Below are 72,089 nucleotides of genomic sequence, written 5' to 3' on the forward strand. Positions count from 1 at the left end.
GAATTGACACCCTTGGCAGGTGCGGACAATTCTAGTGGCGTCGGCCACCGCGGTCGGCCAGTAGAAACCTTGTCGGAAGGCGTTTCCAACAAGGGTTCGGGGCGCCGCGTGATGACCGCAAGCCCCCGAGTGTATCTCTTGTAAGAGCTCCTGGCCTTCGGCGATGGATATGCATCGCTGGAGGATGCCCGAGGGGCTACGGTGGTAGAGCTCCTTCCCGTCTCCCAGCAAGACGAACGACTTGGCGCGCCGCGCCAACCGCCGAGCTTCGGCTCGGTCGAGGGGTAGCTCTCCTCGGTGGAGATATTGCAGGTACGGGGTCTGCCAGTTTCGATTAGGCGTGACCCCGCTCCGCTCCTCCTCGACGCGCAGTGCCTCACCTTCGGGGGCCGAGGGTGCCTCGGGCTGGGCCGAGGCCTTCTCGGGCTCGGGCGTGTCGTCGGTCTTGACGGAGGGTTGATGCAGGTCTCGGGAGAAGACGTTCGAGGGAACCGTTTTTCGCCCCGAGGCTATCTGAGCCAGCTCGTCTGCAATCTCGTTGTAGCGTCGGGCGATGTGGTTGAGCTCGAGCCCGTAGAACTTGTCCTCCAGGCGCCGAACCTCATCGCAGTAGGCTTCCATCTTCGGGTCGCGGCAGTGGGAGTTCTTCATGACTTGGTCAATGACGAGCTGCGAGTCACCGCGAGCGTCGAGGCGTCGGACCCCTAGCTCGATGGTGATGCGCAACCCGTTGACCAGAGCCTCGTACTCGGCCTCATTGTTGGACGCCGAGAAGTGGAGGTGTAGCACGTAGCATAGGTGCTTCCCGAGGGGCGAGATGAAGAGCAGGCCCGCGCCTGCTCCTGTCTTCATCAGCGACCCGTCGAAAAACATGGTCCAGAGTTCCGGTTGGATCAGAACTGTCGGGAGCTGGGTATTGACCCATTCAGCCACAAAGTCCGCCAAGACTTGGGACTTGATGGCCTTACGAGGGGCGAACGAGATTGTCTTGCCCATGATTCCCACCGCCCACTTTGCAATCCTACCCGAGGCCTCTCGGCACTGGATGATCTCCCCCAGGGGGAAGGATGACACCACAGTCACCGGATGAGACTCGAAGTAGTGTCGCAACTTTCGTCGCGTCAGGATCACCGCGTACAGCAGCTTCTGAATTTGTGGGTAGCGGATCTTGGTCTCGGACAGTACTTCACTGATGAAGTAGAGTGGCCTCTAGACGGGCAATGCATGCCCCTCTTCTCGCCTCTCAACCACGATCGCGGCGCTGACCACCTGAGTGGTAGCGGCGACGTGGATCAAGAGGGCTTCTCCGGCAGCGGGGGCACCAAGATGGGCGCGTTCGTGAGGAGCGCCTTCAGGTTCCCGAGGGCTTTCTCGGCCTCCGGGGTCCAAGTGAAGCATTCAGCCTTTCTTAAGAGGCGGTACAGAGGTAGGCCTCTTTCGCCGAGGCGCGAGATGAAGCGGCTCAGAGCCGCCAGGCGCGAGATGAGTAGGCATCGAGGAAAGACAGGGTTTCACACCCAGCAGTGGAATCCACGATTTGATCGATGCGAGGCAGAGGGTACGGAACTTTCGGACATGCTTTGTTTAGACTAGTGTAGTCTACACACATCCGCCATTTCCCTCCTTTCTTTCTCACAAGCACAGGGTTGGCAAGCCATTCGGGATGGAATACCTCTTTGATGAACCCTGCCGCCATTAGCTTGTGGATCTCCTCGCCTATGGCTCTGCGCTTTTCTTCGTCGAATCGGCACAGAGGCTGCTTCACGGGTCGGGCTCCAGCTCGGATATCCAGTGAGTGCTCGGCGACATCCCTCGGTATGCCGGGCATGTCCGAGGGACTCCACGCGAAAACGTCGGTGTTTGCGCGGAGAAAGTCGACGAGCGGTTCTTCCTATTTGGGATCGAGCTCGGAGCCGATCCGGATCTGCTTGGAGGCGTCGTTGCTGGGGTTGAGAGGGACGGACTTAACCGTCTCCGCTGGCTCGAAGTTGCCGGCGTGGCGCTTCACGTCTAGCGCCTCCTTAGAGAGGCTCTCCAGGTCGGTGATGAGGGCCTCGGATTCGGCGAGGGCCTCGGCGTACTCCACGCACTCTACGTCGCATTCGTACGCGTGTCGATACGTGGGGCCGACGGTGATGACCCCGTTGGGGCCCGGCTTCTTGAGCTTGAGGTAGGTGTAGTTGGGGACGACCATGAACTTGGCGTAGCATGGCCTCCCCAGCACTGCGTGGTAGGTTCCTCGAAACCCGACCACCTCGAACGTGAGGGTCTCCCTTCGGAAGTTGGAGGGTGTCCCAAAGCAGACGGGTAGATCGAGTTGTCCGAGGGGCTGGATGCGTTTCCCGGGGATGATCCCATGAAAAGGCGCAACGCCTGCCCGGACCGAGGACAGATCGATTCGCAGGAGCCCGAGGGTCTCGGCGTAGATGATGTTGAGGCTGCTGCCTCCGTCCATGAGGATCTTGGTGAGCCTGACGTTGCCGATGACGGGGTCGACAACGAGCGGGTATTTCCCTGGGCTCGGCACGCGGTCAGGATGGTCGCCCTGGTCAAAGGTGATGGGCTTGTCGGACCAGTCTAGGTAGACTGGCGCCGCCACCTTTACCGAGCAGACCTCCTGACACTCTTGCTTGCGGTGCCGAGCCGAGGCGTTCGCCACCTGCCCACCGTAGATCATGAAGCAGTCGTGGACCTCGGGGAACTCTCCTGCCTTGTGATCCCCCTTCTTATCATCGTCACGGGCCCTGCCACCTTCCGCAGGTGGCCCGGCCTTGTGAAAGTGGCGCCGAAGCATGGCGCACTCCTCAAGGGTGTGCTTGACGGGCCCCTGATGATAGGGGCACGACTCCTTGAGCATTTTGTCGAAGAGGTTGGCACCTCCGGGAGGTTTCCGAGGGTTCTTGTACTCGGCAGCGGCGACAAGGTCCGCGTCGGCGGCGTCGCGTTTCGCTTGCGACTTCTTCTTGCCTTTCTTCTTGGTGCCGCACTGAGTGGACGCCTCGGGGACGTCTTCCGGCTGGCGGCCCTGGGGCTGCTTATCCTTCCGGAAGATGGCCTCAACCGCCTCCTGGCCGGAGGCGAACTTGGTGGCGATGTCCATCAGCTCGCTCGCCCTGGTGGGGGTCTTGCGGCCCAGCTTGCTCACTAGGTCGCGGTAGGTGGTGCCGGTGAGGAACGCGCCGATGACATCCGAGTCGGTGACGTTGGGCAGCTCGGTGCGCTGCTTCGAGAATCGCCGGATGTAGTCCCGGAGAGACTCCCCCGGCTGCTGGCGGCAGCTTCGGAGATCCCAGGAGTTTCCAGGGCGCACGTACGTGCCCTGGAAGTTGCCGGCGAAGGCTTGGACCAGGTCGTCCCAGTTGGAGATCTGCCCCGGAGGCAGGTGCTCCAGCCAGGCTCGAGCGGTGTCGGAGAGGAACAGGGGGAGGTTGTGGATGATGAGGTTGTCATCGTCCGTTCCACCCAGGTGGCAGGCAAGCCGGTAGTCCGCGAGCCACAGTTCCGGTCTCGTCTCCCCCGAGTACTTTGTGATAGTAGTCGGGGTTCGGAACCAGGTCGGGAACGGCGCCCGTCATATGGCCCGGCTGAAAGCCTGCGGACCGGGTGGCTCGGGCGAGGGACTCCGATCCTCCTCGCTGTCGTAGCGTCCCCCATGCCTGGGGTGGTAGCCTCGGCGCACCTTCTCGTTGAGGTGGGCTCGACGGTTGCGGTGATGGTGCTCGTTGCCGAGGCGACCCAGGGCCGCAGGCGCTGTGTTGCGCGTGCGCCCGGTGTGGACCGAGGCTTCCCGCATGAATCGGGAAGTCGCGGCGTGATGTTCCGAGGGGTACCCTGCCTTCGGGAGGCAGAGCTTTCGGCCCGTCGGACCGCGGCATCCTCCAGGAGATTCTTGAGCTCTCCCTGGATACGCCGCCCCTCGGTGGTAGATGGCTCCGGCATCGCGCGGAGAAGTATTGCCACTGCAGCCAGGTTCTAGCCGACCCCACTGGAGGCCGGTGGCGGCCTTGCCCTGGCATCGTCGGCGATGCGGTGCTGGATGCCCTGGGGTAGATGACGCGCTTCTCCGGCCGGAGGTTGGCCTACCCATTCCTGCCCGATGTCCCGGCGGAACGGCTCAAGCGTTCCTGCTCCCTCGTCGAGCCTGGCCTGCATCTCGCGGATTTGCTCGAGCTGTGGGTCATGACCCCCCGTTGGAACGGGGACCACAGCTAGCTCCCGAAGGATGTCAACGCGAGGCGCGGGCCTAGGGGGATCACCGTTTTCCGGTATACCAAGATGGTTGCCTTCGCCGGGACCCCCTAGATCGATGTGGAAACATTCACGACTTGGGCCACAGTCCTCGTCGCCGAGACTGCGGCTACCGTCGGAACAGTCGGAAAGGCAGTAGTCGCATGCGGTCATGAAGTCCCGCATGGCACTAGGGTTACCAAGTCCGGAGAAACCCCAACAGAAGTCGGGCTCGTCATCTTCCACGGAACCCGAGGGCCCGTAGGTCGAGACGGCTGTCAGCCGGTCCCAGGGTGACCGCACACGATACCCCGGAGGGTTTGGACTCGCCTCTATGAAAGAGTCCACCGAAGCGAAGCCGCTTGGTGGGTCGAGGCTGAATCCAAGAGGCACGAGACGGGAATCGGTCGGTACCTCTTGGTCGACGGGCGGTGACAAAGTCGCGTCAGGGGCGGACTGCACCGTCGTCTCAGGTACGAGGGTGACGCCCAGCAAGTCTTTTGCGAGCGTGCCGGCGTCGTCCGTTTGCTTGGAGTTGGCGTGTTGCGGGGTGACAGCGCTCGTCTTCGTCTCAGACGCGAAGTCGATGCCCGACGTGTCCCCCGTTGGGGCGCCGGCGCCGTCGACTCGCTCGACAGCCGACGAGGTGCCGCCTCCTGCTTGGCCTTGGTTGCCCCGCCTCCTCCTCCGTCGGCGGGGGAGGCGACGGGATAAACCCGAAAGTCGTTCTTCCGCCACGTGGGGAAGACGTCGTCGATTCCGCCGCCGGCGGGCGGGTTGTTGGCCGCCATTGTCGCTGTCGCGCGGCGGGGGAAGGAGTATCATGTCGTAGCTGCCGTCGAGGGACATGAACTCAAGACTACCGAAACGGAGCACCGTCCCGGGCTGGAAAGGTTGCTGGAGACTGCCCATCTGCAGCTTGACGGGAAGCTGTTCGTCAACACGCAGCAGGCCCCTACCTGGCGCGCCAACTGTCGGCGTTTCGATCCCGGGGGGGTCCCTGGACCGACGAGTAAATTTTCGCCACGTGCCCCAGCCCAGATGGTTCGGCGCGAGACGGAGCGCGAAGGGGGGAAGACGCCGGAGGGAGACAGGCGTAAAAGGGGAAACCCACGGCCTTCGTGTTTGTCCCGCGCCTAGGTCGGGTGCGCTTGCAGTAGGGGGTTACAAGCGTCCGCGAGGGAGGGAGCGAGAGGCCTAAGCGCGTGCCATCCCGTCCTTCCCCGCGCGGCCAACCCTCTGTAAGAGGGCCCTGGACCTTCCTTTTATAGGCGTAAGGAGAAGGATCCAGGTGTACAATTGGGAGATGTAGCAGCGTGCTAACGTGTCTAGCGGAGAAGAGCTAGTGCCCTAAGTACATGCCGTCGTGGCAGACGGAGAGATTTTGGCACCCGGTTTGTGTGGTGTCGTGGCCGTCGGAGGAGCGCTGGAGCCTGACGGAAGGACAGCTGTCGGGGCTGTCGAGTCCTTGCTGACGTCTCCTTGCTTCTGTAAGGGGGCTGAGATCCGCCGTTGTCATGGAGCATGCGGGGCGCCATCATTACTTGTTTACCGGGGCGAGCCAGATGGGACGCCGGTCTTGTTCCCCGTAGCCTAAGTTAGCTTGGGGTAGGGTAATGATGGCGTCTCCTGTGACGTGGTCGATCCGAGCCCTGGGTTGGGCGAGGTGGAGGCTCCTCCGAGGTCGAGGTCGAGTCTGTCTTCCGAGGCCGAGGTCGAGTCCGAGCCCCTGGATCGGGCGAGGCGGAGACCGTCGGCTGAGGCTAGGGCTGAGTCCGAGCCCTGGGGTCGGGTGAGGCGGAGTTCGTCGTCTTCCGGGGCCGAGCCCGAGTCCGAGCCCTGGGGTCGGGCGATGCGGAGTCCGCCGTCTTCCAGGGCCGAGCCCGAGTCCGAGCCCTAGGGTCGGGCGATGCGGAGTTCGTCGTCTTCCGGGGCCGAGCCCGAGTCCGAGCCCTGGGGTCGGGCGATGCGGAGTTTCCTATGGCGCCTGAGGCCGGACTTGGCTGCTGTCAGCCTCACTATGTCGAGTGGCACAGCAGTCGGAGCGGCGCAGGCGGCGCTGTCCCCTTGTCAGGCCGGTCAGTGGAGCGGCGAAGTGACTGCGGTCACTTCGGCTCTGTCGACTGAAGGGCGCGTGTTAGGATAAGGTGTCAGGCCACCTTTGCATTAAATGCTCCTGCGATACGGTCGGTCGGCGTGGCGACTTGGCCAAGGTTGTTCCTTGGCGAAGACTGGGCCTCGGGCGAGCCGAAGGTGTGTCCATTGCTGGAGGGGGTCCTCGGGCGAGATGTAAATCCTCCGGGGTCGGCTGCCCTTGCCCGAGGCTGGGCTCGGGCGAGGCGAGATCGTGTCCCTTGAGTGGACCGAGCCTTGACTTAATCGCACCCATCAGGCCTTTGCAGCTTTGTGCTGATGGGGTTTACCAGCTGAGATTAGGAGTCTTGGGGGTACCCCTAATTATGGTCCCCGACACCATCATACTAAGATTAGAACATATATCTCAATGACTACTCGTCGTCGTCGTCCATCTGTGTCGTCCAATCGATCTCCCCATCTTCATCGTCGGAGAGGATGATGACTGGCGCTACCGGCTCCAGATGCACGGGCGTGGAGACAACCTCACATGCATTCGTCGAAGCCGAGGAGCCAACAATGGCGCGTTGATGGCGGCGGCGACACTTCGAGAGAACTCTTGAGGCGCACATGACAATACGGCGTACGGTGTCTTGATGATTGAGCCTCGACTAGCGCTGGAGCTCGAGGTGGCGGCGATGCATGAGCCGCGCCGTTGCCAGCCGCTCTACTAGTGTACGTGCCTTGAGACGCGCTGCGATGGGATCCGCTGGGTCCATTTTGAATTGCGTCGATGACAGAAAATACTAGCTTGAACTATATATATATACTGCAGGTTGGCGGCAGCTGCGAAAGCAAGTACGCCCTAGGGTTTACTAACCGGCGCGACGCGCCTTAGGGTTTACGACCAGCGGCGAGCACGGCGACCGGCGGCGGCGGTGGCAGAGGAGAAAGGGAGAGAGGAAAACCTGAAGGTGGCACGGGGACGTGGGTACGGCGCGGAGGATCGCCGGTGAAGAAACCCTCGGGGACGAAATCGAACAGCCCGAAATAGCAGAAATTTTAAAGGTAATGACTGAATCTTTACCCATCAAGCTGCTAAGTCCTCTGGGGCCAGAACTGATGAAACTTTTATAGAAGAAGGATGAGCCTTCGGCTACAAAGAAGAAGGTTGACTGGCAGAAAAATGAAGAATCGTTACTGTCATGCAAGCCATTGAACGGACGCCACCGTTGGCCCCGGCATCCAAAATAGCACCTATCGCAAGTGCCGAGGCTACTGCCGAAGTTGATACTTCTGGCGAAGCTGCAGCTGCCGCCGAAGCTGTCAATCTTGAAAGTACTCTGTCAGGGATTGATAAACTTCTTTTAGATATGGCTGAAGAAGAGACAGCTGCAGCTGCAGAGAAGGTCATGGACGCAGTGCCTGACAAAGGGAAAAAGATTGCTGATGTTGCTATGGAAGAAAATGACTTTGACCTTCGGAACCTGGTGGGTCAAGAATTGTCCGAGGCTGAGAAGAAGGAGCTACAAGAATATGGTATATCCTGTGGCTACCATCCAGGAGCTATGCTCTTTGGTGGAATAGACGAAGGGGCCTGAGTATGTATTCGAGACCGCGCCGGGGCAAAGATAATCGGCACTCTATTGAGGAGTGTCGGTTTCCCGAAGCTTGAAACTGATATCAGCGGCTACCGACGACAACATATCGTCGGCAGTTTGTTCTATTGCAATTTCAAGGTAAAATTCCTTTTGCTAGGTTTCTTTTATTTTTGTGATGAAGCAAAGTTTTCTAATGTCGGCTTATTTCTACAGAGTATGCTGCTAAGTAAGGCACTGAGAATGCAACAAGACCTCGAAGACAAGAAAAATGAAATCATAATCGAGGGCTTGGAAAATAAAATTAAAGATTACGAAGCTTCTCTTGAGAAGAAAGACTTCCTGCTTTAGGCAACGAAGGGTTCCCACGTGGAGCTTCAAACTAAAAATGCCAGATTAAACGAGGAGCTTCTCCAGGCTCAAGTAACTTTAAAGAAAAATTCAGAACGCTTCGAGCAAGAGAAGCAAGAACTGCAAGCAAAATGCAACCGAAGCTGATAATAATACGAAGCTGCATGAGTCTTTCAAAGAGCTTTGGAATAAGTGTCTGGAATTCGGTAATCGTTGCGTGCAACGGTTCAAAAAGGTCTTCAGCTCGGTTGGGGCCAGCTTTGAATATATTACCCCTTCAGCTGAAGACATACCAAACACCTTCGAACATATTGAAAATGAAGTTGATGCTCTTGATGAAGTGATAGCCGGGCACAGTGACTTCTGTGCCTTGCTAGCTTCTCGCGGCACAGCTGCAACTTTTTTGAAGGCTAGTTGCACGCACGCAAAGACGGTAAATAGGCCAACCTTTAGTCTGTCTCCAATAGATTTGGTTGATATCCCCAGTGAAGCCCGAAGCATCGGAAACAGATTCATACCTCAGATTTGGGCTAAGGGTGGGCGAGAGTTGGCTGGTGACGAAGCCCGAAACTTGCTTAAACCGGTATGGAACTTATACATGTTACTTGCCTTGTCTCTTGTAATTACTTTTTACCTTATACCATTTGTTTGTCTGCATGATGGTGGTGACGAAGATTGATAATCCGAAGCACGTTCCGAAGGCTGCTGAAGCTTCTCTTTAGGCCTGCTTGTACAGGGCTTAGGAACATTTGTATTATCTTTGTAAAAAACTGTATTTGAGGATTAAACAATACTGTGTATATTTGTCCATACCTTGTTATATATTTTTACCTTTTCATCCATGTACAAATTGCTTTGCTGTGGACGAAACTTGTATCTTTTGAGCCGAAGGCGAAAAACACCTTCCCTTCTTTTCGTACACAACGAAGCATGCCATTGCATAAAATATATACGTTTGAAATGAAGCTTCTTTGTGTTCATCGAAGCATTGTCGTCGAAGATGGAGTATTTCTGTTCGTGCTTCATGTTATGATGATGATGATCCTACGAATGTCTAAATGAATGTTTGTATGAATCCAATGAATGATGTAATGTAATGTGCAAATGAATGTCCCAAACACACACAAAGCCACACCCAGACTCTGCATCCCCTTAGAAACGACTTTAGAGTCTTTGAGCTCTGCATCCCCTTAGGAACGACTTTGGAGCTTCTTCACCTTATATTTCGGTGGCATTTAAGCTCTGCATCCCCTTAGGAACGACTTTGGAGCTTCTTCACCTTCTATTTCGGTGGCATTTAAGCTTTGCATCCCCTTAGGAATGACTTTGGAGCTTCTTCACCTTATATTTCGGTGGTATTTGGCTCTGCATTCCCTTAGGAATGACTTCTGAGCTTCGAAACTTACGCTGCGCTCCCTTAGGAATGACTTTTTGCAGCTTCGAAACTTACGCTGCACTCCCTTAGGAACGACTTTTTGCAGCTTCGTCATGCTCTGCATCCCCTTAGGGACGTCTTTTGAGCTTCTTCCTCTTTTTTTGAACTCGATGGTGCAGGCTCTAATTTTACATATTACATCTTTGGGGGATTTTGGCCCTTGTATTATGTAGGGCTAAATAAGAATGAAAATTACAAGCTATGGCCCCATTAAAATCCTTTCTACCCTCCTGAAAGGAAAAGGGTGCCATAGAAAAAATGAAAAAGATTACATCAATTACACATAGTACCGTCGAAGCTCATCTGCATTCCAAGATCTAGGAATGTCGTTGTCATCCATATCCTTCAATCTGTAAGAACCGGGTCTTGATGAAGATACTACCAGAAAAGGACCTTCCCACTTCAGTTGTAACTTGCCCACTGTATCTGGGTTAGCCACTCTTCGAAGCACCAAATGTCCTGGCTTGATGTTTTTCAATCAAACTTTTCTATCACGCCATCTTATTATTTCGGCCTGATACTTATTGATGTGTTTTATGGCCTAAAGTCTGGTCCCCTTTATAGTGTCTTTCGTTGTTTGATAATCAGCTTCGTCCTCCGCTAAAGATGTTGTTCTTATTGATCCTGTCTTTGCTTCTTCTCGTGTTATTGCTTCGTCACCGAATAGGAGCTTGAAAGGTGTAAAACTTGTTGACCTTGACACAGTTGTGTTGTGGCTCCACACCACGTTAATCAACTCATCTGGCCACTTTCCTCTGGGTTGATTGAAGATTAACTTCATTATTCCTGTCATTATAATTCCATTTACTCTTTCTACTAACCCATTTGATTCTGGATGCCTTACTGATGCAAAATGAATTTTTGTACCAATTCAGTCACAGAAATCTTTAAACGTTTCAGCATCAAACTGAGTTCCATTGTCCATAGTTATTGCCTTCGGCACGCCGAAGCGACAATCAATATTCTGCCAAAAGAATTTCTATATTGTGGCCGAAGTTATTGTGGCTAAAGGCTTTGCTTTGATCCACTTGGAAAAATATTCAACTGCTACAACGACATATTTCAAATTTCCTTGTGCTGGTGGAAGTGGACCTAAGAAATCCAGACCCCACCTTTGCAGTGGCCAAGTTGGCTGTATTAACTGGGTTAGAGACGAAGGTTGTTTCTGGTCTTTTGCATATCTTTGGCAATCTTCAGATTTTTGAACCAGATCTGCTGCATCCGGAGCTGCCTTCGGCTAATAAAATCCTTGTCTGAAAACCTTCCCCAGCAAAGGCCTAGACCCAATATGAGATCCACATAAACCTGCAGTATTTCCTTCATCAGCTCTTGACCTTCAGTTCTGGATAAATACTTGAGTAGTGGAGAACAGACTCCATGTTTATATAATTCATCTTCTATGATCACATATGGTCTTGTTCTTGCTTCCATTCTTTTATTATAAACTTCGTCATCCGAAAGACAATTACCTTGGAGGAAAGATATAATTTTAGTCCTCCAATCTTCACTATGTACAGGTGATATTGCAAGCACTGCCCTCTCCATAAGTTCGACTGAAGGTGCTTTTATTGTCTCAAAGAACACTTCTGAAGGCAAAGAGAGCCCCTGTGCCGCTGATTTGGCTAGCAAATTTGCATGCTCATTTTCCCCTCTTGGAATATTTTTTACAGAAAATCCTTCGAAAGAAGCCTCCAATCTTCGGACTGCATCCAAATATTTTTCAAGCTTCGGATCCCTTGCTTTGCTGCTTTTGTCTACATGGTCAGAAATAACATGGGAATCAGTTTTAATGACTACCCTTCTTATTCCCATTGCTTTTAGCTTCTGAAGCCCTAACAAAAGAGCTTCATATTACGCAATATTATTTGTACAACTACAGTCCAGCCTTGCTGCGTAGCATGTCCTGACTTTAGAGGGCGCTACTAAAACAGCAGCCGCTCCTGCGCCGAAGGTTCCCCAAGAACCGTCACAGAATACTGTCCAGGCTTCGGCGTCTTTTGTTGCTTCTTCTCCCTGAGCCCCTAGCGTCCAATCAGCAATGAAATCTGCTAACGCCTGAGACTGAATAGAGGATCTATGTACATAATCAATAGTGAATTCATTGATTTCCGCAACCCATTTTCCAATTCTTCCTGTAGCTTCTCTGTTTCTCATTATGTCTTTCAGAGGTTGTGATGAAGGGACTATTATATGATAGGCTTGAAAGTAATGTCGAAGCTTTCTGGAGGCTATTAGCACAGCATACAGCACCTTCTCCAATTCTGTGTAATTTTAATTTGATAAACTGAGTACTTCGGAGACGAAGTATACTGGTGCTTGTGTTTTTACTTGGCCATCTTGCTTCTCCTGTACAAGTGCCGCACTGACTGCAGAATGAGAGGCTGCCACATACAGGAGTAACGAAGTTCCCGATGAAGTGGAGTTAGAGTTGTCAAATCTATCAAGTATTGCTTTAACTCTTCGAAAGCCTTCTGTTGAGCCAGACCCCATTGAAAAACTTCGGCTGATTTCAGTATTTCAAAGAATGGCATATTCCTCTCTGCTGATCTTGATATAAATCTATTCAGCGACGCCAGCCTTCCTGCCAATCGTTGAGCCCTCTTCTTTGAGTTTGGCAGCTCCATTCGAAGGATAGCTTCGATCTTACTTGGGTTAGCTTCGATTCCCTTTGTTGATACCAGACAGCTAAGGAACTTGCCCTTCTTTACTCTAAAAACACACTTTTCTGGATTTAACTTGAGACCAGCTTGCCTGAAATTGGCAAACATCTCTTGGAAGTCGGCAATATGATTCTCTTGTTTTGTGCTTTTTACTATGATGTCATCAACATAAGTCAGCACATTCCTGCCTATTTAAGAGTGAAGAACCTTGGCTGTCATTCTGCTGAAACTTGCTCCAGCATTCTTGAGCCCCTCGGGCATTCGAAGGAAATAATAAGTACCACTGGGAGTTATGAAGCTTGTCTTTGGCTCATCTTCTTTCTTCATCCAAATTTGGTGATAGCACGAGTAGTAGTCCAATAAGCTCATGAGTTCTGAAGAAGCTGCTGCATCTACAAGGGAGTCTATTCTTGGTAAAGGGAACTCGTCCTTCGGACATGCCTTGTTGAGATCTGTGAAATCAATACACATTCTCCATTTCCCATTAGCCTTCTTCACCATAACATTGTTGGCTAGCCACTCTGAATATGTTACTTCTCTGATAACACCAGCACTGAGAAGTCTCTTTACTTCGTTCCGAGCACCTTCGGCTTTATCCTCAGACATTTTCCGAAGTCTTTGCTTTCTTGGCCTGAAAGATGGATCCACATTGAGTGAATGCTCAATGACATCCCTGTTAACACCACAGAGATCATTAGCTATCCAAGCGAAGACATCTTTATTGTTGAACAAAAATCTTAGCAGGGTCTTTTCTTGTTCATCATATTACTGAGATCTCAGCAACACCTTTTGGTCTGCTATATATTCACATAGGAGCATAGGCTTTGGTTGATCTGCCAAAGCAGCCTTCTCTCTTTTGTGCTTATATTGTTGACAAGCTTCGGCTCCATCTATATTATGGATTGTCTTTGAATCCGTCCAACTTCCTGCAGCCCTTCTAGCAGCTTCTTGACTCCCATGAACAGCAATGGGTACTTGTTCCGAAGGTATCTTCATGCATAAGTATGCTAGATGAAGTATTACTTCGAAGGCATTAAGCGTCCCTCGACCAATGATTGCGTTGTATGGGTACTCTATGTCAACAATGTCGAAGACAACTTGCTCAGTTCTTGTGTTGTGAATATAACCGAAGGTAACTCACATCGTTATTTTGCCAAGTGCCACAATCTGTCTTCCTCCGAAGCCACAAAGAGGGTGTGTTGCATCATGAATCTTGTCTTCTGGTTCTTACATCTGTCTGAAAGCCTTTGCAAATATGATGTCTGCTGCACTGCCTGTGTCAACCAGAACATTATGGACCAGAAATCCCTTGATGACACAAGATATAACCATGGCATCATTGTGAGGATAGTCTTTAAGCTGAAGATCCTCCTGGGAGAAGGTGATTGGAATGTGAGACCACTTGGATCTGATGAAGGGTCCTTGCACCCCAACATGCTGCACTCTTCTCTGTGCTTCCTTCTTCTGCTTCTTGTTAGCTGGCTCTAACCTTGAACCACCTATGATTGGGAGCACTAGCTTCGTAATAGCTTGGTCGTTGTACGAAGCTATTGTTACAATAGTGGAAGTGAGTTCACCGGAGGTGGGCACCAATGTTGGTCACTTGTTCTCAAAAGCTACGAATCAAGAACAAGGCAACACAAATGTTAATAGTTAAAGACCTTCTTCCTTCATCACATTATCCCCCTTAGGATATAATGATCTTCGGACGAAGGTCAAGAAGGACATACCTTCTTCATCGCAATATACAGAGATATAAATATGATTGTATAAAATATAGAGAAAGCATGAATAATCATTTTAAATCATTATATTATTCATAATATCATCATATATTTATAAACAAACATCAATGGTATTGAATTACATTTGTACCTTTGGCTTAACAGAAAGTAAAGATCCAAGAGTGACGTGCAAATGATTACAAGTTAGTGTGAACAGTACGGGGGTACTGCTCATCTATTTATAGGCACGAGACGCAGCCGGACAAAATTACATTTGTGTCCTTGATAACTAATTATAACCATGACACAAATTATCAGGGACTAAGCGGTCTTTTCCTCTTTAAGTCGATGCGGCCCTTCGTCTCAAGCGTGTCATCATGCCGAAGCTCCCTCGATTGTAGCTTCGATATATAGTATCATCTTGCCGAAGGTGTTTTTGCTTAGAGGAACTTCGGCGGAGAAGAAGGCCCCCAACACCATCGTTTTTGTGCTCATCAGAAGCATGCTAGCTCATAAGTTTGGCATCCTCGGGGTTAGCGAACAAACATCTCAATCGATCGACGGCAGGGTGGTACCACATCACCAAAGCAGGAATCTTTTTGAGCGCATAATAGTCTACTTCTTTTTCTTTGCTCGTGGATTTTGAAGTCTTCTTTTGGCCTTTCTTTCGCTTCTTGCCCTTAGAAATGGATGCAACACACTCATCCTCTCGATAGTCTTTATTCGTCTTGTACCTACTTGCATTGCACTTTGGGAAGCTCTCCAAGTCTTTATAATCATCGCCTCGATAAAGGATACAATGATTTCTACACGTGTGGATCTTCTCCACATCCAAAGCGAGCGGACAGATTAGTTTCTTTGCATAGTACATGTTAGCAGGCACTTTGTTCTCCTTTGGAAGCATGTCTGCGATGATATTCAAGAACGCATCAAAGACAGCATCAGACATACCATATCTAGCTTTTAACATCAACATCTTTAACACAGACCGGAGCATCGTGAACTCTTTGGTACAACCCTTAGACTCATCTTACAAAGGCTCTTCTGCTGCCTTTTTCAGGGACTCCATACCTTTCTTGAAGAACATCGATGGATCCGTATGACAACGCAACATTGCCTCTAACAATTCTACATCTTCCTCATCAATAACATTCGGCAGAACATGAGTTCTATCATGTTCACTTCCTCCACAGTAACCATGATCATTAACATTTGGCATTACATGTTCGCTCTGTGGAAGAGGTGGGTATGTCCCGTGAACAAACTGAAATCTTTTGTCCTCAGCGGCTTCAGTCGTATAAGGCGCACTACCCTCTCCATGCTTTGTCAAAACTGTGTAATCCTTCACAAATCCTCGGCATACCAGATGAGATATGATTTGGTTTGTGTCATCAAATACAACAACATTTTTGCAGTCCATGCATGGACAATATACGTGCTTTGTCTTTGTTCTCCAAGCATGTTCCGTAGCGACATCAATAAACCTATGGACCTCGGATATGTATGACGGATCTAGCCTTGATCTGTCCTCTCCTTCACTACCTGTAAAAAGTAATAGAAAACACACCAGAACACTTGTAAATTGGCAAGAGAAAAAAGCTAACATTTCCTAACAACCAAGGAACGAAACTTAAAATTGAGATATATTCCTAACATAAGACGAACGTACGAACAACTACACACTGCTCTCTCACATGGTATAAAAGCCTAGATACAAAATTTGGCTAAAATGATAAATAATATGAACAAAAATTGACAATGAAACATAAAACCAACCTTTCTTAGCAACCTTCGTACAAAAAATGAAGATCAAAACCTCGACCCTTGTATTTTATATAATGTCGACCTCCAAAATCGCCTCCAATGGAAGTTGGCTGCGAGCTAGCTTCCTGTCGGGGGTGGGGGTATTTATAATATAAATTTTACAGGCGGCTTGCTTAAAAAACAGTCTGTGAAAAACATATCACTGGCGGTTGTCTTACGGAACCGCCAGTGGAAATCTTCTTTCCACTGGCGGCACCTTAACTCAGCCCTGACAGGTTCCGCTTGTGGAGGCCGTTTCATGTTGAACAGTTGTGTCTTTTCAACTGTCCCTGTAGAATTGAAATGGCAATCGGCGAACACGAAGCGGCAACTTTTGACTCCTCTTTGCTCCTTGAAGTTCGAGTAAACGTCAATCCAGTTCTCGATTTTAATGTATTTAAGTGGTCATCGGCCACATTTCCATTCATCGCAACTCAGAAAAAACTGTGGCGCCTAGCTTTACCCATGTCGACATCACCGAGTGATTCCTTTGCTTCTTTTGTTTCCCATTCTTCTAGTCGTGAACCAACCCCAAAGTGGCATCCTATAGCGGCATATGAAAAACACACACCTTTGCACTGGGATGCAGATGGATGGGACTTTGCAGTTGCGTCGGAATCTGAAGGCAACCTCACCGACGGGGATGACCTTCAGTTCCTCGTTGACGGGGAGCTGGACTCCGACACCAGCACTGAGTGGTCTTGGACGTACGACGGAGAATCATCAGATGTGGAGTCCTTGGACAACGATGACGACCCGATGTCTGGACATTGGATGGGCATGGTCTCCTCCAACGACGAAGATGACGAGAACGACGACGGTAGTAGTGACTACAACAGTAGTGATGAGGACAACGACGGCAGTGGCGACAATGACGGTGATGATGATGGCGGGGCAAGCCAATGCGATGAGATGCCTCCCAGCAAGCGTCGTCGGCTGCAACATGATAGCTTATTCGGGTAGGAAAAGTAGTTTGTACTTGGATGAAAACAATCCTTTCTAATGAATAAAGCAACTCTTGTTTACAATGGCGGCTGGCTTAAGGAACAGCCAGTGAAAAAGTTTCACTGGCGACTGGCTTTAGGAATCGGCTGTGAAAATATTGAATTAACACTGGCGGCTGGCTTTAGGAACCGACTGTGAAAATAGTGAATTAACACTGGTGGCTGGCTTTAGGAACCGCCTGTGTAAATCATTTCTACGGACGGCTGGCTTTTGGAACCGCTTGTGTAAATCATTTGGTGGAAGTGCTTCTGTCTGCAGCTGAGTTACCACAGCCCACTAAGTCTGCTTTCGGGTGACTTCTCGCATTTGACACGGCTCGTCCCCAACCCTAACCCGTCGTTCTGGTGTCTCCGTCGTCACTTCGGATGCTCCAGCTCCACCATCTTCCGCCCGTCGCCAAGGTAAGACTGTTCTCCCCCTGTACTCCCCCTGTACTCCTCCAACTGAGTCGTCGACTTGTTCATCCAATTTGTATTCCATACGACCTCACTCTTGTGTTTAGGGTTTAGGGTTTAGGGTTTAGGGTTAAGGGTTCATCCCACCCTCTATTGACTTTGAATTTGATCGAGTTTAGGGTTTGTACTAATGATTTTTCTTTGAAATGTGCCTTTCAGATATCCGAGAGAACCCAGTTTCGTCTTCGGTCCAAAGATCCACTGCAAGAAAGGTGATGTAAATCTGAACTTGTTGGTTATTTCAAGTTTGTACGCAGAGCCGGTTACAGTGTGGTTAAACTATTTAGGGTTTTAGGGTTCTTTTACTGCTTATTAGGATCACGGTTTACGGTTCGTTTGCCACTGCAACCCAAGTTAAGTTTGTTACCAGTCGACGGAATTAATACCTATTTGTTAGTACATTGTCCCCATGTCAAACTAACAACCTAAATTCACATCAGATGGATTCAGCAAACTCCATAGCCGACAAGGCAATTGGAAGGATGCAAGAGATTGCAGACAAGATATTTTCTGTAGCGAGGGAAACAATCCGTCCTGGACGAGGGTTGACCTCATTTGAGGCCACCAAACTCCGTGTAGCATTAGAGGACATTTCTTGCATGATGGAGCAGGACTCTCTTGTGTTGCAAGAGCATTTGGACACGGTCAACAACGTTACCAACCTTGTTCACGCCAACTATGAACCCTCAGACTTGTCCTCACCAATCCCTGCTAAAGACGACCTCGGTGAAGACTGGGATTTTGCCGAGCACTTTGAAAACTTTTGGGGTGTTGAATACGAATCAAATCAGATGCCTTCCTTTAGTGATAATGAGGTTTAAGTTAGTACATGGTTAGCCTGCCAGTAAGGGTTTAGGCCTATGTAAATAGGAACAGACTTTTGCTTAGTGCGCATGTGTCATCTGTTCCAAGTGTTTTGTGTCCATGATTGGTTGGATTCAACTAAAGTATGTTAGTGTATGTAATAAGTTGAACCTGAATCTTAGCAGTTCTGCTAGTACCTTATGGTATTATGGTACCTTCAGCGTGTTATTTTGCTTCTTTTTTCGAGTACACTTCCTAGTTCTTTAACTTTATACTTGTTTTGCATTAGATGGGGAAGTCTGGCAAAGTGATTGCAAAGTGGGACACAAGAGGAACAAAGATTTACACAGAAATTTGTGTAGAAGAGGTTAATGCAGGAAACAAGCCGCATAACTTTCTAAATGCAAAAGGGTATGCTAACCTCATTAATAAGTTTGAGGAACGCACTGGCCGCACGTACACCAGGGATCAAATGAAGAATAGGTGGGACTCTTTAATGAGAATGTACACGCAATGGAAAACACTTAATCAAAGGGCAATAGGTCTTGGTCGAGACCCTCATACTAGATCAATCAGTGCACCAGATGAGTGGTGGGCTAAGCAAAATGAAGTAAGTAGCCTTTTGTTTTTTGTAGTTTAGGAATACTGATCGGCATCTGAAAGTAGGAAATTCCATTTTACTGCAGGCAATGCCAGTGTGTATTATGTTCAAAACTGTCCCGCTTGAAAATGAGGACAACCTTAAGATAATGTTTGGACCCATTGTGTGCACCAACGAGACAACCCTTGTTCCTAGAGTTGAGGATGCTAATTCATCATCTGATGGTCATGAAGAAGACATTTTTGGTGCGGGTGAAAACAACACACCTAACCCCAGCTCTACAATTAAGGGAAAGCGTAAGGTTTTGCATGACTCTCCTAAACCTAAGAAGAAAAAGGATATGAGGGATGAATACATGAAATAGATTGTCGATGCTTTCGAGTCCAGGAGCTCTTACAAGTCCATAACCTCATCTGAAAATGACCTCGTGCGTAAAGAGGTTGCTGCCCAATTGGAATAAGTGATCAAAGATGGTGCAGAGGAAGGAAGCGACTTACATTTCTTTGCATCTCATCTTTTAATGGAGAAACATTATAGAGATGTATTTGCTACCCTCAAGACCAAAGAAGGAAGGAACGCTTGGCTGCGTCGTGCTTACGAGAAGAATGAGAAGTCAAATTAGGTGTTGGTAGCCCTGTTATGCTTCTAACTGTCAGGCTTACGAGTGTTTTTTCCATTGTCCAGTGTTTTTACAAACAATATGTCGTTTTTTTATGTCGTTCAGTGCAGTTACAAACATTGAGTCCTATGAGTATTTTTTCAGTCGGAGAAGTATTTCAAATATTCGAGTTCAGGTAGTATTTGCAATAATAACTGTTGTATATGTGTGAGAACTATGTTGGACTTATGATAAATGTACAACCGTCACTTTATTGTATGTTAAATTGCTGATTGCAGAAAACTGGTTATTGTTTGTATCTGTGCAGATGTTTCAACCTGATACCGACCATAGTGATGATGATAGGGATCATGAGGAATTATTAGTGGCAGCATTGACTTTGGATATTTGGGGTAGCTCGTCAAGTAGGGTACCCAGAAGAAGCATGGTCCAAACACGTATCCAATGGGTTGAGCGTACATTGGAGAATAGTGATGATTGCTATGACATGTTTCGCATGCGCCTCACTGTGTTTCGTCGTTTGCATGATACGTTGGTGCATAATTATGGTCTGCAACCAAGTCGTGGAGTAAGTACAAAGGAAGCGATTGCAATTTTCTTGTGGGCATGCGGGGGTCCACAATCTTTTAGGCAGATTAGGAACAAGTTTGGTCACTCGTTGGAAACAATTAGTCGCAAATTTAGTGAAGTCCTTAACACAATTTATATGATGTCTTCGGACGTCATCAAGCCTAAGGACACACATTTCAATGAGATTCATCCTAGGCTACGAGAGAGTAGATTTTGGCCACACTTCAAGGATTGCATAGGTGAAATAGATGGAAGCCACTTTCCCGCTTCTGTCCCGGCCTCTGAGCAACCGAAGTATATTGGTCGACACGGTTGTACATCGCAAAATGTCATGGCCGTTTGTGACTTCGATATGAGGTTCACATTTGTCGTCACAGGTTGGCCTGGATCAGTGCATGATACTAGAGTATTACATGATACTTTGATCATGTATCGAGATAGGTTCCCGCATCCACCTAAAGGTAAAACTATATTTTAGTTTTGTACCATACGTTATTAATGTGTATCACATGTATTGAAGTACAAATTTGTTTTGGTGCAGGTAAATACTACCTTGTAGATTCTGGTTATCCCAACAGGAAGGGATACCTTGCACCATATAAGGGTCACAAGTACTATACTTCTGAATGGCAAAATGCGAGGCGACCGGTAGGTAGCAAAGAAGTGTTCAACTTTGCACACTCTTCCCTCCGTAATGTTATAGAGCGATCGTTTAGGGTCGTCAAAATGAAGTGGAGAATCCTGCTAAATCTACCTTCATTTTCGCTTAGGAAACAATCGAAGATTATTATTGCTTGCATGACACTGCATTACTTCATTCGAGACAGTGCTATACACGATCGAGACTTTGACCAATTTGTACCTACTAACCTTGTTAATGATGTACACTTAGGTGAGAGTAGCAGTGCTAGCACATCTGATGAGTTAGACATGAGTGCATTTCGAGATGCAATAGCTACTGTCTTAGTGTCGTAGGTTATTTATTCAGAATTGTAGCGATAGTTAAGTTGTAAAGAAGTCACATTTTGTTAATGTAATTCACTAGTTGGCTCGGTGTATTTATCTGTTTCCATTTTTCAATTAGAATCTACAATCTCCCATAATGTCATAAATTAAGGGGGTGTTTGAATGCACTAGAGCTAATAGTTAGTTAGCTAAAATTTTGCTAGTGCAATTAGCTAGCTAACAAATTTTAGCCACTAACTATTAGCTCTAGTGCATTCAAACACCGGCTAAGCGACTTTCCACTGACGATTCAGTTAAGTGAACCGCCAGTGTATATGTATTTTCACTGGCGGGTTACTTAATACAGCAGCCAGTGGAAATACATCATTTCCACTGATGGTTCAGTGAAGAGAACCGCCAGTATATATTATATTTCCACTGGCGGATTACTCAATACAGCCACCAGTGGAAATATACCCTTTCCACTGACGGTTCATTTAAGAGAACCGCCAGTATATATTATATTTCCACTGGCGGTGTACTTAATACAGCCGCTAGTGGAAATTGATCCTTTCCACAGACGGTTCAGTTAAGTGAACCGCCAGTGTATATATATTTACACTGGCGATTCGTTAAGGCGGGCCCACCTGTTTTTTTCACTGGCGTACTGTAACTGAAACCGCCAGTATAAATTTCTGCGTGCTGCCACCTTAGAGCTCTTTTCTACTAGTGGTGGTGGGGGTGGAGGCGACCCTTCACATGCCCGAATGCCGGAGATCTGCCCATTCGCACCGGCGTCGAAGACAGTCCATCGCGTGCTCCGAGGGATGATTCAGCAAGTCGCGTGCCGCCGGGAGGGGTCTTCGGTTGGCGTTGCTGCTCGGGAAGACGGAAGTCGGTCTGGCACGGCTGCTCGCTCTAGACGTGGGTGATGGTCAGGAAGAAGAAGCCCATAGACAAGCTTCAGTGTCGGGGACGAAAGTCGGCGTTTAGGCGCTATGGTTGGCTGCTGCTTCAACGAGTGCGCCGGCGCCGCTGCTAGGGCATGTGCCATGCTTGCTTGTGCCACTGTGGCACGGCCACGCCAAGCACACCTGTCGATGAGATCGGAGGTTGCGCATACGGATCTTCGGTAGGCGCTGCTCGGGGAAGATGAGCGCAAAACAACGCGTTAGCCGTGCATTAGGTTAAGGGCAAGCGACACTAATAGCCTGCTCGGGGAAGATGGCCTGCTGGCTGGCACTGTACGGGAAAAATATAGCACGGCGAGCATCCACCATGGATCTGGTAGTCTGCTCTCTGTTGTCAGCTCTGTTTCCTCTGATTTGGGGAAGAAATGGGATGGCTCCCACATGTCAGGCCGCAGGACCCACATGCCAGGCAGCGTTAACGGACGAAACTCGTCCGTAGGAACATTGCTGAGCGCAGAACGACGGTGCGAGGAGAAAACTGAGGAGTAAATTGAGTTGAGGGTAGAACTGAGTAAAGTGTCACACCCGGGCATTAAGGAACATAGTCGAGTGCATCTCATACATGCGCCAAGGAGACAACATATATAATAACAGAGTGTATAGAGATAAATGTCACAATAACATCAGAGTATTTATTACATAGTAGAAGTCTTATTACAAAATAAAAATATAAAACGAACTAAGGATCATCCTTGGCGCAAAAGTCAACTGAAGAAACGCCACCTAGATCAGATCAAACTCCTCGCTTTGTGGCAAATCCTGAACCACATGTTCTTCTCCTGTGGGGGGGTGTGAGACAGCAAGAGTGAGCTCACATACGATTATAGCTCAACAAGTTGTGGGGAATAATGTGCATGAACTCACCAAAGGTGGGAGTTCATGTGAAGTGTAAGGCTGATCAACAAAATGGAGGCTGAAGCTGAGCATTGCTTTTATAAGTTGGTCAAAATTTTATTAGCAATTACTAAGTGTAAGTAAATACCAAACCTTAATAATAATAAAGAAAAGTAATAATAAAATAATCTCAAATGTGATGCAAATGTCAAATTAAATTTAAGTTCCATAAATTAATCATGTGAGGGTCCGAGCTGCTCATGACCGTGAGCACAGCTAGTATACCAGTTTTACACTCTGCAGAGGTTGCACATCTTTACCCACAAGTCATGTTACCCATCTGCCAAGAGATGGCCAATCCCATACACCTCTACCGAGGAGGCGAGGTAGGGTAACACTACGAGGCCTTTACAAAGTTCCCCTAGCTTCAGAAATCCCGCTACAGTTTATAGGAAGCTCCAGTGCAGGAATTCCTCGCCTGACCGCCATCGCAGCAAAATCAACCCAAGGACCTCCCTACACTGACCACTCCCCTACTGCCCTTGCCCCTTTCAGGTAAGGAAGACATCCACTAGCTTTCCTAGTTAATCAGCCAAGGGCGTCCCATTAAACCCTTGTAGTAGCACTGTTTTCCCGGGTGGTCGCTCCATGTTCCCATTAACATAATGATCTTAACATGAACAGTAATAATAAAAAGATATAAAAAGTGTAATCATGAATAGTGTATCTCCATACCCAAATCCACATAAAGCAATAGCAGGTACTACCCAAAAAAAATTTCAGTGGTTAACAAGGTATAAAGATAACAAAAACTGGGGTAACCTAATGGATCCCATCAAAATTAACCTATGCATATCATTATAATTAACGAGAACATGGCTGGGAAAAAGTAAGTGATCAAGGGCACAACTTGCCTTCAATGAGCTCCTGCTGAGCTACTTCTACTTGCTGAACCTCAGATTCCATAGTGGCTTGCTCGTCTACTCGCACCAACACAATACATACATAGTATAGCAAAAATTAACATTGCACCAAACATGTGAATAAAATACACAATAAAAATATACACATTAAAATAAGATCCTAGGCACAGAAATCATAATTTTTGGAGTTATAGATTTTAAGTTATGATTTTTCAAAGGTTTTATATGCTTAAAATAGGATTAAATGAGATATTAATTTTCTTACTGTTTTCATGTCAAAACAGAGACACTAAATGATAGACAATAATATTACAAAATTTTAGAAATTGGAATGGTTCCATTTGGAGCTAAAATGAATTTTCTATGCATTTTACAAGTTTCTAGATTTGTTTTTGTATTAAAAACGAATTTCTATAATTATTTCTCTGTTTTTAATCATCTCTGGACTGGGCCTCGATTTCCAAAAAAGTCAGGGTTCACGGAGAAAGAATTCTTAAGACTCAGGGCACTGGCGATGGATGGTGGGTTTATTACCTAAGACTGTGGGGTCTCTTTTGCAAACTGCGCTAGCCGAAGGGGTATGGGGGTATTCTGGCCGTCCGATCTGAGCAGATGGATCAGATTAAAACGTGCACAACGCGTACTGCATCCTTCACCGCGACCGTCCGATCGTCAAGGAACCCACCGGATTAAAAATATCCTAACCAGACTAAACGCCACACGATCCAGATCCAACGGTTCTCACAACCGCGACCCTATATCTAATCGGCCGCCCAGTTCGAATCAACGGTCCGAGAGCTCATCCGCCCCAGGCATCCCAGGACGGCGGTGCCGCCCGAACACCCGACGGGGAGCACACCGGCGTTCCATGCTCCCGCCACACAGAGCTCCAAACATCAAACCTAACGGTGCTACATGAAGCGAAGAGTAGGACGAATAGCTTGAGGGCATGCTCACCACGGATTATTGCATGGGTGAGACTGGCCACGGAGAATGGCGGGTCCGCAGCGGCGTGTGCACGATGGCGAGAAATTTCTTGCCCGCTGTCCACGAATCGCGTCCGCCGAGGGCACCACAAGCTCCGAGATGCCCCAACGAAGGCCCCGACCGCCATCCGAGGCTAGAGCGTTGACTAGGGCGCGTAATCATGGCGGCGGCACTCCCTCACTCACGGCGTGCACGACAGTAGGTGATGGCGGTGTCTAGTATGAACTGCGAGAGCAAAGGGGAGGAACGGGTTGCGGCTAGGGTTCTTTTATAACGGCGAGATGGTGCGCAGGTTCAGGTAACGGAGCTCCGAGTCCCGCGGCTGCTTCTACCATGGCCGGGATTCCGTTGGGGCGAACGTGTAGAGCGGATATGCAGCTGACTACACTGGCCCACGCGGCAGTGAGATGGTGAACGGACCCACAAGTCAGTTAGCCAACCAGGCGCGCTGTGAAGTCGCGAGTGGGCCACGCGGGGGAGGAGTTAGGGCAGTGGGCCGGAAAGGAGGCAGTCGGCCCATGTAGCCTTTTTTTCTTTTTATCTTTTATCTTATTTTCTCTATTTCTAATTTCAATTTGAATTCGAATTTTGAATTCAAATTTGTGTCAAATTTATTCTCAAATCATATTGTGAAATTAAAAAATAATAATTTTGGGATTATAATTATATTATTTATATTTTTATATCATTTCTCTTCTTATTTTCAAAACCCAAATTTTAATTTAGGATTTATTTCAACCTTTAGAATTATTATTTTATTATCCTTATCCTTATTATTTTATTTAATGCACAACATATAAAAATCCAACAAGTTGCATTTTATTTTATTTTAGTATCATTTGTTTTAGTTAATCCTTCTTAATTATATGTATGCTCTTTTTATGATGCAAATAAGGCACATAAACTGAGGAGACCTCTCTATATTCTTTGTATACCATTTTGAGTATTACAAATCCTACCCCCCTTAACAAGAATCTCGTCCTCGAGATTTAAGAAGATCTAGGGAACAAATGGGGAAAATCTATGCGAAGCTCTTCTTCTCTCTCCCACGTAACTTCATCTTCTCCGTGGTGACTCCATTGCACTTTGAACATCTTTATCACCTTATTTCGTGTAACCCTAGTCAAAGTGTCAAGAATCTTGGTAGGATATTCCGTATAAGTCAAATTTCCCTAAACTATGAGCTCTTCCATTGGTAACTGTTTCTCAGGTACACGGAGACACTTCTTAAGTTGAGACACATGGAATACATTATGCACATCAGATAGATTATCAGGTAGCTCGAGCTGATAGGCCATCTCTCCAACTTGCCTAAAAACTCAGAATGGTCCAATAAAGTGAGGGGACCATTTGCCCTTAACTTTAAATCTCCTCAATCCACGAAGCAGTGACACCTTGAGGTACACATGATCACCTTCCTCAAACTCCAGTGGTCTTCTTCTATTATCAACGTAGCTCTTTTGCCTAGTCTAAGCTACCCTCAAATTCTCCTGAATTATACGGACTTGTTCTTCTGCTTCTTGTATAAGTTCAGGTCCAAAGAACTGTCTTTCTCTAGTCTGGTCCCAGTATAGGGGAGTCCTGCACTTCCTACCATATAGAGCCTCGAACGGTGACATCTTCAGACTGGCCTGGTAACTATTATTATATGAGAACTCAGCATAAGGTAGACTCTTGTCCCAACTACTACCATGCTGAGGGGCACAAGCTCTCAACATGTCCTCCAATACTTGATTAGTCCTTTCAGTCTGTCCATCACTCTGAGGATGGTAGGCCAAACTAAAATTGAACTTCGTATCCATATTCTCATGAAAACTTTTCCAAAATCTGTAGGTAAACTGTGATCCTCTATCCGAAACGATCCTCTTCGGTACACCGTACACACAATCCGAATCATATATCACTCTACCAATTGAGACCCCTTATAAGTAGTCTTGACCAGAATGAAATGAGTCACTTTGGTCTGTCTATCCACAATCACCCATATCGAATCATGTCCTTTCGGGGTGCGAGGCAATCCAGTAATGAAATCCATACCAATCTCTTCCAACTTCCACTCGGGTATATTTAGTGGATGCGGTTGTCCAGCTGGTCTCTAGTGTTCAGCTTTAACTCTTTTACACACATCGCACATAGCCACATGTGCAGCTACATCTCTCTTCAATCCATACCACCAGTATTTCTGCTTCAAATCCTGATATATCTTGGTACTCCCAGGATGAATAAAATAATCTGAGTCATCAGCTTCCTTTACTATAGTCTCATGAAGGCTTTCAATCTCCGGAACACATATCCAATCCTTGATCCATAACGTGCCTTGCTTATCCTCCGTGAATTCTGGACCTCTACCTTCAGTAATCAGATACTTAACCTCTTGTATTTTAGCCTCACCAATCTGTCTTTCTGTGGATTTCTTGCTCTAAGGTAGGTTCCACATCAATAATAACTCCTTCAGTGTGAGCAACTATCCCTAGGTTAAGTCTCCTGAAATCCTCAATAATCTCATCAGGTAGCTGGGCAACAACAGCTGAATGAATGTGCTCCTTTCGACTCAAGGCATTTGCAACCAAATTCGCCTTGCCCGGGTGATAGTGAATCTCCAAATCATAATCCTTAATAAGCTCCAACCAACGGTGTTGCCTAAGGTTGAGATCCTTCTGCGTGAATATATACTTCAAACTCTTATGATCCGTGTACACTTGACACTTGGTTCCCATGATATAATGTCTCCAAATCTTAAGCGCATGCACAACGGCTGCCAGTTCTAAGTCATGAGTGGGGTAGTTCAATTCATGTTTCCGCAACTGACGAGATGCATAGGCAATCACGTGTCCTTCTCGCATAAGTACACATCCCAAGCCTTGGCCGCAGGCATCACAATAAATGACAAATCCCTTCTATAGATCTGGCATAACCAACACTGGTGATGACATTAATCTCATCTTTAATTGATCGAAGCTATCTTGGCACTTCTCGTCCCACTTAAACTCTCTTCCCTTCTCCAGAAGTGAGGTCATAGGCTTCGCAATCTTAGAAAATTCTTCAATAAATCTCCGACAATATCCTGCAAGTCCCAAGAAACTTTGAATTTCCGTAACTGTAGTGGGTATGCTCCACGTCACTATCTCCTTGACTTTAGCAGGATCCACTGATATCTTTCCCTTAGAAGTGATATGTCCAAGGAATGGCACCTCGTCAATCCAGAACTTGCATTTGCTATACTTGGCGTAGAGTTGATTATCTCGTCGCTTCTGTAGCACCAATCTCAGATGTTTCTCATGATCACTATCACCCTTGGAATAAATAAGAATATCGTCAATAAAACTACGACGAATCTGTCCAAATCATGAACACCTTATTCTTCGGATCCATAAAATAGGCTGGTGTATTAGTTTAGTCCAAATGATATAACGGTGAACTCATATAAACCATATCGGGTTGAGAACGTCGTCTTGGGAATATCCGATGGCCTAATCTTCATTTGATGGTAACCCGATCGGAGATCAATCTTCGAGAATACCCTTGCACCTCTCATCTAATCAAATAAATCTTCAATGCGAGGTAAAGAATACTTGTTCTTCACAGTGACATTGTTAAGGGACCTATTATCCACACACATCCTTTGTGATCCATCCTTCTTCTGTACAAACAAACCGACACTCCCCAAGGTGAGAAACTCGGACGAATGTACCCAGCCTCTTGTAATTCCATTATCTGCTTCTTAAGTTCCTTTAGCTCTTTTACGAACATTATGTAGGGGTGTTTAGAAATAGGAGCAGTTCCAGGTAAGAGATCAATGACAAACTCAACTCTCCTTCCTAGTGGTATTTCTGGTAACTCCTCTGGAAAGACATCCGGAAAATCTCCAACCGCACGGATGTTGCCACCAACAAACTTCTCATCTACTAAGAATGTCGCTAGTCTGATGGTGGTAGTTACTGCAATTTCAACTTCAAATCTTTCTCCTTTGGAACTGGTGAGTTCTACGGTTCTCTTAGCACAGTGTATAAACTGCCTTTGCCTTTCTTAACCATGACATACCAAGGATCAAGTCTATATTGCTTCTCTTCTAACAATATAGGGGTAGCCCATATGGGTTAGAAACACAGGTAAGAAAGGAAGAATTGTAGACAAGGCGAGTAATTACGAGGAATTGTTACTGCGGGGATTTATTAGCTAAGTAGATTAGTGTGTCACCGACTAAAGCTAATATATTACCTTATGATGGTACATGCTAAGATGTTCGTCTATACTATTTCAATCAATCAAAGAAGCAAATCAGGCATTGATCATCAGAACAATCAACCAACATTTTTAAATAGAGAAAATAATTTTAATTTTGTCTTAGGTTTCCTATCCCTTAAAAAGGTCATAAACGTAAGATTCCAAGGTGTGAAATCCATCTTATCTTAGAGCAGAAAAGATAAGAATGATCAGAGTAGAACAGTAGAAGGTGAGACATGATCAAGATAAGTATAGAAAGAATCAGAGTAAGGTAAGTAGGTAAGGGTTTTGTCCATTTCTATCTAGGTTTCGTCCTACAGTCAACATTTCCTCTGATACCACTTCTGTCACACCCGGGCTTTAAGGAACAAAGCCGGGTGCATCTCATACATGCGCCAAGAAGACAACATATATGATAACAGAGTGTATAGAGATAAATGTCACAATAACATCAGAGTTTTTATTACATAGTGGAAGTCTTATTACAAAATAAAAATATAAAACGAACTAAGGATCATCCTTGGCGCAAAAGTCAACTGAAGAAACGCCACCTAGATCAGAACAAACTCCTCGCTTTGTGGCCCATCCTGAACCACCTGTTCTTCTCCTGTGGGGGGTGTTAGACAACAAGAGTGAGCTCACATACGATCATAGCTCAACAAGTTGTGGGGAATAATGTGCATGAACTCACCAAAGGTGGGAGTTCATGTAAAGTGTAAGGCTGATCAATAAAATAGAGGCTGAAGCTGAGCATTGCTTTTATAAGTTGGTCAAAATTTTATTAGCAATTACTAAGTGTAAGTAAATACCAAACATTAATAATAATAAAGAAAAGTAATAATAAAATAATCTCAAATGTGATGCAAATGTCAAATTAAATTTAAGTTCCATAAATTAATCATGTGAGGGTCCGAGCTGCTCATGACCGTGAGCACGGCTAGTATACCAGTTTTACACTCTGCAGAGGTTGCACATCTTTACCCACAAGTCATGTTACCCATCTGCCAAGAGATGGCCAATCCCATACACCTCTACCGAGGAGGCGAGGCAGGGTAACACTACGAGGCCTTTACAAAGTTCCACTAGCTTCAGAAATCCCACTACAGTTTATAGGAAGCTCCAGTGCAGGAATTCCTCGCCTGACCGCCATCGCAGCAAAATCAACCCAAGGACCTCCCTACACTGACCACACCCCTACTGCCCTTGCCCCTTTCGGGTAAGGAAGACATCCACTAGCTTTCCTAGTTAATCAACCAAGGGCGTCCCATTAAACCCTTATGGTAGCACCGTTTTCCCGGGTGGTCGCTCCATGTTCCCATTAACATAATGATCTTAACATGAACAGTAATAATAAAAAGATAATAAAAGTGTAATTATGAATAGTGTATCTCTATACCCAAATCCACATAAAGCAATAGCAGGTACTACCCAAAAAATATTTCAGTGGTAAACAAGGTATAAAGTTAACCAAAACTGGGGTAACCTAATGGATCCCATCAAAATTAACCTATGTAGATCATTATAATTAACAAGAACATGGCTGGGAAAAAGTAATTGATCAAGGGCACAATTATATTTGCCTTCAATGAGCTCCTGCTCAGCTACTTCTACTTGCTGAACCTCAGATTCCACAGTGACTTGCTCGTCTACTCGCATCAACACAATACATACATAGTATAGAAAAATTAACATTGCACCAAACATGTGAATAAAATACACAATAAAAATATACACATTAAAATAAGATCCTAGGCACAGAAATCATAATTTTTGGAGTTATAGATTTTAAGTTATGAATTTTCAAAGGTTTTATGTGCTTAAAATAGGATTAAATGAGATATTAATTTTCTTACTGTTTTCATGTCAAAACAGAGACACTAAATGATAGACAATAATATTACAAAATTTTAGAAATTGGAATGGTTCCATTTGGAGCTAAAATGAATTTTCTATGCATTTTACAAGTTTCTAGATTTATTTTTGTATTAAAAACGAATTTCTATAATTATTTCTCTGTTTTTAATCATCTCTGAACTGGGCCTCGATTTCCAGAAAAGTTAGGGTTCACAGTGAAAGAATTCTTAAGACTCAGGGCACTAGTGATGGATGGCGGGTTGATTACCTAAGACTGTGGGGTCTCTTTTGCAAACTGCGCTAGCCGAAGTGGTACGGGGGTATTCTAGCCGTCCGATCTGAGCAGATGGATCAGATTAAAACATGCACAACGCGTACTGCATCCTTCACCGCGACCGTCCGATCGTCAAGGAACGCACCAGATTAAAAATATCCTAACCAGACTAAGCGCCACACGATTAGGGATGGCAATTGGACCCGTGGGTATGGATACCCATGGGTTTCGTACCCGGTGGACATGAATACGAGTTTGAAATCTCACCCGTGGATCCTATCGGGTCGGGTACCCGAAATACGTCGGGTAGGGTATGAATAGTATATTTTACCCATGGATATCCACTGGATACCCGAAATATTAATTGATAATTTTACATGTTGTGTTTTTGGCCCATGAAGCAAAGAAAAGAAGCCCAAAGCAGTGAACCGGCTAACCCTAACTCCCTAATTTCCCTTCCCGGCCGCCCACCCCGCCAGACCGCCACACGTGACCACTGACCCGCCACCCGCCAGCGCCCTGCCCCTGCGCCTAGCGCCCCAGCCGCCACTCCCAGGCTCCCAGCCCCGCCCAGCCGCCACCAGTCCAGCCCGCTGCGACGCTACCCCGCTCCTGCCCCGAGCGGCCGAGCTGCGCCTGCGCGGCTGCACGACCTGTGCCCCTGCGGCGTACCCGAGGCCCGACCGTCTGAGCTGCGCCTGCGCTCCTCGGCTCCTGCGCCGTCCGCCCATCACCGAGGCCCGAGCTGCGAGCCTGCGCCTGCAGGTTTATAAATTGGTGATGTTGCAGGTTTATAAATTGGCAAGCCTGAGCCTGCGCCTGTGTACTAGTCATGAACTGTACTATGAATCTATGATTTGTAAATTGGTGATGTTGCTTATCAATTTCACATGTTGTGATGTTGTTCATGCATTAACTCACATCCGTCATAAACTGTGTTGATCATCAATTTACATGCAGGTTTATATTTTACAGTAGCATATCCACCGGATACCCGATACCCGACGGATACCCGGTGGGTACGGGTATGGGTCCATTTTTTTACCCGATTGACTTGATGGGTATGGATATTTGTATAAGGGTCGGCTATGATATCGGGTCGGGTATTATCATACCCGAACACAACTCGACCCGCTGCCATCCCTACACACGATCCAGATCCAACGGTTCTCACAACCGCGACCCTATATCTAATCTCGGCCGCCCAGTTCGAATCAACGGTCCGAGAGCTCATCCGCCCCAAGCATCCCAGGACGGCGCCACCGCCCGAACACCCGACGGGGAGCACACCGATGTCCCATGCTCCCGCCACACAGAGCGCCAACATCAAACCTAACGGCGCTACACGAAGCGAAGAGTAGGACGAATAGCTTGAGGGCATGCTCACCACGGATTATTGCGCGGGCGAGTCTGGCCACGAAGAATGGCGGGTCCACGGCGGCGTGTGCACGACGGCGAGAAATTCCTTGCCCGCTGTCCACGAATCGCGTCCGCCGAGGCCACCACAAGCTCCGAGATGCCCCAACGAAGGCCCCGACCGCCGTCCGAGGCTAGAGCGTTGACTAGGGCGCGTAATCACGGCGGCGGCGACACTCCCTCACTCACGGCGTGCACGACAGTAGGTGATGGCGGTGTCTAGTATGAACTGCGAGAGCAAAGGGGAGGAACGGGTTGCAGCTAGGGTTCTTTTATAACAGCGAGATGGTGCGCAGGTTCAGGTAACGGAGCTCCGAGTCCCACGGCCGCTTCCGCCATGGCCGGGATTCCGTTGGGGCGAACGCGCAGAGTGGATAGGCAGCTGACTACGCTGGCCCACGCGGCAGTGAGATGGTGAGGCGCGCTGTGAAGTCGCGAGTGGGCCGCGCGGGGGAGGAGTTAGGGGAGTGGGCCGGAAAGGAGGCAGTCGGCCCATGTAGCCTTTTTTCTTTTTATCTTTTATCTTATTTTCTCTATTTCTAATTTCAATTTGAATTCGAATTTTGAATTCAAATCTGTGTCAAATTTATTCTCAAATCATATTGTGAAATTAAAAAATACTAATTTTGGGATTATAATTATATTATTTATATTTTTATATCATTTCTCTTCTTATTTTCAAAACCCAAATTTTAATTTAGGATTTATTTCAACCTTTAGAATTATTATTTTATTATCCTTATCCTTATTATTTTATTTAATGCACAACATATAAAACTCCAACAAGATGCATTTTATTTTATTTTAGTATCATTTGTTTTAGTTAATCCCTCTTAATTATATGTATGCTCTTTTTATGACGCAAATAAGGCACATAAACTGAGGAAACCTCTCTGTATCCTTTGTATACCATTTTGAGTATTACATAAAGTGTGCAGACTAGTGGCTGAAACGTAAAAATCCCATTTTCTAAACCAAAATTGGTGTCCCTGTATGAGAAAAAAAGAGTAAAGCTACCATGGCTGGCACATCTCATTTTATGTTAGGGATTGCAAGGAGCCACACGAGACATACTGTTGATTTGGCTGAGCACGAGAAGTCTAGAAAAAGGCTAAGGCAATGTCCGTAAAGATAAATAAGCCATCTAAGGTAGAATATAAAAATGTGCCTAAAAAATATTTGTTGGGCAGACCTCTACTCCCTTTTAAGAAACTAAGGAAGCTCCTGGCTGGTATTAAAACGTTGTATGACCAGTACATGCAGGCATCTTCAGTTGGCATCGATACCATCAGTGTACATGTACCAGAAAAAGCTTTTCAAGGTTTAAGCAATAAGGCATTTATTGCATTCGAGGATATGTGGTTAATGATGAACCTTCAAAAGACTCAACGTACAACTCGCAACGGTTTTTGCATTGTAAGTGTCACTCATACTTCTAGGTATATGTGTTATTATTAGTGAGCTATATAAATTTTCAATATCTGACATATATGTGTACCTTGCAAAATGCAACATGATCAAAAGGAGATCTTTATAGTACCAATCCTAATGCTAGTGCCGGTAAAAGGGTCGGGTATGTCAACCAAATACAGATATCCGAGCAAAAACACACTTTCATAATCGGAAAAGATAATGAAGAATTAAAAGGAAAGACGGATGAAGAAGTTGAGAAGCATATACTGGATATGAAGAAAGATTTTGATGCTCGATACGCCACCTACATAGAACATGCAATGCTAAGAATCCAAGACAAGGAAGCATAGTGGCCCAGTACAACTTTAAGTAAGTGTGATTTTGTATAAATAAAATTAATAATTTCAATACACATTTATCCACTGTTATCATAAACGACCATTTAGACCGTTTAAACACCGTTTAAATGCTACTAAGTAAATAACCGTTTAGGTTGTTTATGCCGTTTAGTCCGTTTAATCTCGTATAATCCGTTTTTAGTCCGTTTAAATGCCCGTGTAGTCCGATTAAACGCTCAACAAAGGATGACCGACTGTTTACCGTTTAGCATTTAGGATAACACTTCCTTTATCAAAAATTTAATTCGTACAGGGACCACTGGATATGCTTTCTTATTTATCCGAAGGTTGGAAAGGTGCTGGTGCTCTACTACTTAGATTACGACCCTTTGACATATGAAAAATTCCTCAACATCTTAGAGTTGTAAGCCTTTTATATGTATGCATACTTTTATTAATGAAAATTTGAGAAAAACATGATAATTCTATTTGAGATCACAGGGCTTTTAGATTTTATAAGATGAGAGGTGGAAAGTACGACCTATTGAAACAACACATGTCCCTAGACATCCACTATAAATGGCCAGTAAGTTTGTCAATTTAGTAATACATATCATACATGTATGTACATAGCACAATGTTGCAACTAAATAACTAATCTCCCGTTATGTAGTGCCATAAGCGACCATCTGGATCGGTACTATGTGGGATCTATGTGTACGAGTTCATGAGACAAAACAAACTATACATCACAAACCCTAGCCATGTATTATTAGTAATAGTCATGTATGTATTTATGTCATTTATTAGTGTAAATAGATGATGTTTATAAACTTCCTTTACAGGAATTTCAACAAGGAAAGCCAGAGAACTTGACCGAAGGTGCATCGTATGGCATAATTGAGGACCTATGCACATTCATAATGAAAGAGGCCATTCCCATTGAAGGAAAGTATCACGATGTTACTGGTATATTAGTAGACTATCTCTTATGGCCAGAGTTTAGAGAACTCACAGAAATTAGTAGACTATCTCTTAGCCATGTTAGTTATTAGAGTTTAGGTGAAAACTTTGATGTATAGAATGTGTGATGGTTGTAATTAAACACAAGACTTTGATGTATATAAATGTATGATAGAATTTAATTCCATGTTGCTTTCAATATATATATATATATATATGTATATGTATATATGTATATATTTCTGTGTGTAAATATATGTAAAATTTAGGTTCTTTTGAAAATTTGAAAAAAGGCAGGAAAATTACCATTTGCGGCCTAATAAAGAAAACCGCTAGTAGAAAGTGAATTTCTACTAGCGATTTTATTAAGCAAACCGTCAGTGAAAATGTTATTTGCATTGGCGGCTAGTTAAGACACCTGCCAGCGGAAATGTTATTTTTACTAGCGGTTGTCTTAACCAACCACTAGTGGAAATTCAGATTTCCATCGGCCCCTAGCACTGGCGGCACTAAAAACGCTAGTGCAAATAGTTCTAGGACCATCGCTATAGAGTTTCTGTGTACTAGTGTGATCTACATTAGATTTAAAAGATGGATGCAAATTACTTACAGTGGGAGGCTGAGGCGAAGCTAGGAGAGATGCCATCTCGATCTCCCCTTGCTGGATGATTTCTGGTGGCGATCCACTGTGAAGTTTGATAGGTACTTCTCCTTCATCTTCTCATGTCGTTCGACGTACTGCCACAACGCTTCTTCCTTTTCTTGCTTCATGATGTCCTCAAAGTGATGTTGATCATCAGACGATAGTTCCTCCAGAGTTAGCTTGATGATGTTACTAGTGGAGATGATATTTAAAACTTGCCATTGGAAGCCAATTTTTGGTGATTTAAACACTCTTGTCCCTAGCAAAAAGGTGTTTTTTGCCCTTTTGGGCCAATCACCTAATGTACTCTGATCCAGTTTGCAGGTACCGACGACTTGGGGTACTCTGTGTGGGAGCACGACCATCCACTCTAGGCGTTTGTACTGTGCGCAACTTGTGTAGAGGGCGCCACTCTTTTTCTCTAGGGTGGCGGACCATCTGCTGAGGGTGTTTGGACCGTCCGTGCGTGCGTAAAGGCTACGATATATAGGGGTGGATGTCTGGATCAGTTTCTAGGCGCTTTCCAATATATTCACATGCAGTTAGATTAGCTGAATAAACACGTGCGGGATAAGGATTCTCTCTTGAATGAATCTAATCGCGGACTGTCAGGTCCACATGATCGGACTGTGTGATCGTGCCCAGCTATATCAAATCTGGTGCTCAACAGTGTGTGCTTGACCTGCACCCGTGGTTAGTTGATGCATGCAAGGACAGACGTACGGGCTGAAGTGATCGAGTCTTCGGTGCCTTATATCTTTCTATTCCTGGCGAGCTTCTCTTGCTTTCGTACGTCTTGCACATTGTGAGCAAGGCAAATATGAGTGGAGTTAGTTATCCTATCTAGTCATTTATGTCATTTAGTTGATCCATGTTTCTTTGTTGAGGACAGATATTATATTGATCTAGCTAGCTCGCAGTCTCTCTCACCACAATAATGGTGCGCACATATCTCGCATTATCTCCTCTGATTTATTTCTAAAATAATAAACATAAATGTAAATATAAATATTATCAAGAAAAATGAATCAAGGCACGTCGATGGGATTAGTTATGTATAGCCATATAGGCCTCTCCATGCATGTAGAATGCTGGTGTATATATAGAATTCTGTTAACCAGAAAAATGTTACTTGTCACAAATTATCACTGGATAGAGAAATATATTAGGAACATGAACAAGGGTCGGAAAATCAGTAATAATAATGCTCTGTCTATGCATATATATAGTTGCCCTTTTTCACTAGATAGAGGACAGGCTGACAGACCAAATATTGTTTCAACTTGCATAAACAATACCATCCTTTGCTTCCAACCTCTATAAGAATGAACTTCATTGAGAGGCAAAAAAAATATATATATAAGCGGAATACAACTATACAACAACTTGTGTATGTATATCGTATATGGCACCTGTTGTTAGAATATATGATATGTATATGTGTATCTATGTTGTCTTTAATTTGGATGGATGTGTAAGATGTAAAATTGCTCGCTCATTGCATCTTCCAAATTTCCTCCAAGGCCCAAAAGTTATCTGTAATGCTCTCGGAGAAGCCTTGCACCCAACCACTGAGCTCCATGTCCTGAAACTGGCCAGCGCCGGCACCAGCAGCCTGCACCACCGACTGATCAAGATCAGACGGCGGCGGCGGCGGCGGCGGCCACAGCCCTTGGTCGGCCTCCTGCTGCGCCGCCCAATCTCCGCCGTCCATCAGCATCTCGCCGGCGCGCAAGTTCGCGAAAAGCAGGCCTCCGTCATCGTACGACTCCGACGCGAGCGAGTCGGACGACGACGTCGCCGCCATGCCCGACGACGGCAGCGCGTGCAGCTGGCGGACGTCGTAGGCGCCCGCAGCAAGGTCGTTGGCAGCGCCGCCGGCCGCGGCAGCAGCTTGCTGCAGGTGCTGGGCCTGGTGGTGGTGCAGGACGAGGAGGCGTAGGTGGTGGTGGTGGTCTTCGTCGTCGTCGTTGGCCGCAGCGATGGTATCGACGTCGTCGGCGAGGTGCGGCATCCAGAGGTAGCGCATGGCGTCCTTGAAGCGCTTGCTGTTGGCGTCGCAGTTGAGCTGCTTGGCGTGCTTCTGCACCCGGGTCCTCCAGTAGTTCTTGATCTCGTTGTCCGTCCTTCCCGGCAGGTGCTGCGCTATCTTCGACCATCTGGAGTGGATCGGAGGGGGAAAAAGAAATCACAGGATCGAGAACGCAATTAGAGAGAATGCGAGGGATCGAACTGGAACAGCTTGGATTTGTGGAGAGAGAGAGAACGCGCGCCAAGCAAGCTAAAAGTAGAGGCGTGCAGCTTTCGTGAACAGTGCTGGAGTGAAAGCGAAAGATGTACTTGTACAATTCGCCTCTTGTGTGCGCCGTGTTGTCTTGTCATGTGCCACATCGGCCGCACTGTTATGTTATACAAATACGTACGGCTCCACGTCTATACGGTACGGGCCGGGGGATAGTTGTATATACCTGTGCACGTACGTACAAATACCATACGGTCTCGGTGCAGTGACAGGTGCATCATGTACGTGGGCAGTGGGCACTAGCTTCTATTACTACTGGACTGGAGAGCAAGCTGCCGTTTTCAACAGGGCTACCTTGCGGCCGTCCACACGATTTCCAGTCCAAAAACTCCGGCACGTGCAAGCTAAGACGACGTGTCGGTGATCGATCTCGGACTTGGGAGGAAAAAGTTGACTAATTACCGGTTGCCCCAGCGGGTGTGGAGGTCGAGGATGAGCAGCTGCTCGTCGGCGCTGAAGTTGCCACGCTTCACGTCGGGCCGGAGGTAGTTGAGCCACCGCAGCCGGCAGCTCTTGCCCGTCCGCTTCAGCCCTGCATGCATGCATGGCGCATATCAAGATCAGCCATCAGAAACGTACGATTGGGAGACGGAGATCGAGGTGATGAACTGATGATGACCGGCCGGCCGGTTTGGTGGGTTAACGACATACCGGCGGCGCGGGCGAGGTTGTTCCAGCGACCCTCGCCGTTGTCGGCGATGTAGTTGACGAGGGTGAGGTCCTCGTCTACCGTCCAGGGGCCACGCCGGAGCTCCGGCTTATTATTGTCGTTCTCAGCCTCCTCCTGCGCTCCTCCCTTCAGCTGGTGGCTGTGGTGGCCGTGCTCCTCGTCGACCGCTACGGCGGCCGGGAAGCAAGCAGCAGCCTTGCTGCAGGCGCTGCTCCTGCTCTGACAGCTCTGTGTCGTGGCCATGCTAACTGCGATCGACTGAAACAGGAATTGGTTGTGAGGCTGGGAAAAAGAGGGCGTTGAGGCCGGTATCGGTATGATGAGAAGATCTAGAGAAGATGATCAGTTAGTGGGAGAGGTATCGCAATTCCTCAGTCCTTTTATAGGCTAAGATGCGAGGAGAGAGTAAAGCATGTGAGGGAATTTATTAGTCTGTGTTCTGAAGGTGAAAGAGGGCAAGCTAGGTTGCCTTTTTAGTCAACTCTAGTTCAACTCGAACTACTCATATATTATTGGTCTTGATTAGTCCTCTCCTTATCAAATAAAGCAATTCTCTCACCAGTTTATTAGTTTTATTTCCAACCAATGAACCAGACAAGAAGCCAACTTGAGCCTGCCAGACACTTGACTACCCGGCATGGAATCTCAACCCCGGACAATCAAAATCCAATGTCTAGGGGTGCTGCCTGCCTCGGGCAGCTGTCTCACTGTGCAAACCAAACAAGTCCTCTACCCTTTCTCACATGTGCCTAGAAGGTCACAGTGGCAGAGTGCTCCTCTACCCTTTCTCGCTTTTTTTATAAGATACATTCTAGGGAAAAATATTTGCAGCCCAGCTGCAAACACAGGCTACTGCACAGCCCCTCACATAACAGCGTGGCTAAACGGGTGGCACTAGTAAAGAACGCAAATCAGGTACATGCTCGTCGCAAACAGGTGGTTTTCCCACTGGTTATCTGAGGAGATATAGAGGACTAGGTTTACCATCAGTGGGAATTTGGTAGTTAAGCAAAGGACAAAACAAAATGCAAACACATGTTTGATATGTGTTCACGGTATTCAAGTGTAAATAGTGATTATCAAAGAGATGATCAACTTTGGTTGTGCTTTTTGACTAATAAAAATTTCTAGATCCTAGTTAGTTTTGATGATTAATGACAATGTAAGACTATTACGACTAACATTTCTTTTGTAGAAATAACTTAAGTGATGTCATATTAATGCAAGATGGTTGGGCTTATATGGAGTTCAAGTTCTTTTTGACGAAAATTAATGGTCGTTTTAAAGGATGATGAAGAAGTTTAAGGATTGGATAGTTCTAAGTATCAATGAAGTTGTTGGACACTTAGAGTAGTGATATGGCCTTTTTCCTTTAATCCATACAATAAAAGAGGCATGAAACGAGTAGTTTGACGTAGTGAGTATAGCTAGGTATGTTGGTGCCCGTTTGGATCATTGGAATTGAATTCCATTCTAATAATAGTAATTCAGGCATATATCAATTAAACTAATTTGATTTTATGCAAAAATATATTTGTATACTATTATTAGCAAGATGTCGGAGATATTTATGTGCTACATTTTTACTATAGAGGATTGAGACGAAGAATGTCATGTAAGTTACAGAGTAGAAACAAATTCTACTAATGCATAAAATCATTTCTCATCTTCCACCCCATGAATTTGAGATATGCTTATATCTGAACTTTGGAAAGTCATGGAATGTTAGATTCCAAACTAAATAAGTTACTTTATTGAGTTAATTCCAATTCCTCTAAAATGAAGGGATCCAAACGCCGAGTAAAAGAAAATGTAATTCGAAAAGTGATTGAAATGAGTAAATTGGTAACTATATAGTAGCACCGGACAAAACATTGATAAGAGTGTGTCATGTAGTTTATAAGAGGAACACTGACATATCTAATGTGCATTGGATAAGGTGCACTATATAGGACACTCAAAGCTTGCATAAGTGACCTCGGACATTTTGTGTGCAAGGAATGTGTCCGATGTACCACTAGATATTGCACTAGACAATATAATTATAGAGTACTTAAACTATTTCTGAGAGGTCAAGTACTTACAAAACATATTCGTTACGACACTGGGAAAGATAAATAGAGAGGTTTGCAATTGTGTATCTCAGGACTTAGTAATGACTAGTTTTAGAAACTAGTCATTAGGAAGGCACTTACGTATCCAATGTAGTGGTTTGATGAGCACCAGATCTGTATGGTGCTCCCAACTATGCTGAGTGAAGGTGTAATGGCTAGTTTCACCCATTAGGGATATTTACACCACCTAACACATCCATTCGAGGTGTCTTCTTGCCCCTTTCAATAGCTGAAACATTCACTTGAGAATAAGGAAAATGCTTTGCATAATGATCAACTTGAAAGTTTGTAATTGCATGATTAGCAGCCTCAATATTGCATAGCAAGTGACTTATGTGCAACCACCACCTCATTAGACTTGGTATGGTCTAGCGAGAATTAGTACTAGTTATTTTTGGTGATCAGTATCACCTAGATAGCTAAGTGGCAATCAGGGGTGAGGTGATCATTTGAAGAACTTGTGGGTGACCTGACTCGAGCTTGTACATGGCAGTGAATGATTCATTGTGCCGGAGTAGCGAATAACTAGCTCTTAGAGAGCACTTAGGGCATGTTTGGTGTGGCGCCTATGCCGCGCCTAACCCGCGGCGGCCAAATCGGCCACCACACCTGCGGCTTGAAAAGTGTGGCGCGGTGTGGCGGCCTAGGCGCCACACCAAATATGCCCATAGTCCTTCTGCAGACCAAGGGGGAGCAACACCATTGCGTTGGTGCTCCAACATGGATTAGTAGGAAGTTTCGACACTTTGGGACCTCGACAAAACATCGAGGAGTCTTCTAATCCCTTACTTCAAATATTTACATTTGAGGAATTCAATTCAAGCATTTACATTCTTAGAATTGTTATGCTAGTATAGGATTGGAAATTAGAGTGCAATTTTTTATCACATCATTAGGCACTTGGAAGTTGACCTTGTGTTTAGGATTTAAATTATGCAAGAAAATTTATAGAAGTCCAATTCATCCTATTTTGGGAATTTTGATTCTTTCAATTGGTATCAGAGCTTCATGCTCAATAGTTAGGCTTAACCACCTTGAGTTAACATGTCCGGTGGAGATGAACCGCCTCCCGTCTTTGAGGGTAACAATTTTCAGTATTGAAAATTGTGTATGGTAGCATATCTTGAGGATATAGATAGAAGTTTCTAAAGTGGCCACTCAAGGGCTTCCAAAACATAGGAATCCCACCAATTTAATTGGTGATGAATTTCACTACGAGAGGTAGCAATGTAAGGCCAAAACACTCAATTTAGAGGCATTTACAAGGATATTTTTAATAAAGTACGTAATCACAAGGATTTTCATGCTCTTTGGTCTAATGTATGTGTATTTCATGAGGGACCCATGAGCCAGTGTGAGGAGCGTTATCATTTGGTTATGAAGAAATTGAATTCTTTTGAAATGCTTCATCATAAAAGTGCAAATGATATGTACTCATGGCTAAATGTTCTTATAGAGAAAGTAAGTGGACTTGGGCTCATATAACTAGCATAACCACTTTTATAAGAAAAATATTTAGTATTATCCTAATCAATAAGCATGACCATATTCTCATGGTGTTGTTAGTCACCTGTAGGGCTCCTGCATGAGAACAAAATAGGACAACACAACTAAATTAATAATACCTTCTCCTCGTGTCATTTGTGTGGAACATAGGCAATGAGACAAGTATGAAAGCAAGGAATAAATAAAGTGAAGAGATGACTAAATAAGAAAGTAGATTAATAGTCATTCATTATTTCTTTATTGAATCATGGTCGATTACAAGAGCACCTTCGAGACAGTTATAAGCTATTCAATGGTAGAAGTGTTCAAAGAGCTTCGAAGGCTAAGCACTTCACAGGTTCGAGAGCATGTGAATCATTCAAAAGTGTCCCATGCATGGGCACTATTCACCTATTTATAGGGGCATGACGTTGTATAGATTTGTATGAAATTACATTAATGACATGATTCCTATATACATGGCTAATGAAACCTATGGAGGGTGTTTCTGTCTTTTCCCCTATGAGACAAGACGTATATGTTTCCTCTGTATTCCTTTGACTCTCCCAACATTTAAGTTTGTTCGAAGCTTCGTCTTGGTGTTAACTCCAAGATCGGGCTTCAATAGTAAGCCAGTATCATGCTCCATCCTTAATGTCGAAAGCTGCTCAATCAAAGTTTGTTTTGTCCTTGAAACACACTTAGAAAAACTGAAATTGTTTTCTATAATGAGCACAAACCAGGAACAAGTCTAGATGAAGAGGGCTTTACACCGAAGGTCCAAAAACACATTCCATTGAGTTCATTATTGAAAACGGGAAAATAAAAATATGCTTAGCAATACCAGAAATAAAAAACATTGTAGTGGTTCATTTGTGTCACACCCGGTTTTAGAAGGCAAACCGAATGCAAACTATGTACGTGCCAGGATCAGAAACTCACGTACACAACGATTACATAATTGGACATCATCACACATTGCTCAAAGTAAATAGCAGAAATGTACTTTATTACATCATCACACATTTATGCGATCGAGCTGGTGCCCTGTTGCACGTCAGCGTGGCGCCCTGGCTTGGCGGTGCGCCACGATGCCCTCGGGCGTTTTCGTGCTCGCCTAGTATGGCGTAGGAAGGGTGCAAGGTTGAAGACGATGCGCGGGTGTCGTGGGATGAAGAATGGGCAGTCTAGATTAGATGGAAAATACCTCTTTGCCTCGTTAAATCCAAGTCGTTCGATTGGGTTTGGAGAGGTGAGATTAGAACCCAAGCGATACCGGTTCGGGGTGTGTGGTGGGCCGTCAATTTGTGATCTGATGGCCTAGGGTGCATCTGCATTTTGAGCCAAGAAAGTTTTACACAATAGACCCTCGGTTTTATAGATATAAACCCACCGTCCATCTGCTGTGAAAGGGAATTACTTTTGAGTCCCTGGATTTTTACAAATGTGACCGAGGAATTTATTTTTGGCTTAAAAATTTACAAAAAGTTAGAGAAACTCATATCTTACTCGTTTCAACTCCAAATTGATCCGTTCAAGTTGCATTAACTTTGTAATAAAAATGCTCACGCAATAAACAACATTGTTTTATCATATCACATGTCCTAAAAAGTAGATAAATACATATTTAACTTGTGATTAAACTTGCTAATCAAGTTAAGATATTATTTCAAATTGTCTACAAGCATACTTTGAATAAAATATGGTCTCCAGTTAATTTATAACTTTGATTAAAATGGAAGTAGTTATTTCTCTAATATTTTTCTCATGTGATTTATATAGTTATTCTTACTATATAATCATTAAACTTCAGAAAATCATATCTTTTTAATAGTAACTCCAATTTTAGTGTTTCTCGAGCCTACGATCCCGTAGCAGAGCGTAGAATATTCTTACACTGTTTATTCTCATGTTTGGTGTACTGTTATTTTTATGTACTTTCTTGTTTATTTGTATGTATTCCTACAAGTAGAAGTGAGGTCATGGCAAATCTGAAGACTAGTTTGGCGAAGTACCTGGGATCTCAAGTCACATGCAAGTTGTGCCCTTGATCACTCTTCTTTACCTAATAATGTTCCTATTACTCATTGTGACATGCTTAGGTTAATTTGATGGGACCCAATAGGTTTCCCTTGTTGAGTTTGTGATCCAAATTCTGAAGAAGGAGGCCCATCGTTGCTAGATACATGTCTACTCCTGGTAAAGAGCATTGGAAAGCTGTTCAGTGGATTTTCAGATATCTACGTGGTTCTTCTAGTGCTTGTTTATGTTTTGGTAAATCTGGAGATGGTCTGGTTGGCTATGTTGATTCAGATTATGGGGTGATTTAGACAGGAGGAGATCTCTTTCAGGTTATGTCTTTACTGTTGGAGATTGTGCTGTGAGTTGGAAAGCTCGTTTACAGGATACTGTTGCTTTATCTACCACAGAAGCTGAGTATATGGCAATTGCCGAAGTTACTAAGGAAGCCTTATGGTTGAAAGGTATATATTCAGAGCTATGTGGAATTAAGTCTTGCATTACCATCTATTGTGATAGTCTGAGTGCTATTCATCTCACTAAAGATCAGATGATTACTGAGAAATCCAAACATATTGATATTCGTTATCACTTCGTTCGTGATATCAATGAAAAAGGCTTGGTGAAGGTATGCAAGATCAGTACTCATAATAATCCTTCTGATATGATGACAAAGCATGTTTCTGTTGCTAAGTTTGAGTTATGCTCAAACTTAGTTGGTATTATAAATTAGCCCTTAGTGTCTGTTGGCGCCAGCAAGATGATGATGTATTTGTTTAAGGTGGAGTTTGCTATTATGATACTACAAGGAATTTGTATCAAGGTGGAGTTTGTTGAGTTTGTGATCCAAATTATGAAGAAGGCGGCCAAGTTGGCGAGCGAAGCGGAGCCCCCCCTGCGGTACGGATCGTTTCCCTACTCGTTTTAGGGTTGCACCTCTATAAATATCTTTGTAAGCCGCAGGAGATAATCATCCTAATTGTAAATCTCCTGCGATCTGTAGCCACCCAAAAATAGTGAGAAGTTGCTGGCCGGCGCCCGTGGTTTTTTCCCCTTCGCTTTAGAGGGGTTTTCCACGTTAAATCTGTGTCTTCTCTGTGATTGATCCTCTTTATGTCGTATTTATTTATAACATCCCTAGCATTGTTTATCCCACACCTTGCAAACAAATGAATTGTTGGGTAGATTTGCTATTGCTCTACCTGGTTTTGGGAAATTAATGTTATATTATGATCATGTTCCAATTTGTTGTTGTTTTAATTATTGTTCATGATAAGATCATCATGTTAATTGGAACATGAAGAATCACCCTAGAAAATAGTGCTACCACAAGGTTGGTATGGGACGCCCTTGGCTGACTAATTAGGAAAGCTAGTGGAGGACTACCTTACTCGAAAGGGGCAAGGGCGGTAGAGGAGATGCATATAGGGAGGTTTGCGGGTCGATCATGCTACGATGACTTTTCGGACGAGGGATTCCTATATTACCCTTCTCAGAAACCGTAGCGGGTTTTCTGAAGTTAGTGGAACTTTGTAAATGCCTCGTAGTGCTACACTTCCTCGTCTCCTCAGCAGAGATGAATGGGAAGTCGCGCTCCCTTGCCAAATGGGTAACACGAATTGTGGGTAAAGATGTGCAACCTCTGCAGAGTATAAAACTGGTTTATCAGCCGTACTCACGGCCATGAGCGGCTCAAACACTCACATGATTAAATTATGGAATTAAACTTAATTTGTCATATGCATTGCATTGTGGGTGTTATTATCAATTGTGACCTCTTATTTATTTGGGTTGATATTTACTTGTACTTAGTAACTGCTAATAAAACTTTGATCAACATTAAAAGTAATGATCAGCTATAACCATCTTCTTTGGTAAGCGTTACACTTCACATGAGCCCCACGGTAAGTGAGCTCATGCACATTATTCCCCACAGCTTATTGAGCGATGAACGTATGTGAGCTCACCCTTATTGTACTCACATCACCTAGGTCAAGGACAGATACCATAAGATGATGAGCATGAAGGATGTCGCGATGAGTTCGTAGGCCATCGTCTCCCAGCTAACTATGGTTGCTGCATCGTTGTTTTCATATGATGTAATTATTTAACTATTTTATACAGAACTCCATTATATATTAAAGGTGTGACATTCATTGTGTACCATGAGTCATCATATGTGTGAGACTTGATTCTAGCGCATATTTGAAACGCACCTGGGTTTGGCCCCTAAATACGGGTGTGACAGTGTGTAATTCTTTAATTATTGTTTCTGTCATATTATTGTGATTATATTGTCGTTGAAATTGCTGTTTTTTTATTCCTTTCATATTTTTTTTTATCTGAAATTACTTATCACCGAAAATAAGCTCAGAAAATTTCGGTGGCCGAGCTCTGGCCGCCAAAAATAAAACCTTAATTTCGGCTACTTTTTTTGACGGCTATGAGTTGCAAAAAATAGAGTATTTACCGTCGAAAATACCTTATTTTCGGCAGCAAATACTCTATTTTCGGCGGCTCGTGTCCGTTAAAAATGACTGTCAAAAATGATTGTATCTCTTGTAGTGTAGTACTGGTACAGTGACATCAGCAAGATAGGCCGGCATCATCAGTACGAATGTGTTCGTCGATCTGCTTTTTCCATCACGTAAGCATCACCTAACTAACGACGATGCATCTGCTGATCGGCATATATATACATGCCAGCCGTCCTAGTTTCCAAGCTTCCAGCTGCTCACGTACGTACGTGTCGACACCACGTGAACAATGCCACTTTCATGCATCATCATTTCTCTCTCTCGGCGCGATGGCTGCGGAAGCGACGGCTCCTCCCATGCATCGGTTTAGATGGACACTGTCAAGAACGTACGGTGACGCATCCATGCTTTGACGACGCGACGAAAGCTAGCTAGGTTTTAGACATGCTAGAAAGCTATAGCAAAGGCAGCTACGTGTCGACAAACAAGTGTGTGTGGCCGCCAAGTAGTGTAACCCTCACTACAACTGTGCATCGATCCACAACAATTTTGTAGCACACATCGATCTCGGTCATATGCAATTTTGTATGTAAGGTCATCCAGCTTTTATCTTCCCTCTCTCACTTAATTAGAGCTTCTTTGGTTAGGAGTACATCGAGAGAGATTGGAAGTAATTATGGGCCTTTATGGCTAACTGTGCCACACCGACTAACATTAGTCGTTCGAATTGAATAACTAACACTAGACAGAAAAGTTAGGCAGAGTATAACAAGTTAGGCAGCGAACCAAACATGCATTAAATCTCCTTTTATATAAAATTTGTGTAGAAGGGGATTAATCCACTCCAATCCCTCTCAATCCACTCATAACCAAACAAGCTCTCGGTGGAACCTCATATATATGTCACGTCACAAGCTATGCACAAGATAGGCACAATAACGCTTGATTATTACCTGTAATAAAATAAAATATGTTATATGCAATTCGCATGTCACGTCACAAGCTAGCTAGGCACGACGCTATCAACTTTTGAGTTATGGGAAGGCACGTGAGATTGCTTCACCGCACCCTCCACGGATATCAATCAAGGCTTGCATTCCCTCAACTTTCTTTTGACATAACAATTCTTTTTCTATAACTGGCATATATAAATACAAATATAAATATGTCATAAAGTTATTTTCTTTAATATTATATATAGAAATAGTTTATATATTAGGAGACAGTTGCTTATGTAGGACTAAAGTCTAGGTGGAGCCAATCCTCAATAGAGAAACCACCAAACAAAAATGATAAAATAAAAGTAGTTTCTCGATAATAGCATAAAAGTTATGTTGTAATATGATAACTATTACAAAAGTAGTTTCTCTGTATATCAACCATTAAATCATTCATGTAATCATATTCAATCTTGTTACATAATCCTCTCTTCATGATATTCATTACAATACTCTCTCAGCACTTAGCGTTGACACGGGTAATAGCAAAGACAAACTCAAATAGCTTGTAGACTAAAGAAAAAACAACTTGCCGATGACACGACACACTAGGATAGGTCGGGTGCAACTATGGTAGGGTGACCGAGCGAGACATGGAGTCACTTCGACAATATGCAGTGCCATAGAGGTAACAATCGGCTGTAAGGGACAGCCTGATATGATGATAGGTGGACATGTAGCTATTGGCCACATGCTGACGGTTAGCACATGTTCTTGTCTCTACGGGAAGTGATGTCGCCGCGTTAGTGCATCTCGCATTGGAGTCAACCAGTCAGGTACGAGATTTGTGGCGTTGTGGCAGCTTGCACTCCAATGGGGGACCTTGGTGAGCGGCAACTGGAGGGGGTTGGCAAAGGTGGGTTATTGTCTAGGCAATGGGTTGGCGGCGATGGCGGTCGGACGGCAGGGTGCGACGGTGGGTTCATGGCCGGGCGACGGGCTGGCGGCGGACACAACGCTAGGACAAGCACTAAGCAAGGGTTGTGTGTTGCGGGCCTATGGTTGGTACCTTCCTCTGTCTATCTATGTTTAAGTCCATGTGGGCCGTGGTCTGGGATGGTGGGCTAGACCGTGTGGGTTAGTGGATGGTATTACATGGGGGACCTGGTGTTTATCTAATTTGGCCTCATGTACCTTCTAAAATGTTTCCATTTTATTGTATATACAAAAGATAAGTATAAAGAGTTCCAAAAATTGAGGTGGGGCCATGGCCTACTTTGCCTACACTATGGATCTGCCCTTGTTAGGAACCTGGGCGTCCAATAAATAGAGGAAGTCCTGGTCCAATGTGCCTTACGGTTCAACCGCGCCACCTTAAAAATGGGTGGACCCAGGACCATGGGCAGCCTATAAAACTATGGCATTTCTCTCAACCCTACTCATCTTCCTCACTCACCAAATCCATCGATGGCACCACCTCCGCTCCTTCCCTTACTCACGCTCTTCCCTAGCATCTGCGTGCACACAAGGCTCTGCTTCCGACAATGGAGGAGAAGCACTAGACCATGCAGGAGTTGGCGGAGTCGCTAGGCGCGCTGCCGCTGCAGTTCATGCACTCTAAGAATGACTAGCCGGGCACAACCATGTATGATGGGGCCATTACGCTGTTGATCGACATGTCAGAGCCTAGGTGTGGCGTGCGCATGGCTGTAGCCGCTAGGTAGTGGGGGTTGTTCCAAGTGGTGAGCCACGGTGTGCCCTCCACAACGGTGGCACCGTGGTGGAGCTCCAGTGCATCGGGCGAGCCTTCTTCTAGCTATCACAGGAGGAGGAGTGTGTCGGGCGACGACTGCTCTAAGCACGAGCGGCGAAGGGCGACGGCTATGGGCTACGTGCGTGGCAGTTCGATGAATATATAGTGGCCTAATCCAGCGAGGGAGGCGTCCCCCAGCGTCTAGATCCCCTAGTGGCTCGACGAGGAGGTGACGAGCGATCTAGCAAGTATTTACACTATATTTGTCACTATTCACGCTATATCTGTTATTGATTTACGCTCAAAATTGATGTTTTTACACTCAAGCCTAGAGTGCGTCCACTAGTGTACCGCAATGTCATATTTTCGTGTGAATAGTGAAACGTGAATCCCTTGATTTATGGTGTCTTTGAGTGTCATAAAAATTCAAATTCCCTAATCAACTACCCTAGTTAAATACTCTAATCAACTCTCCTAATCGAATCCCTTGATGGTGGCCACATGGATGTGGGGGTTGTTGGTTGGGAGTTAATCAACATTTATAATATACATAACACGAGTTACGCTCAAACTTGAGGATTTTTATGATCATGAATACAACACATCAAAGTTACTAACGTCTCTCGCATTGTCTCGATATTTACGGCCAAAACTGAGGATTTTTACCCTCAAAACTGAAGATTTTACGCTAGAACCTGAAGTGCTCAGCAGTATATCGTATGCCATATTTTCCGCGTGCTCAATGAAAAGGGATTGCCTTGACTTATGGTGTTCGTGACTTCCATAAAATCCTAATCAACTCACCTAATCAACTCCCCTATTCAAATCCCACGATTTATGGTGGTCGTATGGACGTGGGGTTTGTTGGCTAGGAGTTAATCAACATTTATGGTATATCTAGCACTATTTATGCTTAAACATGAGGATTTTTACGATTATGAATACAACACATCATAGTTATCAGTGTCTCTCACGTTGGCTCATTATTTACTGTAACACCCTAAATTTTGGGGTATAAAAATTTCTTTGCTCTATACTCAAAATTCAGGTTTTACTCTCCCTTTTCCTTGCTTTTCTTTTCTCTTTACTAAAATATTGGAAGAGTTATTTTGTTATATGTTGGCGTAAGCCTAGTGAAGTGAGTCCTAGAGGTGCTGAAAGTCGCCTAGAGGGGGGTGAATAGGCAAATCTGAAATTTATAAAGTTTAAGCACAACTACAAGCCAGGGTTAGCGTTAGAAATATAATTGAGTCCGAAAGAGAGGGTGAAAACAAATCACAAGCAATTAAGATGGATGACACGGTGATTTGTTTTACCGAGGTTCGGTTTTTGCAAACCTACTCCCCGTTGAGGTGGTCACAAAGACCGGGTCTCTTTCAACCCTTTCCCTCTCTCAAACGGTCACTTAGACCGAGTGAGCTTCCTTCCTTTATTTCCCGGGTCACTTAGACCCCGCAAGGACCACCACACAATTGTGTCTCTTGCTTCGCTTACAAGGCTTTGAGAATAAGAATGAGAGAAAGAAGAAAGTCAACCAAGCAACAAGAACAACAAAAGAACACAAGTCGATCTTCTCACAAGTCCTAAAAACTAGAGTTGAACTGTGGACTTTGATTTGTGTCTTGGAGTGTTCTGTATTGCTCTTGTATTGAATGATGAGTAGTGAATGCTTGGATGTCTTGAAGATTGGTGGTTGGGGGTATTTATAGCCCCAACCACCCAACCACCAAAATGGCCACTGGGGATGGCTGCTGTCGTATGGCGCACCAGACAGTCCGGTGCGCTAGCCACGTCACCCAACCGTTAGGGTTCGACCGTTGGAGCTTCTGACATGTGGGCCACCGGACAGTCCGGTGGTGCACCGGACAGGTCCTGTTCACTGTCCGGTGCGCCATCTACGCCTGCTCTGACTTATGCGCGCGCAGTCCGCGCACTGTAGCATTGTCAGCCGATCGTTGAACTCGACCGTTGCGCTGGCGACCGTTGCTCCGCATGGCACACCGGACAGTCCGGTGCTACACCGGACAGTCCGGTGAATTATAGCGGAGTGCCTCCCAGAATTCCCGAAGGTGGCAAGTTTGGAGTTGATCTCCCTGGTGCACCGGACATTGTCCGGTGCGCCAGACCAGTGCAGCCTTCAGTTGTATTTTGCTCTTTTTATTTGAACCCTTTCTTGGACTTTTTATTGGTTTGTGTTGAACCTTTGGCATCTGTAGAACTTATAATCTAGAGCAAACTAGTTAGTCCAATTATTTGTGTTGGGCAATTCAACCACCAAAATCATTTAGGAAAAGGTGTGAGCCTATTTCCCTTTCAATCTCCCCCTTTTTGGTGATTGATGCCAACACAAACCAAAGCAAATGTGTAAGTGCATAATTGAACTAGTTTGCATAAGGTAAGTGTAAAGATTACTTGGAATTAAACCAATATACATTTCATAAGATACGCATGGATGCTTTCTTCTATTTTAACATTTTGGACCACGCTTGCACCACAAGTTTTGTTTTTGCAAACTCTTTTGGAAATTCTTTTCAAAGTCTTTTTGCAAATAGTCAAAGGTATATGAATAAGATTTTGAGAAGCTTTTTCAAGTTTTGAAAATTTTCTCCCCCTGTTTCAAATGCTTTTTCTTTTGACTGAACAAAACTCCCCCTTAGTGAAATTCTCCTCTTATTGTTCAAGAGGGTTTTGGATAATAATTTTGAAGAGGTTATACTAATTTGAAATTCTATCAAAAATAAGATACCAATTGAAAAACCTTCTTTTAATACAAATTGAAAGACTACAAATTTTTGAAATTGGTGGTGGTGCGGTCCTTTTTCTTTGGACTAATACTTTCTCCCCCTTTGGCATGAATCGCCAAAAATGGATACTTGTGAATGAAATATAAGCCCTTTTGTAACTTTCTCTCCCTTTGGCAAATAAAATATGAGTGAAGATTATACCAAATTGGAGAGCGGTGTGGAGCTTCGACGAAGGATGAATAATTCGATGGAGTGGAGTGGAAGCCTTGTCTTCGCCGAACAACTCCATTTCCCATTCAATCAATGACTTAGCATAAAATACACTTGAAGACCACATTAGTCATAGCATATGAAAGAGATAATCAAAGGTATATAAATGAGCTATGTGTGCAAGGAATCAATCAAAATTCCTAGAATCAAGAATGTTTAGATCATGCCTAAGTTTGGTAAAAGTTTTCTCATCTAATGGTTTGGTAAAGATATCGGCTAATTGTTCTTTGGTGCTAACATATGCAATATCGATATCCCCCCGTTGTTGGTGATCCCTCAAAAAGTGATACCGAATGGCTATGTGCTTAGTGCAACTGTGTTCAACGGGATTATCCGCCATGCGGATTGCACTCTCATTATCACATAGGAGAGGGACTTTGGTTAATTTGTAACCATAATCCCTAAGGGTTTGCCTCATCCAAAGCAATTGCACGCAACAATGGCCTGCGATAATGTACTCGGCTTCGGCAGTAGAAAGAGCTACTGAATTTTGTTTCTTAGAAGCCCAAGACACCAGGGATCTTCCCAAGAATTGACAAGTCCCTGATGTGCTCTTTCTATCAATTTTACACCCTACCCAATCAGCATCGGAATAACCAATTAACTCAAATGTGAATCCCTTGGGGTACCAAAGGCCAAACTTAGGAGTATGAACTAAATATCTCAAGATTCGTTTTATGGCCCTAAGGTGAACTTCCTTAGGATTGGCTTGGAATCTTGCACACATGCATACGGAAAGCATAATATCCGGTCGAGATGCACATAAATAAAGTAGAGATCTTATCATCGACCGGTATACCTTTTGATCTACGAATTTACCTCCCGTGTCGAGGTCGAGATGCCCATTGGTTCCCATGGGTGTCTTGATGGGCTTGGCATTCTTCATCGCAAACTTGGTGAGTATGTCTTGAATGTACTTCGTTTGGCTGATGAAGGTGCCCTCTTGGAGTTGCTTGACTTGAAATCCTAGAAAATACTTCAACTCCCCCATCATAGACATCTCGAATTTTTGTACCATGATCCTACTAAACTCTTCACAAGTAGATTTGTTAGTAGACCCAAATATGATATCATCAACATAAATTTGGCATACAAACAAATCATTTGCAATTGTCTTAGTAAAGAGAGTAGGGTCGACTTTTCTGAGTTTGAAGCCATTAGCGATAAGAAAATCTCTTAGGCATTGATACCATGCTCTTGGGGCTTGCTTGAGCCCATAAAGCGCCTTAGAGAGTTTATAGACATGGTTAGGGTACTCACTATCTTCAAAGTCGAGAGGTTGCTCAACTTAGACCTCTTCCTTGATTGGTCCGTTGAGGAAGGCACTTTTCACGTTCATTTGGTAAAGCTTAAAGCCATGGTAAGTAGCATAGGCAAGTAATATATGAATTTACTCAAGCCTAGCTACGGGTGCTTAGGTTTCACCAAAATCTAAACCTTCGACTTGTGAATATCCCTTGGCCACAAGTCGGACTTTGTTCCTTGTCACCACACCATGCTCATCTTGCTTGTTGCGGAAGACCCACTTGGTTCCTACAACATTTTGATTAGGACGTGGAACAAGATGCCATACCTCATTCCTCGTGAAGTTGTTGAGTTCCTCTTGCATTGCCAACACCCAATCCGAATCCCTTAATGCGTCTTCCACCCTGTATGACTTAATAGAAGACACAAAGGAGTAATGTTCACAAAAATGAGCAACACGAGATCGAGTGGTTACCCCCTTTTGAATATCGCCGAGGATGGCGTTCACGGGGTGATCTCGTTGTATTGCTTGGTGGACTCTTGGGTGAGGCGGCCTTGGACCGTCATCATCTTCCTTGTCTTGATCATTAGCATCTCCCCCTTGATCATTGTCCTCCTCTTGAGGTGGCTCCTCTTGGTCTTCATTCTCATCATTTTGAGCTTGATCCTTATCTTGAGTTGGTGGAGATGCTTGCATTGAGGAAGATGGTTGATCTTGTGCATGTGGAGGCTCATCGGATTCCTTAGGGCACACGTCCCCAATGGACATGTTCCTTAGCGCGATGCACGGAGCCTCTTCATCATCTAGTTCATCAAGATCAACTTGCTCTACTTGAGAGCCGTTAGTCTCATCAAACACAATGTCACAAGAAACTTCAACTAGTCCAATGGACTTGTTAAAGACTCTATATGCCCTTGTGTTTGAATCATAACCAAGTAAAAATCCTTGTACAGCCTTAGGAGCAAATTTAGATTTTCTACCTCTTTTAACAAGAATGAAACATTTGCTACCAAAGACTCTAAAATATGAAACATTGGGCTTTTTACCGGTGAGGAGTTCATACGATGTCTTCTTGAGGATTCGGTGAAGGTAGAGACGGTTGATGGTGTAGCAAGCCGTGTTGATTGCTTCCGCCCAAAACCGGTCTGAAGTCTTGTACTCATCAAGCATGGTCCTCGCCATGTCAAGTATAGTTCTATTCTTCCTCTCCACTACACCATTTTGTTGTGGCATGTAGGGAGAAGAGAACTCATGCTTGATGCCCTCTTCCTCAAGAAAGCCTTCTATTTGTGAGTTCTTGAACTCCGTCCCGTTGTCGCTTCTAATCTTTTTGATCCTTAAGCCGAACTCATTTTGAGCCCGTCTCAGGAATCCCTTTAAGGTTTCTTGGGTTTGTGATTTTTCCTGCAAAAAGAACACCCAAGTGAAGCAAGAATAATCATCCACAATAACAAGACAGCACTTACTCCTGCCGATGCTTATGTAAGCTATCGGGTCGAATAGGTCCATGTGGAGTAGCTCGAGTGGCCTATCAGTCGTCATGATGTTCTTGTGTGGATGGTGAACACCAACTTGCTTCCCTGCTTGACATGCGCTACAAATCCTGTCTTTCTCAAAATGAACATTGGTTAGTCCCAAAATGTGCTCTCCCTTTAGAAGCTTGTGAAGATTCTTCATCCCAACGTGGGCTAGTCGGCGATGCCAGAGCCAACCCATGTTAGTCTTAATAATTAAGCAAGTGTTGAGTTCAGCTCTATTAAAATCAACTAAGTATAGCTGACCCTCTAACACTCCCTTAAATGCTACTGAATCATCACTTCTTCTAAAGACAGTAACACCTTGCTCGATGATTTTCTTGGAGCCTTTGATCATCAATTCAAAGCTCACAAATTTTCCTATAACCTCCTCGGGAGACATTAGCTTGTATCTAGGATCACCACGAATTAATTGAACTTCAGTAGGATTAAGAAAAATGGGTGATCTTCGAATAACCTTGACCATTTCATGGTCATCCCATTTTGTGCTCCCGAGGTTGCGCACTTGGTTCACCAATGTCTTGAGCCGGTTGTACATTGCTTGTGGCTCCTCCCCTTGGTGAAGCATGAACCGACCGAGCTCCCCCTCGATCGTTTCCCTCTTGGTGATCTTGGTCACCTCATCTCCTTCGTGCGGGGTCTTGAGCACGTCCCAAATCTCTTTGGCACTCTTCAACCCTTGCACCTTATTATACTCCTCTCGACTTAGAGAGGCGAGGAGTATATTGGTGGCTTGGGAGTTGAAGTGCCGGATTTGGGCTACCTTGTCCGAGTCATATCCTTCATCCCCTACAGATGGTTCATGCGCACCAAACTAAACAATGTCCAAATACTAGCGTGGAGTGAGGTTAGATGGTGCCTCATTTTATCACTCCACATACAATAATCTTCACCATCAAAAACCGGTGGTTTGCCTAGTGGGACGGAAAGTAAAGGAGTGTGTTTGGAAATGCGAGGATAGCGTAAGGGGATCTTACTAAACTTCTTGCGCTCATGGCGCTTAGAAGTGATGGACGGCGCGTCGGAGCCGGAGGTGGAAGGCGACGAAGAATCAGTCTCGTAATATACCACTTTCTTCATTTTCTTCTTGTCGCCACTCCGGTGTGACTTGACGCGGGGAGGTGATTCCTCCCTCTTCTTGTGGCGTGTGGCGGGCTTCTCGCCGGTCACCATCTCCTTCTTGGCGTGAGCTCCCAACATCACTTCGAGTGGTTAGGCTCTTAATGAAGTACCGGGCTTCGATACCAATTGAAAGACACCTAGAGAGGGGGGTGAATAGGCAAATCTGAAATTTATAAAGTTTAAGTACAACTACAAGCCGGGGTTAGCATTAGAAATATAATCGAGTCCGAAAGAGAGGGTGAAAACAAATCACAAGCAAATAATACGGATGACACGGTGATTTGTTTTATAGAGGTTCGTTTCTTGCAAACCTACTCCCCGTTGAGGTGGTCACAAAGACCGGGTCTCTTTCAACCCTTTCCCTCTCTCAAACAGTCACTTAGACCGAGTGAGCTTCCTTCCTTGATTTCCTGGGTCACTTAGACCCCGCAAGGACCACCACACAATTGGTGTCTCTTGCTTCGCTTACAAGGCTTTGAGAATAAGAATGAGAGAAAGAAGAAAGCCAACCAAGCAACAAGAACAACAAAAGAACATAAGTCGATCTTCTCACAAGTCCTAAAAACTAGAGTTGAATTGTGGACTTTGATTCGATCGGTGGCTTTGATTTGTGTCTTGGAGTGTTGTGTATTGCTCTTGTATTGAATGAGGAGTAGTGAATGCTTGGATGTCTTGAAGAGTGGTGGTTGGGGGTATTTATAGCCCCAACCACCAAAATGGCCGTTGGGGATGGATGCTGTCGTATGGCGCACCGGACAGTACGGTGCGCTACCAGACACTGTCTAGTGTGCCAGCCACGTCACCCAACCATTAGGGTTCGACCGTTGGAGCTTCTGACATGTGGGCCACCGGACAGTCCAGTGGTGCACCTGATAGGTTCTGTTCACTGTTCGGTGCGCCATATGCGCCTGCTCTGACTTCTGCGCGTGGAGTCCGCGCACTGTAGCGTTGTCAGCCGACCGTTGAACTCGACCGTTGCGCTGGCGACCATTGCTCCGCATGGCACACCGGACAGTCCGGTGCTACACCGGACAGTCCGGTGAATTATAGCGGAGTGGCTCCCAGAATTCCCGAAGGTGGCAAGTTTGGAGTTGATCTCCCTGGTGCACCGGACACAGTCCGGTGTGCCAGACCAGGGCAACCTTCGGTTGTCTTTTGATCTTTTTATTTGAACCCTTTCTTGGACTTTTTATTGGTTTGTGTTGAACCTTTGTCACTTGTAGAACTTATAATCTAGAGCAAACTAGTTAGTCCAATTATTTGTGTTTGGCAATTCAACCACCAAAATCATTTAGGAAATGGTGTGAGCCTATTTCCCTTTCAGGTGCTTTGGTTGTTGCATTCATGTTGTTGCATAGTTTTTATAAGAGCAAAAAGTGTTTGAAAGATGTTAATATACCTTGTAGAAGTTTTAGATAAATTTCCATATTTTTCTGATTTTTTTATATTTTTTGAGAACCAAAATCTATTTATTTGAGGTACTTACAAATATTTTCAAAAGCTCTAAATATGTGTTTTGAATTCATTGGGTGGCAAATCATATCTAGGAATTTCCCTATAATTTTTAGAGCCTTCGAGATATTTTTTGGACAATAAATAAAATTTCAACCTTTTTTGGAATTATTTTAATTTTAAAAATTGATTTATTACAATATATATATATATATATATATATATATATTCAAACCCTAGAAATATATATGGCTAGAACCCTCTCACTAAGCCTTTTCCAAATCTCGAAACCATCTCCCCGGATTCGATCCATAATTCCCGGAATTGCTAGCCGAAGTTCGGAGCGGTTCTAACTCCTACGATAACTCCGACGAGCAATTAATTTCATTTTGTGCGTCATTGGAGAAATCCGAGAGTACGCATACGTTTGTCTCGTCGAGGGCTTCGTCTTAGTGCTTTCGATTCGTCTATCCGACCGGTTCTCGTCAATCGACGGATTTCTCCTCGGCTCCGGCGAGGGTGCTCTTCTTCAGTGAGTTTTCTCCATTGCTACCCATGAAATAAATATCAATGTGGTTAATATTAACTTAACTACTCTTTTATAAAATAATTGTTTGGTATAAACACGTCATCTGTCTAGTAGTTCTCTAGTGTCGTGTTTGTCTGTGCGTCGTTCGCACGTGCTATCATGTTGTTTCGCGCATCACGCTTTGTCTTGCGCCGTTAATTCTCCTCGCTTAGAGTCACTCATATTAATTAAATTACTTATTTAGCCGAGAGCTATTAATATAGCAGATTAATCGAAACTGGGTAATAGCTCTAGTTTACATTTGATAAATGTCGATTAATACAAGTATGTCGAATTAAATGTTCTAGTTCATATTTGTATAACGTAAACGCGATAACTTCTCAATCGTAGCTTCGAACTCGGTGTTTCTTTTTCCTGTGTGTTCGTAGAAGCGAGCTCTATTTTGTATTGCACATTTTTATAATGTTCTCCTTGTATAATGTACTTTCCTTTCTGTTTCAAGAATACTGAATGTATGTTCGCACTCGCCTAGATAACGTTCCTTCCGCGGAGTCCGCGGAAGTAGCAGGAGAAGCCCCTGAGGAGCAGCTGTTTGGTGAAGGAAAGTGTCCTTTGACCTATTATGTCCTATTTACTTTATAATTCACTTTCCCGCATACTATGAGTAATCTAAGGATTGACTAGCGTTATATTTATCTTGTCCTTGATTACCTTTTTGGGTTAGGCTATTATGATCAACTACATGCTAGTGCTTTACTTTAATCAACGAACATGATGAGAATTACTATATGAAATGATGATTCATTCTGATTATGATTATGACTTGTGGGATTTTACAGGGCTCGGGCTGTTTCTCGAGTACCTCTCCGTAAGAACCTATTCGTTAAGAGACCACCTAGGACAATAGTACAACCATGAGGGTGGTATGGGACGCCCTTAGTTGATTAATTGGAGGAATCTGCAGTGTAGTTTGCTTCACCTTTGTGCTATCAATGGGGGCTAGGGCATAATGCTTGCTCTGCAAAGGGTGGGTGCCAAGGTTCATCCGATTTGGTTTTGTTAGTCACCCCCTTAGGGAGGAGTACTATGTTTGTACAACTGGTGAAATCTAATGGGCGGCTACACACCAGGAGAATCTTTGTAAAGGACATGTAGTGATATCATGCCAGACCACCTAGGAAATGATCAATGGGGAGTAGCGCTCCTTGGGCAGAAAGGGAATCACGGCTCATGGGTAAAGTGTGCAACCTCTATAGAGGGTTAGAAACTGTTATATCAGTTGTGCTCACGGTTAAGAGCAGCATTTGGATCCTCGTTGGTTAGAGATACGCTGATTACATTTATATTGATGGTTTAATGATGATGGCTATACTTATGATATCTGGTACTTTCCTCTCTAAGGAGGTGCTTTCTTTTGGGATACCAACTTGGGTTCTATGATAAAACTTGGCTTCCACTAATGATAAATACCCGACAAACTAAAAGCAACTACTTTGAGCTTAACCCCACATACAACTAGTCTACTTCTACCAAGCAGGACATTTGCTAAGTATATTGATGTGTACTCACCCTTGCTTAAATACCAAACACCAGGTTGTCCACATTGCAACCATTGCTCAGGAGAAGATGAAGGCAACACGGAGGACTTTCAGGAATTTCAGGACTTCGAGGAGTTCTAGACTAGGTTAGAGGTAAACCCTCAGTCAGCTGCCTATGAAGGCCTTATCTATGTTTCATTTAGCACTTTGATTTTTGTTTAAGTTAATGACTATGTGGATGTTTTTGACATCATTATGTAATAAAGTAATACTTATTTACGCTATTATTTGAGCAGTGTGTGATGATGTCAGTTATGTAATCATTGCGTATATGAATTTCTAATCCTGTCACTTGGGAATTAAAATGCCTTATTTGGGCGGCCTCATCTGTGTCGTAATCCTCGTTGCCTACTTGTGGTGCCTGCGCTCTTGGCGCTTCGAAGTGGTAGACTCGGCGCCGGATGTGGAAGGTGAAGAGTCGGTCTCATAGTAGACCACCTTCTTCATTTTCTTTTTCTTCTTGTCACCCTTCCTATGTGACTTGATGGAGGAAGCGGGTTCCTCATACTTATCGTTGGCCTCCTTTGACGGAGTCCGTTCATCGTTCTTCCTTCCGATCCTTCGGAATTTTCACTGGTGACCATCTCCCTCTTGGCGTGTTCTCCCGACATCACTTCGAGTTGTTAGACTCTAATGAAGCACCAGGCTCTGATACCAATTGAAAGTCGCCTAAAGGGGGGTGAATAGGCGAAACCTGAAAATTATAAACTTTGAACACGTGCTATGCCCGAGGTTAGTGTTAGAAATAATTTAGAGTGCGGAAGGTAGTTCTCCTTGCCAAGAGTTGCTCAATAAATGCGGATAACCTTGGGAGCAAACTCAAATCAATATGAGTAAGGGAACTTTTAGAGAGAGGAACGAAGGGGAAACAAATCAAGTGGAGATCAACACAAATGAGCACAATGATTTGTTTACCAAGGTTCGATTCCAAAGAACCTAGTCCACATTGAGGAGGCCACAATGGTCGGGTCTATTCCATCCCTTTCCCTCTCTCAATCGTTCACATAGACCGGTCGAGTGCTTCTCCTTAATCATTTGGGTCACTAAGACCTCGCAAGGATCACCACACACTTAGGTGTCTCTTGTAAGCCTTACAAAGCACTTAGAAGAATTAGAATGAGAAGGAGAAAGCAATCCAAGCAACAAGAGCATCAAAAGGAACACAAAATAGCCTCTCTCAAGTCACTAAGTAATTGAGTTGATTTTGAGGCTTGGAGAGGATTAGATCTTTTAGATGTGTCTTGGAGTGAATGCTTTTGCTCTTGTATTGGATGTGTAGTTCATAAAACTTGGATGGCTTGAATGGAGGTGGTTGGGGGTATTTATAGCCTCCAACCACTTCCTAGCTGTTGGCTGAGTTTGCTATCGACGGGCACACCGGACAGTCCGGTGGTGCACCGGACATGACACTGTTCACTGTTCGGTGCCTGCCACGTCAGCAGACCGTTGGGGTTTGTAACGATTGACCGTTGAAGTCCCTTGTCCTCTTGCAGCACCGGACAGTCTGGTGTGTTTTGACTTCGCAACTCTTACTTCTGACTTCTGCACAGTGCACTTTTACTGTTCACCGTAGTCGACCGTTGGGCTCAGTTGACCGTTGCTCCGTTGGCTCATCGGACAGTCCGGTGAATTATAGCGGAGCGACTCTCAGAAAAACCCGAGAGCGACCAGTTCGTGGATTGTTTGGCCTGGGCACCGGACAGTGTCCGGTGCACCACTGGTAGCACCAATGCTTGTCTTTGCTCCAACCTTTGTAGAGTTCCCAACTTATTTTCTTTGTTGGTTTATGTTGAACTTTATGCACCTAAGATAAAAGATAACTAGGCAAATTAGTTAGTTCATGTGGTTTGTGATGGTCGTCAAACACCAAAATCGATTATAGGAAATGTATAAGTCCATTTCCCTTTCAACATTTTGCAATAAAGTGACCGGACTTACTGCACCTATAGCACACCCTCTTGGAACGGGGTTTGTAGTCCTTCCCCTTCCTTTGCTTGATGATTTGTCGAAAGCTCTTGATGATAAGAGCCCTCTCCTCATTGTCGAGCTTGGAGGCGTCGATTGGGAGTCTACTTGGTGTAGACTCTTCCTTCTTTTCTTCTGTTGCCTTGAATGCAACGGGTTGCACCTCGGGTGTGGAAGTGGCACCTTGCTCCAAGTTGACAATGTGTTTGGAGTCTTTGATCATAAGTTCAAAGCTCACAAACTTGCTAATAATAACTTCCTCGGGAGACATCTGTTTATATCTAGGATCTCCATGGATTAATTGCACTTTAGTGGGATTACGAAAAACAAGAGATCTAAGAATAACATTGACCATTTCATGGTCATCCCACTTGGTGCTCCCGAGGTTGCGCACTTGGTTGACCATTATTTTGAGCTGGTTGTACATTGCTTGTGGCTCCTCTCCTTTGTTGAGGACAAATCGATCGAGCTCTCCCTTGATCGTTTCGCGCTTGGTGATTTTAGTCACCTCGTCCCATTCATGTGCCATTTTGAGGACGTCTCAAATTTCTTTGGCATTTTTCAACCCTTGCACCTCGTTGTACTCCTCTCAACATAAGGAAGCAAGGAGTATAGAGGTTGCTTGGGAATTAAAATGTCTTATTTGGGCAGCCTCATCGGAGTCGTAGTCCTCATCGCCCACTTGTGGTGTCTGCGCTCCAAACTCAACAATATCACATATACTTTCGTGGAGTGAGGTTAGATGATGCCTCATTTTATCACTCCACATACAATAATCTTCACCATCAAAATATGGTGGTTTGCCTAGGGGTACGGAAAGTAAAGGAGCGCGTTTTGGAATGCGAGGATAGAGTAGAGGCATCTTACTATACTTCTTACGCTCTTGGTGTTTCGAAGTGGTAGACTTGGTGCCGGATGTGGAAGGTGATGAAGAGTCGGTCTTGTAGTAGACCACCTTCTTCATTTTCTTCTTTTCTTGTCACCCTATGTGACTTGATGGAGTCGACAGATTCTTCTTTGTGTTTGTTGCCGGCCTCCTTTGACGGAGTTCGTTCCTCATTCTTCCTCCCTGAGGCTTCGGGCTTTTTGAAAGTCGCCTAGAGGGGGTGAATAGGGCGAAACTGAAATTTACAAACTTAAACACAAACTACAAGCCGGGTTAGCGTTAGAAATATAATCAAGTCTCCGAGAGAGGATGCAAAACAAATCGCAAGCAAATAAGAGTGAGACACACGGATTTGTTTTACCGAGGTTCGGTTCTTGCAAACCTACTCCCCGTTGAGGTGGTCACAAAGACCGGGTCTCTTTCAACCCTTTCCCTCTCTCAAACGGCCCCTCGGACCGAGTGATCTTTCTCTTCTCAAATCAACCGGGAACAAAACTTCCCCGCAAGGACCACCACACAATTGGTGTCTCTTGCCTTGGTTACAAGTGAGTGTTTGATCACAAGAAAGAATGAGAAAGAAGAAAGCGATCCAAGCGCAAGAGCTCAAAAGAACACGACAAATCACTCTCACTAGTCACTAATGCTTTTGTGGAATTGGGAGAGGATTTGATCACTTGGGTGTGTCTTGTATTCAATGCCTAGCTCTTGTAAGTGGTTGGAAGGTTGAAAACTTGGATGACTTGAATGTGGGGTGGTTGGGGGTATTTATAACCCCAACCACCCAACTAGCCGTTTGGTGGAGGCTGTCTATCGCATGGTGCACCGGACAGTGTCCGGTGCGCCAGCCACGTCACCAGGCCGTTGGGTTTCGACCGTTGGAGCTCTGACTTCTGGGCCCGCCTGGATGTCCGGTGGCACACCGGACATGCACTGTAGAGTGTCCGGTGCGCCACTTCGCGCGTGCCTGACTTCTGCGCGCTCTGGCGCACATTTAATGCCTCTGCAGGTGACCGTTGGCACGAAGTAGCCGTTGCCCCGCTGGCTCACCGGACAGTCCGATGCACACCGGACATGTCCGGTGAATTATAGCGGAGCGAATTCCCGAAGCTGGCAAGTTCCTAAGACGCCCTTCCTTGGAGCACCGGACACTGTCCGGTGTACACCGGACAGTCCGGTGAATTATAGCGAAGCGTCTCTGGATTTTCCCGAAGGTGAGGAGTTTAGCGTGAAGTCCCCTGGTGCACCGGACAGTCCGGTGCGCCAGACCAGGGCACACTTCGGTTATCCCTTTGCTCTCTTTGTTGAACCCAATTCTTGGTCTTTTATTGGCTAAGTGTGAACCTTTGGCACCTGTATAACTTATACACTAGAGCAAACTAGTTAGTCCAATTATTTGTGTTGGGCAAATCAACCACCAAAATCAATTTAGGAAATAGGTGTAAGCCTAATTCCCTTTCAATCTCCCCCTTTTTGGTGATTGATGCCAACACAAACCAAAGCAAATATAGAAGTGCATAATTGAACTAGCTTGCATAATGTAAGTGCAAAGGTTGCTTGGAATTGAGCCAGTATAAATACTTATAAGATGCGCATGGATAGTTTCTTCATTGTTATCATTTTGGACCACGCTTGCACCACATGTTTTGTTTTTGCAAATTCTTTTGTAACTCCTTTTCAAAGTTCTTTTGCAAATAGTCAAAGGTAAATGAATAAGATTTTGCGAAGCATTTTCAAGATTTGAAACTTTCTCCCCCTGTATGAAATGGCTTTCCTTTGACTAAACAAAACTCCCCCTAGATGAAATCATCCTCTTAGTGTTCAAGAGGGTTTTGATATATCAATTTTGAAATACTACTTTCTCCCCCTTTTGAACATAATAAGATACCAATTTGAAATTTCCAATTGAAAATCATTTTTAAAATTAGGTGGTGGTGCGGTCCTTTTGCTTTGGGCTAATACTTTCTCCCCCTTTGGCATGAATCGCCAAAAACGGAGTCATTAGAGCCCTTCGAATTACTTTCTCCCCCTTTGGTCATAAATAAATGATTGAAGATTATACCAAAGACGGAGTCCTTCTCCCCCAAAGATGGAGAGTGGCTCGGAGTGACGGCGAAGGATGAGTTATGGAGTGGAAGCCTTTGTCTTCGCCGAAGACTCCAATTTCCTTTCAATACACCTTATGACTTGGTTTGAAATAGACTTGAAAACACATTAGTCATAGCATATGAAAGGGACATGATTAAAGGTATATGAATGAGCTATGTGTGCAAATCAACAAAAGAAGTTCCTAGAATCAAGAATATTTAGTTCATGCCTAAGTTTGTTAAAAGTTTGTTCATCTAGTGGCTTGGTAAAGATATCGGCTAATTGATCCTTAGTATTAATGTATGAAATCTCGATATCTCCCTTTTGTTGGTGATCCCTTAGAAAATGATACCGAATGGCTATGTGTTTAGTGCGGCTATGTTCAACGGGATTATCCGCCATGCGGATTGCACTCTCATTATCACATAGAAGAGGAACTTTGGTTAATTTGTAACCAGAGTCCCTAAGGGTTTGCCTCATCCAAAGTAGTTGCGCGCAACAATGGCCTGCGGCAATGTACTCGGCTTCGGCGGTAGAAAGAGCTACGGAATTTTGCTTCTTTGAAGCCCAAGACACCAAGGATCTTCCCAAGAACTGGCAAGTCCCCGATGTGCTCTTTCTATTGATTTTACACCCCGCCCAATCGGCATCCGAATAACCAATCAAATCAAAAGTGGATCCCCTAGGATACCAAAGCCCAAACTTAGGAGTATAAACTAAATATCTCAAGATTCGTTTCACGGCCGTAAGGTGAGCTTCCTTAGGGTCGGCTTGGAATCTTGCACACATGCATACGGAAAGCATAATATCCGGTCGAGATGCACATAAATAGAGTAAAGATCCTATCATCGACCGGTATACCTTTTGATCGACAGATTTACCTCCTTCGTCGAGGTCGAGATGCCCATTGGTTCCCATGGGTGTCTTGATGGGTTTAGCATCCTTCATCCCAAACTTGCTTAGAATATCTTGAGTATACTTCGTTTGGCTTAGGAAGGTGCCCTCTTGGAGTTGCTTCACTTGAAATCCTAAGAAATACTTCAACTCCCCCATCATTGACATCTCGAATTTTTGTGTCATGATCCTACTAAACTCTTCACATGTAGATTCGTTAGTAGACCCAAATATAATATCATCAACATAAATTTGGCATACAAACAAATCATTTTCAAGTGTTTTGGTAAAGAGTGTAGGATCGGCCTTTCCGACTTTGAATCCATTAGTGATAAGGAAATCTCTAAGGCATTCATACCATGCTCTTGGGGCTTGCTTGAGCCCATAAAGCGCCTTAGAGAGTTTATAAACATGGTTAGGGTACTCACTATCTTCAAAGTCGGGAGGTTGCTCAACATAGACCTCTTCCTTGATTGGTCCATTGATGAAGGCGCTTTTCACGTCCATTTGATAGAGCTTGAAGCCATGGTAAGTAGCATAGGCCAATAGTATACGAATTGACTCAAGCCTAGCTACGGGTGCATAGGTTTCACCGAAATCCAAACCTTTGACTTGGGAGTATCCTGTGGCCACAAGTCGGGCTTTGTTCCTTATCACCACACCATGCTCATCTTGCTTGTTGCGGAAGACCCATTTGGTTCCTACAACATTTTGATTGGGACGTGGAACTAAATGTCATTCCTCATTTCTAGTGAAGTTGTTGAGCTCCTCTTGCATTGCCACTACCCAATCCGAATCTTGTAGCGCTTCCTCTATCCTGTGTGGCTCAATAGAGGAAACAAACGAGTAATGTTCACAAAAATGTGCAACACGAGATCTAGTGGTTACCCCCTTATGAATGTCGCCAAGGATGGTGTCGACGGGGTGATCTCGTTGGATTGCTTGGTGGACTCTTGGGTGTGGAGGTCTTTGTTCTTCATCCTCCTTGTCCTGATCGTTTGCATCTCCCCCTTGATCATTGCCGTCATCTTGAGGTGGCTCATCTTCTTGATCTTGCCCTTCATCAACTTGAGCCTCATCCTCATTTTGAGTTGGTGGAGATGCTTGCGTGGAGGAGGATGGTTGATCTTGTGCATTTGGAGGCTCTTCGGATTCTTTAGGACACACATCCCTAATGGACATGTTCCTTAGCGCGATGTACGGAGCCTCTTCATCACCTATCTCATCAAGATCAACTTGCTCTACTTGAGAGCCGTTAGTCTCATCAAACACAACGTCACAAGAAACTTCAACTTGTCCAGTGGACTTGTTAAAGACTCTATATGCCCTTGTGTTTGAATCATATCCTAGTAAAAAGCCTTCTACAGTCTTAGGAGCAAATTTAGATTTTCTACCTCTTTTAACAAGTATAAAGCATTTGCTACCAAAGACTCTAAAATATGAAATATTGGGCTTTTTACCGATAAGGAGTTTGTATGATGTCTTCTTGAGGATTCGGTGTAGATATAACCAGTTGATGGCGTAGCAGGCGGTGTTGACCGCCTCGGCCCAAAACCGATCCGAAGTCTTGTACTCATCAAGCATGGTTCTTGCCATGTCCAATAGAGTTCTATTCTTCCTTTCCACTACACCATTTTGTTGTGGCGTGTAGGGAGAGGAGAACTCATGCTTGATGCCCTCCTCCTCAAGGAAGCCTTCAATTTGAGAGTTCTTGAACTCCGTCCCGTTGTCGCTTCTAATTTTCTTGATCCTTAAGCCGAACTCATTTTGAGCCCGTCTCAAGAATCCCTTTAAGGTCTCTTGGGTGTGAGATTTTTCCTGCAAAAAGAATACCCAAGTGAAGCAAGAATAATCATCCACAATAACTAGACAGTACTTACTTCCGCCGATGCTTATGTAAGCGATCGGGCCGAATAGATCCATGTGTAGGAGCTCCAGTGGCCTGTCAGTCGTCATGATGTTCTTATGTGGATGGTGAGCACCAACTTGCTTCCCTGCTTGGCATGCGCTAGAAATCCTGTCTTTCTCAAAATGAACATTTGTTAATCCTAAAATGTGCTCTCCCTTTAGAAGCTTATGAAGATTCTTCATCCCAATATGGGCTAGTCGGCGGTGCCAGAGCCAACCCATGTTAGTCTTTGCAATTAAGCATGTGTCGAGTTCAGCTCTATCAAAATCTACCAAGTATAGCTGACCCTCTAACACACCTTTAAATGCTATTGAATCATCACTTCTTCTAAAGACAGTGACACCTACATCAGTAAAAAGACAGTTGTAGCCCATTTGACATAATTGAGATACTGAAAGAAAATTGTAATCTAATGATTCTACAAGAAAAACATTGGAAATAGAATGGTCAGGAGATATAGCAATTTTACCCAATCCTTTGACCAAACCTTGATTTCCATCCTCGAATGTGATCGCTCTTTGGGGATCTTGGTTTTTCTCGTAGGAGGAGAACATCTTCTTCTCCCCTGTCATATGGTTTGTGCACCCGCTGTCGATTATCCAACTTGAGCCCCCGGATGCATAAACCTACAACACAAGTTTAGTTCTTGACTTTAGGTACCCAAATGGTTTTGGGTCCTTTGGCATTAGACACAAGAACTTTGGGTACCCAAACACAAGTCTTTGACCCCTTGTGCTTGCCCCCAACATATTTGGCAACTACCTTGCCGGATTTGTTAGTTAATACATATGATGCATCAAAAGTTTTAAATGAAATGTCATGATCATTTGATGCACTAGGAGTTTTCTTCTTAGGCAACTTAGCACGGGTTGGTTGCCTAGAACTAGATGTCTTACCCTTATACATAAAAGCATGATTAGGGCCAGAGTGAGACTTCCTAGAGTGAATTCTCCTAATTTTGCTCTCAGGATAACCGGCAGGGTACAAAATGTAACCCTCGTTATCCTGAGACATGGGAGCCTTGCCCTTAACAAAATTAGACAATTTCTTAGGAGGAGCATTAAGTTTGACATTGTCCCCCTTTTGGAAGCCAATGCCATCCTTAATGCCAGGGCGTCTCCCACTATAGAGCATACTACGAGCAAATTTAAATTTTTCATTTTCAAGTTCATGCTCGGCAATTTTAGCATCTAATTTTGCTATATGATCATTTTGTTGTTTAATTAAAACCATGTGATCATGAATAGCATCAATATCAACATCTCTACATCTAGTGCAAATAGTAGTGTGTTCAACGGTAGATGTAGAGGGTTTGCAAGATTTTAATTCTACAACCTTAGCATGTAATATATCATTTCTACTTCTAAGGTCGGAAATGGTAGCATTGCAAACATCTAATTCTTTAGCCTTAGCAAGCAATTTTTCATTTTCAATCCTAAGGCTAGCAAGAGACATGTTTAATTCTTCAATCTTAGCAAGCAAATCATCATTATCATTTCTAAGATTGGGAATTGAAACATTACAAGCAATAGAATCAACCTTAGCTAACAAATTAGAATTCTCATTTCTAAGGTTGTCTATAGTCTCATGGCAAGTGCTTAGCTCACTAGATATTTTTTCATATTTTTCAACTTCTAGAGCGTAAGCATTTTTAACTTTAACATGCTTTTTGTTTTCCTTGATTAGGAAGTCCTCTTGGGAGTCCAAGAGATCATCCTTCTCATGGATGGCACTAATTAATTCATTTAATTTCTCTTTTTGTTGCATGTTTAAGTTGGCAAAAAGAGTACGTAAATTGTCTTCCTCATCACTAGCATTATCATCACTAGAGGACTCATATCTAGTGGAGGATTTAGATTTAACCTTCTTCTTTTTGCCGTCCTTTGCCATGAGGCACTTGTGGCCGACGTTGGGGAAGAGAAGTCCCTTGGTGACGGCGATGTTGGTGGCGTCCTCGTCGTCGGAGGAGTCGCTAGAGCTTTCGTCGGAGTCCCACTCGCGACAAACATGGGCATCGCCGCCCTTCTTCTTGTAGTACCTCTTCTCCTTTCTTCTCCCCTTCTTGTCGTCACCCCTGTCACTATCACTGGATATAGGACATTTTGCAATAAAATGACCGGGCTTACCACATTTGTAGCAAACCTTCTTGGAGCGGGGCTTGTAATCTTTCCCCCTCCTTTGCTTGAGGATTTGGCGGAAGCTCTTGATGACGAGCGCCATTTCCTCGTTGTCGAGCTTGGAGGCGTCGATGGGTGTTCTACTCGGTGTAGACTCCTCCTTCTTCTCTTCTGTCGCTTTGAATGCGACCGGTTGAGCTTCGGACGTAGAAGGACCGTCAAGCTCGTTGATCTTCCGTGAGCCCTTGATCATGAATTCAAAGCTCACAAAATTCCCGATTACTTCCTCGGGGGTCATTAGTGTATATCTTGGGTTGCCACGAATTAATTGTACTTGAGTAGGGTTAAGGAAAATAAGTGATCTTAGAATAACCTTAACCACCTCGTGGTCATCCCATTTCTTGCTCCCGAGGTTGCGCACTTGGTTCACCAAGGTTTTGAGCTGGTTGTACATATCTTGTGGCTCCTCCCCTTGGCGAAGACGGAAGCGACCGAGCTCCCCCTCGATCGTTTCCCGCTTGGTGATCTTGGTGAGTTCATCACCCTCGTGTGCGGTCTTGAGCACGTCCCAAACTTCCTTGGCGCTTTTTAATCCTTGCACCTTGTTGTACTCCTCCCTACTTAGAAAGGCGAGGAGTATGGTTGTGGCTTGGGAGTTGAAGTGCTCGATTTGGGCCACCTCGTCCTCATCATAATCCACATCCCCTACAGATGGTACCTGTGCTCCAAACTCAACAACATTCCATATACTTTTGTGGAGTGAGGTTAGATGAAATTTCATTAAATCACTCCACCTAGCATAATCTTCACCGTCAAAGGTTGGCGGTTTGCCTAATGGAACGGAAAGTAATGGAGTATGTCTAGAAGTGCGAGGGTAATGTAAGGGGATCTTACTAAACTTCTTGCGCTCATGGCGCTTAGAAGTTATGGAGGGCGCGTCGGAGTCGGAGGTAGATGGCGATGAGGTGTCGGTCTCGTAGTAGACCACCTTCCTCATCTTCTTTTTCTTGTCCCCACTCCGATGCAACTTGTGGGAAGAGGCTTTCTTCTCCTTCCCCTTTCCCTTTTTGCGGGACTCTTCCGATGAAGCTTTCCCGTGGCTTGTAGCGGGCTTGTCGCCGGTCTCCATCTCCTTCTTGGCATGTTCTCCCGACATCACTTCGAGCGGTTAGGCTCTAATGAAGCACCGGGCTCTGATACCAATTGAAAGTCACCTAGAGGGGGGTGAATAGGGCGAAACTGAAATTTACAAACTTAAACACAAACTACAAGCCGGGTTAGCGTTAGAAATATAATCAAGTCTCCGAGAGAGGATGCAAAACAAATCGCAAGCAAATAAGAGTGAGACACGCGGATTTGTTTAACTGAGGTTCGGTTCTTGCAAACCTACTCCCCGTTGAGGTGGTCACAAAGACCGGGTCTCTTTCAACCCTTTCCCTCTCTCAAACGGTCCCTCGGACCGAGTGAGCTTTCTCTTCTCAAATCAACCGGGAACAAAACTTCCCCGCAAGGACCACCACACAATTGGTGTCTCTTGCCTTGGTTACAAGTGAGTGTTTGATCACAAGAAAGAATGAGAAAGAAGAAAGCGATCCAAGCGCAAGAGCTCAAAAGAACACGACAAATCACTCTCACTAGTCACTAATGCTTTTGTGGAATTGGGAGAGGATTTGATCACTTGGGTGTGTCTTGTATTCAATGCCTAGCTCTTTTAAGTGGTTGGAAGGTTGAAAACTTGGATGACTTGAATGTGGGGTGGTTGGGGGTATTTATAACCCCAACCACCCAACTAGCCGTTTGGTGGAGGCTGTCTGTCGCATGGTGCACCGGACAGTCCGGTGCACACCGGACAGTGTCCGGTGCGCCAGCCACGTCACCAGGCCATTGGGTTCCGACCGTTGGAGCTCTGACTTCTGGGCCCGCCTGGATGTCCGGTGGCACACCGGACATGCACTGTAGAGTGTCCGGTGCGCCACTTCGCGCGTGCTTGACTTCTGCGCGCTCTGGCGCACATTTAATGCCTCTGCAGGTGACCGTTAGCGCGAAGTAGCCGTTGCCCCGCTGGCTCACCGGACAGTCCGGTGCACACCGGACATGTCCGGTAAATTATAGCGGAGCGAATTCCCGAAGCTTGCGAGTTACTGAGACGCCCTTCCTTGGAGCACCGGACACTGTCCAGTGTACACCGGACAGTCCGGTGAATTATAGCGAAGCGCCTCTGGATTTTCCCGAAGGTGAGGAGTTCAGCGTGAAGTCCCCTTGTGCACCG

At 45.0% G+C, this 72,089-nt stretch overlaps 2 protein-coding genes across 2 annotated transcripts; both read right to left on the reverse strand.

Moving 5' to 3' along the window:
* Window positions 1–21,702: 21,702 nt before the first annotated feature.
* On the reverse strand, window positions 21,703–22,026 carry LOC118476061 (uncharacterized; the record flags this gene model as incomplete). Its single annotated transcript, XM_035964111.1, has 1 exon — window positions 21,703–22,026. A coding segment is annotated over one exon (324 nt), but the record flags the coding sequence as incomplete, so codon positions are not given.
* A 15,003-nt stretch (window positions 22,027–37,029) lies between these two features.
* Window positions 37,030–39,020, reverse strand: LOC100384300 (uncharacterized). The gene is made up of 3 exons (NM_001176858.1): window positions 38,664–39,020; window positions 38,415–38,544; window positions 37,030–37,869 (listed from the first exon to the last, which is right to left on the reverse strand). The coding sequence occupies exons 1-3, from the start codon at window positions 38,923–38,925 to the stop codon at window positions 37,206–37,208; spliced, it is 1,056 nt and encodes a 351-aa protein (NP_001170329.1). The 5' UTR covers window positions 38,926–39,020; the 3' UTR covers window positions 37,030–37,205.
* Window positions 39,021–72,089: the final 33,069 nt, after the last annotated feature.

This window comes from Zea mays, chromosome 1 (genome assembly GCF_902167145.1).
Source record: "Zea mays cultivar B73 chromosome 1, Zm-B73-REFERENCE-NAM-5.0, whole genome shotgun sequence".
NCBI lineage: Eukaryota > Viridiplantae > Streptophyta > Magnoliopsida > Poales > Poaceae > Zea > Zea mays.

Excerpts from the sequence above, each read along its gene's own strand:
- LOC100384300 (NM_001176858.1), bottom strand. The coding sequence starts at position 38,925 with ATGGCCACGACACAGAGCTGTCAGAGCAGGAGCAGCGCCTGCAGCAAG. Across the intron at positions 38,545-38,663 it reads CAACCTCGCCCGCGCCGCCG|GGCTGAAGCGGACGGGCAAG; the intron begins GTATGTCGTTAA and ends GCATGCATGCAG. Across the intron at positions 37,870-38,414 it reads CACACCCGCTGGGGCAACCG|ATGGTCGAAGATAGCGCAGC; the intron begins GTAATTAGTCAA and ends GATCCACTCCAG.